This window comes from Toxotes jaculatrix, chromosome 3 (assembly GCF_017976425.1).
Source record: "Toxotes jaculatrix isolate fToxJac2 chromosome 3, fToxJac2.pri, whole genome shotgun sequence".
Taxonomy (NCBI): domain Eukaryota; kingdom Metazoa; phylum Chordata; class Actinopteri; family Toxotidae; genus Toxotes; species Toxotes jaculatrix.
The window spans coordinates 2996639-3068727 of NC_054396.1; the positions used below are offsets into that span (position 1 = coordinate 2996639).

The 72089-nt window shown below is 40.5% G+C and overlaps 1 protein-coding gene across 3 annotated transcripts; it reads right to left on the reverse strand.

The window, feature by feature from the left end:
• Positions 1-3040: 3040 nt before the first annotated feature.
• Positions 3041-25783, reverse strand: hdac11 (histone deacetylase 11). Of its 3 annotated transcripts, none has more exons than XM_041034834.1 (11): positions 25599-25783; positions 25094-25150; positions 24821-24969; positions 23383-23483; positions 22256-22372; positions 13871-13913; positions 13369-13445; positions 12438-12500; positions 7424-7520; positions 6101-6279; positions 3041-5060 (listed from the first exon to the last, which is right to left on the reverse strand). In XM_041034834.1, the coding sequence occupies exons 2-11, from the start codon at positions 25123-25125 to the stop codon at positions 4884-4886; spliced, it is 1035 nt and encodes a 344-aa protein (XP_040890768.1). In that variant the 5' UTR covers positions 25126-25150; positions 25599-25783; the 3' UTR covers positions 3041-4883. The 3 variants fall into 3 exon arrangements, with proteins under 3 accessions (XP_040890768.1, XP_040890767.1, XP_040890769.1); XM_041034833.1 differs by having other exon boundaries at positions 25091-25150; XM_041034835.1 differs by having other exon boundaries at positions 24821-24904; positions 25091-25150; positions 25599-25610.
• Between the last annotated feature and the right edge of the window lie 46306 nt (positions 25784-72089).

Genomic DNA, 72089 nt, shown 5'->3' on the forward strand with positions numbered 1-72089 from the left:
TGTTTGTTTTCCAATGTTCGGATAGGTTGTTGTAACAGTATGGCTTGTTGTAGTGTAGACTGTACTAACCTACTGTTGAAGGAGTCTGTGTATCAGATTTTTCGGTAAGTAAATTTCTCACTATTTTACCTGGATGTTTGCACTAATTAGCATGTATTAGCATATTTTGCTGCTGGCTTATGACTTAATTGCTGATTTATGGTCGCTGCTGATAGAGATAGAGGACCGGAGCAGCTAATGTTAGGAACGCTGTTGTGGTGTGTTCTGTGCTCTCAGAGTCCGTTTATTGTGGAAATACTTGGCTTCAATTTTATTTCGTCTCATTTTTCTGTTTAAAAACCCGATTAACCCGGTTAAAAATCCGACATTGCATGGACAGAGCAGCTCCGTCAGTAAGCGGCTGCTGTTGTTTGTGTGCTGCTGTAACTGTAACTGGATAGTGGGTGGAGGCAGTGGTGAAAGCCAGTAAATATTAAACACTTTAATATATTATTATTATCATTATTTTTTATTGTTATCATTAATAATAATGACAATAATAATTATAATGTTTTAACGTTTTAATATATTAATATGACATTGTTTCACAGTTAAATAATAGGCTAGAAATAAATTTCCCCCCACAACTCCACCAAACCCTGCAGCTCCATCTCAAACCTCTCTATCTGAAACAGTCATGTTTAAAACACAGCAGCAACATTATGATCTCTGTTGTATGCTGTGTGTCGCGGTCGTACGGGGTCGAGCTAGTCGGGTCGGACTCGGAGACTGTCATGTGCTGGATGTAGCTGCGTGTAGCTGCCGCTTAGCTTGTTAGCCTAGCTGATTAGCCTTAAGCTCGCTCGGTTGCTCCGAGCTACGTGGCCAGGTTCTCGGCCGGCTGACCCGTAGAGTAACCGCCTCTTTGCCAAATATGGAAAGTACACTCCCACTAAAATCCAAGATGGCGCATCTCAAATGCCCATGTTTTGGTCACAAAACCGACTGCCCGAAACCAGGGTGTGACGTCACAGGTGCTACGTCCATGTTTTATACAGTCTATGGTTTAACTAACAGTACAGACTGACAGATATTCATAATACAGTCCTGCAGTCAATGATAGTGACGGCTTTGCCATGAGGTAAGGTGAAGTGTGCACAGGCTGAGTGATGAAGTTTCCAAACCCACAATCAATGCACAGAAGTACTAAATATCGCTCTGCACCCATACAATGTTAGCTGTGAGCTAATAGGCTAATATAGGCTGGTGAGACATTATCCGTGTGCACGTTATGTATGTTTGATCGTTATCCAGACACCGTCGCCATCACTCACTGAGTGCACTTCTGACATGTAGCAATGATGACGCCCTCTTAGTTAGCTAGGTAATCCAGTTCTGTGTCAGCTTTCACACTGCATACCATATGTTGATCAGTGAATAGTGTGACACCATTGTAGGACTGTGTATTACATGCATGCCATTGTACAGGTGAATGAACTACCTGTGAGATAATGACCTGAAACCTCACCAGTATCATTCAGTGATATCAGTTCATCAGTGAAGCTAAAACAGATAGTGTCACTGGTACAAGCATGTGTGAGATTGTCATTACATCATATGGGGCAGGGCTTTAGGAACACCCGTATGAGACAAGCAGTACTCAATGGAAAATCCAGAGAAATGCTGAACTACACAGCAGCAGCACTATTAACAACTACAGTATAATGGTTTTCCAAACATACTGTGCTTCTGGCATGGGAAGTTCAAAGGGAAAAAAAAGGCAAAACAGACATTTTGTTGTTACAACTTTTATTCAGTGTCATTATGAATGCATAGACGTAGTTTTTAGTTGTCAGCACAAACCACAAACACGCCAAAAAAATATACAGTACAACTTTGAAGATTTTAGTGTTATTTTTGGCACACAACATTCAATCAACTCAAATGGCTAAAACGCTGGATGACACAGAAAGGAGCAGATGAGCTGGAATCAGGGATCACATCAGGGATTAAGGAGGTCTGCACACAGTAAGTGATATATTCTGAGTAGACTCAGAATATATCACTGCGCTAAACCTTTCAGCCGCATTCAAAAGCAGCACACCAGATCAAAGGCTTTAGCTAATTAGCACTGACATGGCTAATATGGCCCGCCTCTTGCAGTTTCATTATGAATGTGTCCAAGCAGCTTCCTGGATACGCACCGAATACTGCTCTTCATGCTGTTCAAAGACAGGCGTTTTAATCCTTTACATGATCATGAGTCTGTGCTCCAGTCCTAACTTTTTTATTTATTTATTTTTAAACAGTAGAGTGTAGCCAGAGCAGCAGAACAAAATTAATGTGAAAATACATTAGAAAATCATTACAGCAGCACCTGCCAGCTGCCACTTCAGGCCCTCTCAGCTGCAAAACAGAGAAATGCATCCAATGTAGCAACAGGTAAAGTCCACAGAGGAGGTGCTTTTATTATTAAAAGTATCCACTGGCCACATTCACAGCAACATTAACATCTCTTCTAATTTGGTCAACAGCTTTGTCTAATTCTTGTCTAATTCTTCTCCCTGAGCTTTCTGGCCAGTCCTAACACAGGACATATCAGACTGATGTCTACAACTCTTTGAGTACTAATTTAAAGTGTGAAAACGTGTGCAATCGTCCCTCCTCCTGAAACTACTGTCCCCAAGGAAGTCAGTTAGTACAGCTAAAGCTTCCCAAGACAACATCTGAATACAAAATATACTCATTTATTTAACCTAAATTACACAATAGGGTAAAGAAAAACTTAAAAAACTTAAAAGAAACTGAGACTTCATGGGTTTGACTTTTTGAAGAATGAAAATCTAGTATTAAGGGGTTTAAAGGATAATTACAATTTATTATAACATTGATACAACAAAGTCTGATGGGGTGAGAAACATCAGCAGTCAGACAATCAGACATGTCCTAAGTGAGCCAACAGTGTATTCAGCTTATCTAAACCACTCTATTTGGAGGTTCAACCAAAGGTGAAAACATCTGGAAACCATGATGAAAATTTTCACAAATTTTACTATTTGCATTTGTTTTTTTTTTTTTGTTTTTTTTTTTAAGGTAAGTTTGGTTAACCTGGGGGGTTGTTTCAGACTGATTATTAGACAAATAATTTCTTTGCACTTCATTCTTTCAGTCTGACAGTCTGACACTTTATTTCTACCTAGGAGTGGGGTTTCATTTGTTTGGTTTTACCCTATATTATTGTCAGTTAACATGGAAGCTGCAGTAGTGGTTTTGAGGATCACTTAGAATAATTCTCGATCATTGCAGTTTTGCTGAGTTAAGAATTTCTTTAAGTCAAGTTACAACAATCTGTATGGCTGCATCAACATTTTTGTGGATACATTTCTGTTGCTGTTTTTCATGAATGTTGCTAAGCAGCCAATTGTAGTAGTCTCCATTAGGAAACAGCCATAAATGAGAACAGTACCTGACCTATTGAAATTGCTAAACAAATCAGTAACGTGTGGGGTGGTTCAGGTCTGGTCTTGGACCAGGGTAAGTTTGTTTAAAATCAGTCTGAATGTCTGTCTGAATGGGTGTTTCTTTTCCTGTAGGACTTTTTTTTGGTGACACTTGCGCATTCTGATATCTATTTTATATATTACAAATAAGGAAAGGGCACAACACTAAGGCTTTTGTTCCTGCTGCTGCATTAATCATTTTGATTCTAATTTTTAAAGAGCTTGTTTGTCTCCTTTTAGACAACCACTGCATGTGTAATTAGGGGACTTCTGAATGTCTCACTGCAGAAAACAATCAAAGTTAAAACCCATGAAAAGCTCCACTGGACAAGGCCTGCTCTTTAATCACTGAACACCTCTAGACGACAGGAACACATTGCAAAAACCAACCTTGATTTTCAGGAGTTTAGGAATGTAGGTGAACCTTCTTCCACCATACACCAGTTAAAGTGCTCAGAGTCACATGTTTTACTTTTTCTAATCTGTTCAGACTTAAAGAGACAAAACTTTAGTATCTACAGTGGTAGATACTCCCTGTAAACATTAACTGTACATATCAGAGTGGATTTAAAGCACCAAGTGCATTAAGTACAAGAACCCATGAATGGTTGAACTTGATTAATCAAACACCATTAACTCCACAATGATTATAATATTATCAAGCGAAAAACACCAATTTGTGCTAGAAATTAGAAAACAAAGTGCTAATGAGGACTGAAGAAGAAATTAGCTTCTGTAATAAGGTTAAACTTCACTAAAAATTATGTTTGATAGTTACAATTTCTACAAGGAGTTATCTTTATTTTTCACCCCCATAACCATAAACTCAGATGGAGGATAATTAATATACTTAGCGTGTATCTGTAGGAACATCAGACTTCTGTACCATTTCATGGTCTATTAATATATCATATCCTTCACTAATGACAATACTTTTCCTGAGATGAAAGAATACCTCTTTGCAGCCCTGAACATACATTAAACATAAACCCATCGTTCTCCAACGGATTAAAACTTAAACAGTCTTTTTGTTGCACGTGAGAGCTTATGTACAGTAAATCTGCGGCAGTCAAGACAGTGTTTTTGAGTACAATTTTTGCCTTTGAATGATTAGTCCCTTTCAGTAATTGCCACCTTATTCATATAAAATTAACAAAGCCTGTGATTTTTTTGTTGTATATGTGCAAAAAAAACCAAGCATTTACCCCCGCCCCCCAAAAGATAGAAAACAAACAAAAAAAAAAACCCAAACGCGTTCCTCACAATATTACTGAAGCTGTCACACAATAACTGCACAATATGAAGTTACTGCCTTCAAATGTCACAGCGGCAGAGGTCACACCTGTGAGTGTTACACAGCAGTGAGTGTTGATCCTGCAGGTCCAGAGCTGCACATCATACCCATCATACTCGCCCCTCCAGAGCCTCTGCTCCAATCAAGCCCTGCTGATGTAAATTGAGGATGGAGTCGGCAATGATGCGAGCTGTTTTTTTCTGGTATCCCCCAGATGTCACCATGAGTATAGGGATGCCCCGTTGTCTCGCAGCCCTGAACACAATCTCATCTCTCTTTACAATGCCCTGGCAAAGAGGAGGAAGGAAGAGCTGTCAGTCTACCCACGGCTTCAGATAGTACTAGGAATTTCTGTGAATTCTGTGAAACTGCTGGCTAACGTTTCTATCTACGCTGCCTTCCTTCCCTGAGGGGGAAGGGGAGGTCTGCAAGAGGCCTGATTGTTCCCATATCTCACTGCTCCACTGTGGAGCACTAAGCCTCACAGGGCCACACATATGGGAGGGGACTGAAAAGAAACATACACCCCCGTCTGTCGAGGGACTGAGTGGGAGCAGCTTCTGTCAAAAATATCATTTATTACGGAGCAATTTGTAGCACGACAACTTCTTTCAAACATTGTTAGGTATGGCAGATACACATGTTCAAACAGAACTAAATAATTATTAAAGCTACAGTAACCAAGAGTGTTTTTTTCCCGGGCCATTTACCAGCTGCAATCACAAATTAGCTCTGTAACACTGTACCATCCCCACTAACACATTCTGCAAATTCGCCTTATTTGCTTTATTATTTTCTGGAATTTGCAGGATCACTGGCAGGAAATATCTGCCCAGAGGAAGTAATAAATCCAGATTTGGCTCATTCAGATCAGCTCTCAGTATGCTTTTAAATTTCCTGACAAATTAGCTACATGAAGTGCTCACGTGACCTGACCCATCTGAGCCTGCCAGTTCTATATCCAGACATATTTTCCTGCCATTACAGCAGAACAGATAAAAAACAGTCAACGTCAGCCCTTAAGTAGATTTCCAAGGAGTAAACAGACTACAACATTAACTAACAGGTGTATTGTCACAAAAACACGGTACAGATTGGTGCCACTTCCATGATACAGTGTTTGAAATGCAACAGTCCTGCAATAAATCCTCCCTTCATGCCAGTTAGAATATAAAGGTTTGGTTGAAACAGTTTTAGAGAGGTGTTGATTATATGATCATTTTGGATGCAGCTGTAGGTTGAACTGTAGTAAAATAATTGTTCTCGTAGCTGATCAACATTTCCAGAAGAATGTTATATTGAGTGTGAGACACAGCAGGTACAGTACCTGTGGTGATATGGAGAGTCCTCCAAGGGGGTCTCCATCCAAGATATCAGTCCCTGCATTATAGATGATGATGTCAGGTCGGACCTCATTCAGAGCTCCCTCAGAGTGGAGCTCTACTTTCTGAAGGTACTCAGAATCCTCAGTGCCCCAGTCGAGCTCTACCTTCCTTTTTATGGCTCCTGACAGACAGAATAATGGAGACAGGAATGATGTATTCAACATCCACACCATAAAAGCACAGAACACAGTTGCCACCAATAAATCAGCCATTATGAAACAGTAGCAGTTATGTTGAGCTCAATTCACAGGGCTCACATATAGACTAGTAATTGCTGCAGTATTAGATGTAACAGAATTTTTCTTTCAACGCAGGCACAGCAAAGGATTTATGATAACTGAGTTTTTCACTAAGGTTCAGGTAGGTAATTGGGTTTTTTTTTTTTCCTCTGATATGCAATAGTGCAGTAGCACTTTAGTTAATTAGTATGTGCATTTCCCATAATTAATGCTAATGATGAAAAAGGTTAATTAGGAGACCTTCATGTTTCAAAGTTCAAACAGAATTAAGCTGCAAAAGCAGGACAGAACAATGTATAAACATGTAAAACAGTTCTTGGTAGTTTTTCCAAGTCTAGTTCTTCAAAAAGACTTGAAGCAAAAAAGTGTCAAAACCTGTAAGCTTGTAAGCTTTGGACTTTGAAGGTACAACGGAATACATGTGTCTAGGAATAAAAATATGAAGCAGAATAAGACTGTGGTTTTTATCTTAAACAAGCCAGAATGTACATTTATTTCACTTTCCTAAGGGGAGAGACGATTATAGAATGTCATGAATTCAATTAATTGCACAGAGGAAGTCAGCTCGAGGATGGGGAGTATTTTAAAGGCAGGGCTGTGATGTTTCGCCTATAGAGTATTGGGGTTAAACGCTAGCATGTGGTCCCTGTCAAATCAGCTTTTATCTATTGACAGGTTCATTTGTGTGATGACGGTGTTGCATGGTCTGCTACGTGGCAGATTTTCAGCTGAGTGCTAATAGAGTGAATGGTAGAGCTGAGGGAAATCACTGCATAATTAAAATGGTACTGAGTGACATCTAGAGGCAGGAACTGGAGGAGGCAGCCCCCTGTGGTCCGACCTAAACCACCAGTAAGGCATCAGGGGGAATGGAGAGCTTACTTTGTCACAGATGAATCAAATTTAGGTAAATGAGAGCACGAGAACTGCGAGAACTTGTCAAAAGACATTAATGCTTAGCAAATTACTATGATATTTAAGGTAAAAAAAATTTTTGACGAGAAAATTCATGATGCTTTCACTTACTTTTGGCAAATCCATCCCCTGGATATATGTAACGATTATACATATCCATGATGAACACTCGCCTGTCATCCATAAAGTCGCGTTCGTGTCCATTTCCCTGTAACAGAGCAGAACCACTACTTTCATTCAGTGCTTTGATGCTGTCTCTGCTTCTTTACACATCATCCAACACTAACAAACTGAATCAACTAATTGGTTTTTCACCACTGGCGATGCCTCGTCCATGTGTAATACAAAGAAGCTGATAACTCACAGCATTTTGTTAGTCCACTACATCTCTTGACTGTGCCAAGGTCTATACAGGTGCCACACAGATCCATTTGTTTACCTGAGATGTGCCGTGCTGAGTGACAGCAGCAGATGAGGGATAAATAGCCTTGTCATCTGTAGGCATTAAATGTTAAAATACTTAATAAAAAAGTCATGGCTACTTCATCACTTTTCATTTCCTTCCCTCCATTTGTCACCCAAAGTGTCTGGCTGCTGTCAGGAGGAGATCAGGCACTGTGCCAAGTCTAGTATTACTGGAAAAAAAAAAAAAAAAACAGGATGTATGGGACAGGCCAGGAAATGTGGTGTCAGCTGAGCATTATGCCTAAGTGAGGGTATAATCCATTCTTGAATTCTATGAAAAAAAAAATCATGTTGTTCTAATGTGGGGTCTGGCTGGTTAGAGTTATGGTTAAAGGGATAGCTCAACATTTTGAGATTTTCTTTCTCTCTGAGAGCTCAGTGAGATGATTGATAGCAGTTTTGTGTTTGTGTGTTTAGTAAGAAGCTAGAGCCAGGAGGCAATTAGCTTAGCTTAGCATAAAGACTGGAAACAGAGGGAAACAGCTAGCCTAGCCCTGTCACAAGTTCAAAAACATACCTACAAATCCCTCTAAAGCTAACTAAATAACATGCTTTATTTCATTTCTTTAACCTGTACAGAAAAGTAAAAGTCAGTGGAGACACTGCACAGGATGAACAAAGGTGTTGCTATGTTGATTTTTGGCAAGGGGGGGGGGGGGTTGCTGTTTCCCCCTACTTCTAGTCTTTATGCTAAGCTAAGCCTCCTGTCTCTTACTCCATACTTAAACCACAGACATCTTATCATTGAAAATTCTAATACTGTAGGTAATAGGACTAACATTTTAGAGCTCTGCTTGTGCTTTTGGAAAACTGGCCACGGTCAGTAGTTAAGTTGCATCTCTTGCGGTGCCAAGGGGCTGGAAAGACAGATGAATGGACCAATTGATCAGCATTAACACCTTCATTTATTTGCTCCCCTTGCTGGTAGTGGGACAACAGCATATAAATGGACCTTAGATAATTAATTACTTAATAAACTCTAACAGCTTCTTAGGAGTTGGTTTAATATTGATCAACAATTCCATCAACCCCCTGCCCCCCCACAGTCAGTTTGTGCCATGGGGCAATAAAAAGCTTTCTTTACCTCCCTTTATTAGTCAGTGATGATGTTATTTAGCATTTCCAAGGAGGTATCCCATCATCCCACCAATATCACTGTACCTTTAGGTCAGCTATAAACAAAAACGACTCACTGCATGAAACACCAGAAACCTAATAAGCAATGAGCAGCGAACTGTGTATTGCAGCTTTGTCACATTAACTAACAGTAAAACCACCATAAACAAAATGTCCATGTTTATGTCTCTATTCTATACACCCACTCATGTTTTGTAGGTTTCTTTTGGTTGTTAATAGTTGTGAAATTCACCACAAACTACTTGGATTTTGTGGTGGATTCTTTTCAAGTGAAAAGAAGTAAATACAACTACTGCAGCAAACAGACATTTAAAAAAAGCATTTTAATTTTTTTTCTTTTTTTTAACTTTTTACTTCATGAACTTAAAAAATAGGAATAACTAGTAACTGTGGCTTGCACAAACGTTTGGTCATCCCTCTTAATCAGTATGTAGTAACTTACCCTTTGGCAGATATTACTGCTTGCAAAGGCTTTTTGTAGCCAGCTAAGAGCCACTTGGAAGAATGGGCAAAGTCCCAGTGGCTAGATGTGCTAAGCTAATGGTAATACCCTGAGACTTGCAGCTGTAATTGTAGCAAAAGGTGGTTCTACAAAGTATTGACTTTTGAGGGATGAATATTTATGCACACTGAAGATTTTTTTTTGTCTTAATTTGTCACATTTGTCAAAAATATTTTGCACCTTAGTTGTTAGCATGTTGTATTAATCAAATGGCACAACCACAAAAACAATTTTAATTCCAGGTTGTAATGCAGCAAAGCAGGACAAACACTAAGGGGGGTGAATACTTTCGCAAGGCACTGTATATAAAGTAACAAACTTATATTACACTGAGCTCATACAGGCTTACGTTAGACAATGACTAAATCAGCATGTAAGTGAATGCTGCTCCACCTGTAAAAGACAGCCTGAAATTATGAATCAGTATATAGGCTGCCTGAGCTTCTGCTGCCTGCAGTCTTACTAGTTTTATCCTCTGCCCACATATTGTACTGTACAATAAAGAATTGCTGTTTCATTGCCATTTGTTAATGTCAACTAAAAGCCTTCACTGCAGCTTTCAAACAGGCCTTTCCCTCAGTTCTTTAAAACAGATATTCTCCCTTTAAGTTCAAACATATGTATAAAATGATAGAACCATCTATCACCACTTAACAAAACATAATCAAAAGGGCAGGATGACTTCAAAAGACAGAACATTTTCTTTATCATCTAAGAGGAATAGAAGATGTTTTTCTGGGTTTTTACCAGATGATGATGTTTCTGGTGAGGAGTAAGTGATGATCAGTAGCTACAGTAGCTTCTTCAATGTTCTAGACGTACACAGTATATATGGTAATTTATTATTAATGTCAATTCTAACTCAGTAGTAATAAAACATTTCTAGACATATTGGGATATTGGGAATATTGAATAAACAAACAAATAATGGATAAACTTGACTGATGTATATACAGATGCTATGTATTTACTGGAGCTGTCCCCAATCCTATCCATAGATCTGTAGGTAAGCGTAGTAATGTGCTTGGTCACTATGAGCCTCCAAAAGTACTTCAGTGCTCCTTGATATAGATTGTCCTGGTTTCCCAGAAACCTTTTCCTAAGGATATTCCCTCATTTGGTGTTTCAGTGGTGGAGAGCACTCTCTAACATGTCCATAATCTCCCATAGGTGATCAGTTGGGTTGAGGTCTGGTGACTGAAGGCCACGGTATTTGATTCACATCATTTTCCCAATCAGAACCATTAAGTACAGTCTTTAGCATTTTATGGAACTAATAGCACTGGAACAACACCTTGTCACATGTACACAACTCACAGCAGGGCTCCGGTTGAGCTTGTTATACTGTAAACTGAACCTAAAATTATCATTACAGTATTGTTGATGACTGGGTGAATGAGCAGCACACCTGTCTAGACCATTACCTCGATTTATGTGAGCATAAGAGAGTACTTTAAGTGTCATGCTTCCCGTTCGTAATTAGTATTTTACTGCATATCCCCAATATTTTCTCTCTGCCCAATTATCTGCTGAGAGGGCCACTTCAGGCCAACATCCATTCCTTCATGCAGATTTGCTCTTTTGTTCTTCTTCATGAATTATTTACTCCACATCTTTATTGATCCCCTGCTTGTCAATAGGTAAAAGAGCATCATGACCAATGAGCCATAGCTCAAAATGAATAAAGCTGTATTTTTGGAATACAGCCATAGACCTCAGGAACCTTGACACATCACTGATGTTAACACAGTTCTCAGGGCTAATTGGTGCTGGATACAAGTCATTATGTGGAAAAGACAAAGTAAGACTAAAATATGATAATCACACCTCCAAAAATGTTGAGTCATTGTTATCTAGATCTGGGGTGAGCGCAGTCCACCAACGGTGACCTGATTAACACAATATGCAGCTAATTTATACTGTATACTGTATACTTTATACTGTACAATATAAACACAGTAGATATATTATAGAGCCACACTGGTTCTAATTTCTGTATGTTTTTGTGATGTAAATGATAATCAGGTGATGTGACATGCATTATTTCTTTGTTCTACTTGAACTCTGAATTCAGAGTCAAAGTGAGTGACAAATACCCAGAGAAACTGGGCCCTGTTTTAAGCATCTTTGCCAATTTTGGGGTTAATGTAGGTCCAGCAGTGCAAAGTGCAAAAGAGTTTGTTGACGTGGAAAATAAATCGGAGGGTGTGGTGAATGATAATCATTCTTCGCCAATCACATCACAGTTGACGCACACTCAACAGATGGAAAGAAGCTTCTCCAAGAAATCATGTTGTTAGGACAGAGGCTCTGTGCAGCAGTACCACAGGCCCTCTCCTACTGCAGCCTCTCCTTCATCCTTTAAACCCTACTTTGATTTGCAACTGGGAAAAAACTGGCTTCTGAATAAGAAACATTGTTTTAGACTACTCCTTTGCTATAGCATAATTTGCTAACAACAAACAGCAACAACTGAACCGCTGAATTATAGACTGCAGAAAAAGTTAGAAGCCTCAGTACTGCTCTCAGTAAACCCTTACTTCTGAGTTGCAGGCAGCTGAGAATAGGGATACAATTAATCACAATTAACTGAGTTGGACAGTTTTGTGTTGTACATTGGTCAGGTAAGACTGTGTCCAACTACAAATCACTGCACCCTAACTGATTTTATGACTGCTCAGCATTAATAAATAAGTGATTAGTGAAAAAATAAAAAAAAAGATATTTAAAACACTCATAAAACTGGTCAACAAGCCCAAACATACAAGCAGCTGACATTACTGCAGACTACACTACTGAGATCGCAGCGATAGTCCAACACTATCCAAAGCCTGTATGCTCTCAGCTATTTGCCAGTAGAGATGTTTTTAGATACATTCCACTGAATATGACAATAAGGGCCAATTTGGCCCACAGGGAGCCTCATTGATTGGGGTGAGGGGGGGGGGTTATCTTGTCATCGTTGTCAGGTCCTAAGCAGCAATGTACATTGACACAGAAGAGGTAATGGTATCGGCTTACCTGATGAGCATCCAGATCGATGATGGTAGCCCTGGAGATGCCTTCCACTCTTTCAAACAAAAACTGAGAGATGAATGAGAAAACATCTGCTTGCTCACTGAAGATAACGCTTTCACAGTCTCAGTAAGGCATTTTAAAGAAAAACTGCTACTAGTGAGATAAAACTGCATTTAAATTGGAAGACAAGACAGAAATGTCCACAATAACCTGGTTAAGCTCATACTCATATTTTGAAGAAAGCAGTTTCTTACTCTTGCTTATAATTTAACAGGTTACAGCTGCATGGTAGGCATTTTACTCATTTCATTTTTGGTTCTGGTCTTAAAGGGCTTTTTCTCCACACAGAATCCCAAATCAAAGGGCTATAAAATGAGGATTTTTAGGATTTTTCTGGGAAACTGAGCCACTGGGTCCAATGAAACCTCAAGGATAAGACTGGTGTTATTGTATCTTTTTCTTACTGTCAACAAGACCAAAGCCAACAATGTATGAATGTTTAAATCATCACAAATATAGTTTGTTTTTTTCTTATCTAACACTCAGTAATTTTCTAAAGTAGTAATTGTTTTAATCAAACATGGAATTAAAAAAAAAAAAACAATGCCCATTTTCATTACATGTTACATGTTTAATAGTTTTTGGACAACAATGGCAGTCTAAGTTTGAATTAGGTTTTGATTACAAAGGCAATATTGTTGATCTTGGTATTTTTATGAAATTTGTTGACAAAAATATAGCTGCAAAACTGTGTGTGCTGAATTAAGCAGGTTGTCTTTTATTGCTTATGAATGTGCTTTTTTTCATTTGTAAGAGAAAGACGGTTACATAACCTCATTTTAATCAAAAATGGCCTCTAACTGAATCTGATAAATAGGCTTCTCCTGCTTGAATGTTTCCAATGAGCTTAAACTGTAAACAACATCAGTCTTACCTTGATGGCCAGAGTGATGTCGGCATAGGCACAAAAGCCCCCTCCCCTGTCACTGGAGCAGTGGTGGAAGCCTCCTCCTGGGAAACAGAGAATTTATTGGCTCGGTGACAGGGCCATTAGACAAGCTGAGCAGACCACTGCACATCTGAAAAGTCTATTATTCACAATGACCATAATTGGCCATTTAAAATAGGCTGTTATTGAATTTATTGCTGCTTATAAAAATGGCTGCTGTTCCCCTGTGGTACTACAATGGGTGTATTGACACCAGAAAGGGACTGTTCATCTGAGGGACCAGCTAGGACCTGGAAGCCTGGCTTGTTGTCTGGCTACTTGATGGACAAGACCCATAATCCTGAAACCAAAAAGTCTCTCCAGCTGGTATTGATGTCAGGACAGGACAGAAGTGGAAGGCAGTGTACACCGTGGATGTCGTGGCTAAGGCACAGGGTGCTGGTGGGTGCAGTGTCTTATGGAAAGGATTACTTACTTACTTACTTACCTACATTTATAGCCCATCCTCGGTCAATAGCCAATTTTCCTGCCTGTGGAAAAAATAAGATTTCAGTTCAACATTTAATATCAACATAGAATATGACCCTTTCTGAGTGATACACAATTTCAGAAAAACATGCAAGAAAAAGTAGACAGTCTCTCAAACAATTAATATAACTTCAAACTAGTGCTTTCGGTAGCTGCAGATCAGACCTGCACAAACTTCAAGAGGAATTCTGGGTTATGGTTCCTCACAAAACTGTTTCAGCTTCAGTCATTCTTAGGATAGCTGGTGTGAACACCTTGCCTGAGGTCATTCCCCAGCATCTCTGCTGGGTCTGGGCTCTGACTGAGCCACTCCAAAAGGTGGATCATCTTTGTTTGAAGCCACTTTGATGTTAAAGATCATTGTCCTACTCAGGACCTTGATTAACTTGCAAATTCATTTTCCCCTCTATGTTGGCAAGCTGTCCAGGCCCCTGGGGCAGTCAAGCAGTCCCAAATCATGACCCCCCTCAACTGTAGTTCACCCTTGTTTCATGTGTTCATGTTGGTATATAGTGCTTTTTTCTACACCACGCATAGTGCTGAATGCTGACCCCAAAATATTCAAACTAAGTTTAATCAGCTCCCAAAGCACTGTAAACCCAGTAGTATTGTGGAGTGTCAAAGTCCTTTTTGCAAACTTCTCATGAACAGTGATTGATTGATTGATTGATTTTTGGGAGAGCAGCGACTTCTCCCGTGGTGTCCTGCTATGGACACCTTGCCATGATTTGCATATAGCTCATGAACAGAGATGTCAGCCAGCTTTAGGCCTGTAGCTGTTACTCTGGAGTTCTTAACTAATTGACTGTGCTGTGTTTTGCCTTTGGAGTCACCTTAGCTGAGTGCCCACTTCTAAAGATGGTAGCCACTGCCACTAAATCGTCTCCATTTATAGACAGTTTATCTAACTTCGTAGCCTTTTCCAGCTTTATGCAGATCAACAACTCTTGGTAAATCTTCTGAGATCTCTGAGTGTTTTTTTTTTGTGGGTCAAACTAGCTATAACCCACTCCACCAATCCTGTTTCATTGATTGCACTCCAGGTTTGCTAGCTCCCGACTCCAATTATCTTTTGTTGATGTCATTAACCTAGGGGTTCACCTTCATCATCCTACTGTACACGGTGAATGTTTGAATGATGCATTCAGTGTGGAGGAGAACAATGCAATGATTTGTTTGTTATGTATTGTGTTTAGTCATTATTATAGCTTAGATGAAGATATGACCATATTGTTGGACAAATTTATACATAAATGCAGGTACTTCAATTTCAATCCAATTTCCTGCCACTGTAATGGCTCCTGGAGGTCTTTGGGTGTTTCTGTTCAGCGTCTAGGGGGTTAAAATGAATTATAATCACAGATTTTAATGTGGAGGCCTTTTTCATTTCCTTGCTGCCTTTAGGTGGTTTGACCTTTAGCCTTCAATGCACCCACCCCTTATGATGAAACAGCTAGCCTGGCTCTGTTTAAAGTAGAAAATAATTCCTTGCAACACCTTTAAAGCTCATTAACTACTGCTGCACATTTTTAAAAATCATATTTATGCTTTATAATTTACATTTTTAGACCACCAGATAATTTTAATACCATTTCCACTGCAGACTGAATGTTTAGAATAATTTCAATATTTCATTTTGTTACCTTTACAATTGGCTTGAAATCCTTAATTTGAACAAAACAATTATGTAAAATAATAATGTCATTTGATAATATCATTGTGATACAATCTCTGTAGCTGTTACATAGACAGAAATGTATAAATGCCAAATTATGTAATTAAAGGGAGTTAGGTACTGCAGCTATTACTTGATGAAAACAGCAGGGCACAGTGACCTGTTCACAGCTACCTGAAATTATGTTACCACAGTGAGGTTGTACCACTGTATCTGTACTGAACTCAGAACCAACCCCTGTGCTCACTGACCATATCCAGCAACACTGGCTGGAGACAATGTACAGTAGCACTGTTTTAACAAAAGATTAAACTATTGTTCAATAAAAAAACAGTTCCATCTTGTGATTCTCCTCAAAAATCACATTTTTTACATTTCTGCTCAAACATGGGTCAAAACACAAGATACATTTGGAGTCATTTTGTAAATACAGTAAAATAGGTTTAGAGTTGTTGTTTTTCAATACAGTATGAACAGAGGTAGGGGTGTGCCATCTAAGTCACCTCACGATTCGATTCGATTACGATTCATAGTGCTACGATTCGATTAGTCCCCGATTATCGATGCATCTCGATTAATCTTTTTTTCCCACATAGAATGTTTCTTTTCTCAGTTACTTGTAAAATAATGTATATTTTTACATATCCATTCATTTAAGTAAAACACGTTTATCTCTTTTCTAACTCCTCTGATAAAAGAAGAAAAAGGCATTAGCTCGCACATGTAATGCCTGTTTCATTTATTGATGTAGATTAAAAACAGTAATAATAATACTAAAAATATATATTGTGTGGCTGTACTGACATGATTATCAAGATGGCGCCGCGGATGGCGACCTCGGTACTTCGCTCTCTTGCACTTTGCGTGTTTTTGTGTTTTTTTGGAGCTTTTTGTAACCCCTCACTGATCACTTTCACCAGAGAGGAGCTTCTAAATATCAGAGAGACATCCCCAGATCTTTCTCCCCCAGCTTTCATCAATCCGGAAAGTTTTACAGAGAGATTTTGGTCGGAGGCGCAGCAGCGCTCTATGGAATTTGCCGGAGACGCCGTCGTGGGAAACGAGCAGGAGCGCTTGTCAAGCCAGGTCTATTCACCTGGCCAGGCCAGGTGAATTCAGGTCGTTGAATTCACCTGGCCTGGCCAGACCTAGGCGTTGGCCAGGTCTATTCACCTGGCCAACGCCTGCTCCCTGGCGAACAAAATAGATGAACTGCTGCTGCTCAACCAAAGCAACTCGGACTTTCGTAGATCCGCCGCCTTGTGTTTCACTGAATCCTGGCTCTGTGAGCGCATCCCGGACAGCGCATTACGGCTGCCGGGCTTCCAACTTTTCCATGCGGACCGTTGCACTGAGCTCTCAGGGAAAACGAAAGGTGGTGGAATCTGCTTCTATATAAACGAAGGTTGGTGTACAGATGTCACGGTGTTAGAAAAGTCGTGCAGCCCTCACCTAGAGACACTTTTCATAAATTGCAAACCTTTTTATTCTCCGCGGGAGTTCTCCTCGTTTGTTTTGGTCGGTGTTTACATCCCCCCCCAAGCCTGCGTAACACATGCGTTACAACAGCTTGCCGACCAGATATCAGACACTGAGAGAAAACACCCGGACTCCCTCATTATCATTCTCGGGGATTTTAACAGCGCAAATCTCACACGTGAGCTTCCTAAATATAGGCAGCACATCAAATGTCCCACCAGAGACTCAAACACACTGGACCATTGCTACACGGTTTTGAAAGATGCCTACCGCGCTGTCCCCCGCGCAGCACTAGGGCTCTCTGATTACTGTCTCCTTCATCTCATCCCAACCTACAAGCAGAAACTAAAATGTTCTAAGCCTGTGGTTAGGACTGTGAAGAAATGGACAGAAGAGTCAAAGCTGGAGTTACAGGCCTGCTTTGACTGCACTGACTGGAGTGTTTTTGAAGCTGCAGCCACTAACATCAACGAACTTACGGACACTGTGACATCGTACATCAGTTTTTGTGAGGACATGTGTGTGCAGACCAAGACCTTCTGCACATATAACAACAACAAGCCATGGTTTACCCCCAATCTGAGGAAGCTGCGCCAGGCCAAGGAGGAGGCCTACAGGAGTGGGGACCAGGCCCTGTTTAAACAGACCAGGAACAAACTGACCAAGGAGATCAGAGTGGCAAAGAGAAGCTACAGTGAGAGGCTAAAAAACAGCCTCTCAACAAATGACTCTGCATCAGTTTGGAGAGGTCTAAATCACATCACCAACTACAGGAGACCATCCCCCCACCCCGCGGAAGATCCCAGACTGGCTGAGGAACACCTTCTACTGCAGGTGTGATAAGGACTTTCTCACACCTCACGGCCACACAAAGAACCCACCTGCAACACCTCCCCCACTGCCCCAGCCCCCCCCCCCCCCCCCCCGCCTTGAGAGACTGGTGTTGAACCACCTGAGGGACATAGCTGGCCCCCTGCTGGACCCCCTGCAGTTTGCCTACCGGGCAAACAGGTCGGCGGATGATGCAGTCAACATGGGACTGCAACACATCCTGCACCACCTCGACTCCCCAGGGACATATGCAAGGATCCTGTTCGTGGACTTCAGTTCAGTGTTCAACACCATCATCCCTGAACTCCTCCATCAGAAGCTCTCCCAGCTCACAGTGCCCGCCTCCACCTGTCAGTGGATCACCAGCTTCCTGACGGAGAGGCAGCAGCAGGTGAGGCTTGGGAGAATCACATCCAAGACCCGGTCCATCAGCACTGGTGCCCCCCAGGGGTGTGTCCTCTCCCCACTGCTCTTCTCCCTCTATACTAATGACTGCACCTCAAGTGATCCATCTGTGAAAATTCCGAAGTTCGCAGACGACACCACTGTCATTGGACTGATCCAGGACGGCGACAAGTCTGCTTACAGACAGGAGGTGAAACAGCTGGTCCTGTGGTGTAGTCAGAACCACCTGGAGCTTAACCTGCTCAAAACAGTGGAGATGACAGTGGACTTCAGGAGAAACCCCCCCACTTCCCTCCCCCTCACCATCATGAACAATACAGTGTCCACCGTGGAATCCTTCGGGTTTCTGGGTACCACCATCTCCCGGGACCTGAAGTGGACCCCCCACATTGACTGTTTAAGAAAGAAGGCTCAGCAGAGGTTATACTTCCTACGTCAGCTCAGGAAGTTTAACCTGCCTAAGGAGCTGCTGATCATTTTTTACAGCGCCATCATCCAGTCTGTCCTCTGCACTTCCATCACCGTCTGGTTTGGATCAGCCACCAAACGGGATAAGACTGGACTGCAACGGACAATCCGGGCTGCAGAGAGGATTATCGGCACCGACCTGCCCTCCATACAGGACCTATACCAGGTCAGAGTTAGGAACCGTGCTAAAAACATCTCTGCAGACCCCTCACATCCTGGTCACAAACTGTTTAAACTCCTCCCCTCCGCCAGGCGCTTCAGAACATTGCTCGCCAAAACCAGCCGATACAAGGACAGTTTCTTTCCCCAGGCTGTGGCTCTGATGAACATGTGACTGTTTTTTCCCACTACCTCCTTCAGCATCTTTGCACATTTTCCACTACCTCATTTCACCGTCTCTTTTTTTGCACTATAACCTGGACTATTTCACTCAATAGCCTGGATATATATTTTTAGTAGTCTGAATATATATGTATATGTAAATAGTTATATAGTTATATTCTGGACAAATTGCACTACCCACATTCAGACTGTCCCATTGCACCATTAGTGTTCCGTCGGTTGTGTGTTGTTGTTGTTGTTGTTTTTGTTGTTGTACCGCAAGAGAGGAAGAAAAAACGGAGTCAAATTCCTTGTTTGTATGTACAAACTTGGCCAATAAATCTGATTCTGATTCTGATTCTGATTTGATTATTTTATTATGAACATGTACATGAAAAAAATATCTGTTAAAAAAAGAAAAGAAAAAACAGGGAAAGGAAATTGACAATATTTCCACTTCTATTACAGTATGATATCTTGATTTACATGTCCAGAAAGTAATCCTTTTAAATCTTACTATATGTGCACGTCAGCCAGATTGTTTCTCATAAGGATTTTGGACACTATATGGTCACTGTGCGTATTCTTACGTTTCCAGTCAACGGAGTGTTGACAGAATATGCAACACTCGGCGCTAACCCCTCAGTACAGAGTTTTTTCGCCGACGTACACAGAGCCATAGGCAGCCGCTTCGCCATGCTTGCATTGTTTTGAAGGGGGAGGGACTTAGTCTGTGGAAGGGGCTTGTTGTGCCACCCAGATTTGCTTCCCTCAGTTTGCAGTTTTCCCCTGACACACGTTCCTATTCCACACGAAAACAGCATTGCACTCAAATTATGTCAAATTCCGCGATATTTCGCGTTAAAAATAGATTCCGTTTTAGTCGGCCAATTCCGCGATTCAGTGATCGCGGAAATCATAGGGCCCCATAATATGTCCAGGGGGGCACGCGCTACTTTTTTTTCATTCCGACCGCTGCACTTTCCTTCCGTTATTAAAAGAATCGATTTTTGAACATTTATGAATCAACTCTGAATCGTCAAGTGTCGCGTCACGATTAATCTATGAATCGATGAATCGGGCACACCCCTAAACAGAGGTGGATCTTCTCATTTGACTCTCAAAATAGTAAATAAGTGTATTATACAAAATGCTAAACTGTCCCTTTAAATTTGAATCTAAAGAAATCCTGGAGCACACATTTAGCCATAAAATAATAGGAATTTTCACTTTTCTTTGGGGAATCATCACACAGCCCCACGCTATGTTAAATCTACTCCATTTTTCCGAAGGGAAAAAAAGAGACAACATGTTGATCAATCTAATCCTGATGTGCATGGCTACACATGAGGAAGTGGTTATTTAGGGCTGCTCACTCCACTGGCTCATCCTCTTAAGAAGCCACTGAAGGCTTATCTAACACACTTCACAAAGTGAATTTTTTGGGAATATGGTTACAACACCTTCAAACCAGTGCATTGTTCTCAAGGACTGAGAGAAAATGTGATCAAATAGATCATTAATAGCTGAAAGATGTCAGATACATTCAAGGAAATCCCACAGAAGCTTCCATACTGTATGTTTTATTCACTGAGAGGAATGGTGATGCATGCACAGTGGCAGATGCTCCTTTAAAAGGCAGGTCAAGATTTCTCTCTCGAATGAAAAAGAGGACTTCTTTGCCATGTATTCCAGGAGCTCAGCGTGTAGGACGCCTGAGGGGAGGAGATATGAGCTGGAGAGATTGTGTATAAATGCCAATAGGGCTCTCTGATGGACGAGTAATAACACACATTAGCATGTATGCACACACTCTGGCCATGGCTCAACACTCCACTATGTCTGGGGAAAACAAGCACTCAGTGTAACAGAGAGTACCAGGCATATTTTGCTAGAGCCCTCTAATTTCATCTGCACAGCTCCATCAACCATTAGTCCCAGAATTCATCCCTTTTAGTGTGAAGACCTTTGGGATCAGGCTAAATCTATGATATCATTTGTAATTATACCAAGCATATGTACCGAAAACCATACAATGTGCCTTATTTGTCCAAGTCTGTGGCCATACTTGTGCAGCTTCCTGTTTTTTATTCATTATTCTTTTTGCATTAAAAGACTGACAGAGATGGATCCCAGTGTCTCCTCATGCTCCACTGGAAACAAAGTGAGCTGCCTAAAGAGGACGACACCAATCAAGAGTTTTACAGAGAGGAAACTCAGACAAACACTCAACACAGATAACCTGAGACTCTACATTTAAGAGAGGCTCGGCTCATGGAAAGTCAGACACACACAATCACTTTCAGGTTTTCATAGGAGATAAACTCCTATGTGTTGTGTTGTACATCTTATAGAAATTAACAGTGCTAGTATTAAACAGAATTACAGGGATAAAATCCACCATAGCTGCAATTTAACTTCATTCTAAACAGGATTAGTTTAGGAATTTCTGCCTCTATAGATACTTGATGGTTTCTAATCAGCTTATTATCTATTACACAAAAAACTGCTGGACCCTGGACAGTAAGGCGTCAACCACTACCTCCTCAGATCTTCTATCAATCATAGCACATCTTCTAGGTTACATGGTGGGGGGGGCTTCTTTGTCATGTCACCTATCCATTTTCATATGTCAATAGCTGTATATTTTTAATACTATAGCCTGACACCAAGATCATCGTGTTGCTCTTAAGCTGTTAAACTTTATCTCATGTACAAAATCAAAATGATTTATTTATGTTGCATAAGAAGGAAAGGCAACAATTTCTTTCACACAGCCTTGTTATGAATCCTGGATGTTTAACAAGGAAGTTAAAGATTATGATGAAATAGTTAAAGTCCATATCTAATATTTAAGACGTTAAAAGCTGTTTTTGTGAAATTGCCTTCAAAGTCTGTAACCTAGCCCATTTACAATGATGGCTTGGTGCTGGGGGCGGAATGTGTTATCTTTGATGGACCCGCAGAGCTTTTGTTATTTGATAAAAGCAACAGAGACAACAGTGGATAACATCATTTTTTGATAGTGGTACACTACAGAATATCATCTCAATTTCTTCCTCTGATAAATGAGGGGGACAGTACGAAGATGGGAAAAATATGGAAATATTATCAGCTACAAACATGAAGACACACGAAAGAGAAATCAGGCCCTCTGGTACCTACCATTATTGTCCCTCCTGTCTGTGTCCGCAAAGGCCTCAACACCTTCCTCTGCACCAGGAAATTAGGCAGAAACAGGAGAGGTGGGATTTCTGTGATTGTTGCCACCACCAGAGACCACTACAATGAAAACGAACACAATTAGAGGCAGCATAAATATGTTTCTCGGTGCTACGACTCTATCACTTATTCGGCAACAAAACCACAGATGGACCTAAGGTGACTGAAAATCACAGAAAGCCAAACATTTTTTTCAACATGTGGATTGGATATAAAAGACGTAGACCACACTAATGCTGCTAGGGAGGTTTATGATTGAGCCTCGACCCTCACATTAAACATGACAGCACAGAATAATGCAAATTCATGGCAGAGTACAGAGGTACCTCTGTTGAGCCCTCCAAGATTTGGTTCTGCATGCAGTAGAGGGGGAGAGAGAATAAATACAGCCTTTGAACATGATAGAACTACTGTTATCAGCTTTATTTTTCCAGCTGCAGACATTCTTTTATGAGAGATTTGCAACCACATCTTGGTATTTCTGTATCACAAACTGTATGAAATGGCCACAAAGAACTGAACTGCAACTTCGCATATCCACTCCCGAAGGCAAAACAAACAAGGATCCTAATCAGCTCCTGGGGCTGATAAATTAAAAGCGCGAAAACTCTTACTGACTCAAAGGACTCAGAGAGGTGCTATCTTCTGAATATGCTTGACATGATTGATTTGAATGAGGACTAATTCCCCCATGGGATAATCCACTGCATTCTGATGAGAACTCCCTGTTCTCTTATGCTACCGCCTGCATTACGATCACAGATGGAAAAAGTCAAAAGTGAAGTAGGAAAAATCCCAGACAACACACTGTTTGCTTTAAATCACATTAATACGATTATAAAATGGGAACATACACTTATTTTATAGTTTAATAACAGTTATATCAATGAAATCCTGATGGACCCCTCAATTCCTCAGTGCTTCTGAGTGTTGCATGTGATACACAGAAGAGCAATAGAAGAAAATGAAGTCAAGAGATGAAGAACTGTATTGAACATGCCCTGTCGTTATAATGAGAGATGCACCAAAGGCTGGCAGTGTTGAGGGAACAAAAAAAAAAGAAAAACTACCTTTAATCTGTTGAGGTAGCGTTTGGTGTGAACAACCAGCAGATCCTCCTCAGTTGCTTCAAGGGCTTCCACAATGTTCCCATCAGTGATGAACTGCTCCTCTGAGACAGAAACATTCAGTGACTGGCAGGCACCAGAAAAAAAAAACATGCTGTTACATGAAAGACTGTAAGATAAACCTTTATTTTCATAACACTAATGCTGGATTTCCAAAAAAGAGGACAATTATAAATTCTAGCTTTCACAATTGCCCAGTCCTACAACAATAAACAGGTTCATGTTCTAGTTCATGAAGGTGAAAATAAGCAACAATGTCCTCACCCTGGTATTAAGTGAGAGTGAGTGTGTTTTACTCAGTTAAAACTTAACCATTATGTTAGCATTTGTTTCCTCCTACAATGAATCCTTTCTCTTCGGTAAAGAGAAGTACTTCAGTAAATACTGCAAGATATAGTATTGACATGAAGGTGCGATAGCTATCATTATATAAATTGTTGCCATTTCATTCAGCCCCTTACAATTCTATATCTGACAACATATTGCAGTAACCTGCAGTAAGACTGGTTAAATAATTGTAAAATGAGATTCTTGCAAGAGACCCGGCCAACCCTGAATTCTCCAAATGCAGTTACAGTATTAACAATTCACATGCTCCATAGCAACGTGACTTTAACATGATTATAATGCTACAAAATGTATGGCTTTGAATTTCAGGGTCACATAATTATTACTGTATCAAGATTCTTATAAGTATCTTATTTTTGACTAGCATTAGCTGCTCAGTTGAAGGACTGTTGTATTTTTTTTTTTTTTCTTGGACCACTTGAACACAGATTCCTACACCCTTGTGTTTTAAAAACTTCCGCCTCAGATTTTGAATGTCACACGGAGGGCTCATTAAAATCTATTACACAACATGTTCCTTTGTAGGACTTTTCTAAAAATGCTGGTTAAATCTGCAATATCATCTGCTTTTTCTTCAATTATTGCAAGGGTAAATTTAGAAAATCCAAGGTTTTCCTCTGTCAGCAGAGGCTCAGTTCTTTATTTGCACTCTTAACTTCTGAAGGTTTAGTGAATTCATTAAGCTGTGAACGGCATTTTCTATAGCAAAGACGATCCGTGGTGCAATTTGACAACAACATCATGTGAAGTCGTGCCAGTTAGCCAGCGACTGTTTTCCCTTGGCCTTGAAACCTGCACTGGGCCTCATCTACTGTACCTGCACAGACTCCCATGGGGAGTTTTCTTTAATTATCTGTGTTCTATTGCTCTGCCCCCCCCCCCCCCCCCCCCCCTCTACAACTACACCTCACCTCCCCTCTCTCTCCTCTTTGTTCTCCACCTCTCTATGCCTCTCTGATCCTCTCTGAGTGATTCCATATATATCAGCTTGGGGAGATGTCCTCCCCATCTGCCCCCTGCTTTCTCACCCTACCTTTTAAGAAGTGAATGACTTTCCCCCACTTCCCAGCATCAAATGGATGGAGCTTTTCAAGGCCCATGAAGGTGATGTTGTAGTCTGGGTGGTACACAATGGGCAGACATGATAGAGGGACGCTGGCATACAATTCAGTGCAATGAGCGCTGAAAGAAGACAGTCAGAAAGGTATTTAGCAAAACACTGCTGCATTACATTTACATGAAGTGATTTCCCCGGTGACTTAATAAGCACTAGTGGAACTTTCATGCTGTTTGTGCCACTCACCTCCTTTTCCCTCCACTATCTTCTTTGTGAGACATGTTTTTCAGGCATTGCTACATTTATCTAGGGAAAAAAGGGAGATAAAATATGACCTGACAGTGAAATTCACACACTTGTGACAGATGTTAAGATTTACAGTCACTCTCATAACATCAACAATTATAATGAACTATAATAACAACACCTAAAATGCTTTAATTTAGCTACTTAGTGTGTAGAAATTGCACGTTATCCTCGTTGCTGCTTGTGCAAGAATGGGTACGGTGAACTACATGAATCCAAGCTCGATTCTCGCGCATGCGCAGTGCGATGTGTACATTTCCAAAGACGCAACAACATAGGGAGATGTTTCCGGAGACACACACACCCTCTATACATGTGTACGCAGGTTTTTAATGTTTTATCTGGGCTCACTTTACCGTCGTCAACAAAAACGTTACCAGAACTGCAGTGTGAAACGGCCTGAAATAGTGTGAGGCGACACAAGCTACCAACAGCCGATGTAACTCACCTGCTGCTGTGTGGAATAACGCAAGTCACCGAATAGCTGCTGGAAATAAACAATCAGCGGAGAGTGTCAGCGTGTGTCCTCCCCGACACGGCTGAGCTTGGGTTATTTGACAGTAGCAAGTTGAAAGCAAACGTCTTTTCTGGACAGTGTTTCTTTGACAGTATCCCTATTCCCTGTTCCCTATTCCTGCTCCACCGCTACGAACAATACGTACGTAGAGTGCGTACGAGCGTCGTTCTCGCGAGCTCCGTCAGACAGATTTAAAACAGGGGAAACGTGTTCGTGTTTACTCTAGAGAGCACAGAGACACTTCACTTACAAATACTGTAGATGATATATCGGACAAAATTTTGATCCAGCCCCAAATATACTTTATTTCAATACAGGTCCGTCATCTTCTGAAAAAGCGCATACCCATCCCTATACTCAAAGATTTAGTCTGGGTAAATGGCATATCCACTTACAGCATGCACAGTTAATGATATTCTACCAAACTTTACGGTACACACTTTATTAATGAAGTTAAATTCTGTTTTGAATCAGTTGCAAAATGTAATTATTTAGTTATAATCATATTGTAATTTGAGTCATACCAAAGTTACTGTTGTTTTGATTACTATGTTAAATGCTTATTTTGCATGTATTTGTGCTTTTACTATCTGGTCAAACTCAGGATTTAGTGAGGAAAAAAAATACCTGAATCTTATTACTTCAGCAACACAGTGAATGTTCCCACTGGGACGAATAAAGTGGCATCTTATCTGATCTCATATGTGCAATAATGTACTGTTACCATAATAACTCCCCTGAATGCTGTTGATGTGTCTGTGTTGACGTGTCGTTACAGAGTAATATGAATTCATACACCACAGCTTTCACCACTGCAGTGCAGGCACTGACAGGCATAATGTTACCTGCAATTCCTGTGAATGGGACGACTCCATAATCCTGCCTTTTGGCAGATGAAGAGGCAGACATCTATAAATAGCATGATATGTTAATGCCTGTGTACAGTAATAGAGATGGTCTGCCTCTGAAGTGAGGAGAGGTGTGATCTCTCTGCTGGGCTGGCAGTCTGAGAGAAGTCTAGAAAAACTTGTATTTCTGTCAGTAGTACTTCACAGTGGAGTTTTAGTGACCTTAGTGTGGCCTACAGTATATTTTTAGCTCATGTTCATTTCCTATGCTTTGTCTGAAGAATACTGCACATATATTATTGCTGTGGCGTTTGTTTTCAACATTTGTTTTCATGAGCACATCCTTCCATAATCTTTTGTTATTATCATTATTATATTTCATATTGTCAGAGAATGATGACACCATTTCATAAATCATGTATGGAATCTGTTTTAATATTCGATCTTATAGCATGCTGCAGTAACCTGTAAGTCCACAACAGAGAGTAATAGAATAAGGTAAGAATATATTAATCTAATTTAATTTAATTCATTATTTTAATTAATTGTCCCTAAAACAATTTGAAACTTTCTTAAAACCTCTTTTCGATTATCCAGTCAACAGAATACTTCATCACCAGACTGTATGCTTCTCTAAGTTGACTCAGTCAGGACTAGTGTCCGACTGAAACATACCCACATGACTTAAACACATTCTGTGCTACTTGAACTAACCACAACAACATACGATTAGATAAAATGTACCTTTACTGATCCCCTGTTTTTATTTTCAGTCTATTTCTGTTTATTTCTGTTTGTTATGAAAAACACAAGTGTCTGCCACCCCTCCCAAATTGTACACTTGGTTGTGTCCGTGTATATATAAGTGGTTTTCATGTTGTGGCTGATCGTTGTACCGGTACAATGGTTGTGTGTTGTGCAGTATCTGTGGTGGTGACTGTTCAGCTGTGAGTGGTGTCTGGTTGGGAGTCTCAGACAGTGGAGGTAGGACCTACTGGGTGCTGTAGTGGTGTGGGGGCCGATGGACCCCCACTAAGCTGTTTGAGGCACGTGGCTGGATGAGTTTATGGCTGACTGTGCTCCTGAGCCACCTCAGCTGTGCATCGAGAGGATAAGAGTGTGTGTCCATTGATAGCATTCAGCTTCCCTCACATTCTCTTCTGTCACGCAGAATAAACTTCAGAGACAAATTAAACTTAAAAGACATGTAGACACACCTTTAATGTCAGTGCTGTAAGTAACAGTTCATCACACACACAGTACGTGTTGTCTATTATACGCCTTGCTTTGCTATTACAAATTTAACACACCCTATTCCTCATCCGATTTTTACAGGACTTTTTATTACCTGTTTCCAGCTGCATACATATTTCTTTGGGCCTTCTATTTGTGATTTTGTTTTTCTACTTCAGAGGAAGTGACTGACACTGCAGGGTCCAGATCTGACATGAATTAGATGGTCTGCTTGGGGCAATAAACACCTCACCAACAATACTGAGCATCTGTTGCCATAGTGACTGTCAAAGTAGATATGACAACCACCCATTCTCACTAATATGAGTGAGAGCAAATAAAATAAATATTCTACAGCTGAAGCAGAGAGCCTGGGGGTATAAACGGACCATCAGTGAAACCTCTAAAGTAATACTTACATCTACAACCTGATTTCATAAATCCTCATTCACTGTACTTCCTGTGGTGAGGTTGCGATGGCTCCATATGGACAAAGTAATCCCTCCTGGCTGTTTTGATGAAAGAAGAGAAAGCAGCTTCTCAGAAGTCTTCAGGGAAATATTTGGAGATGCACACTCACAGTTTTCCATCTGCACTGCCAAAGCCACAAGGAACAATTATCTCATGCACGGATTGAATGTTTCCTTAACACTGATTCTTGGGGTAATTTCTCAGACTAAGGTGATTGTTTAAAGCAATTAAGTGCACTGGAAAATACTCCAGGCTTTAAGCAAAACACATTCTACATTATTAGGGGAGATAGGTAGCTTTATAACAAGATGTGATAGTTTAAATGACCTTAAAGCCTGCTTAGAATGAATTCACTTTCACATTAATAAAGTTTAGACATTAAAAATTGCTGCCTTACCTAAAATCTAAAACTGATAAGGTGTGGTGTAACTAATTGCTCAGAGATTATGACATCCAGAGTGACACAACCTTTCCAGATCCGAATTTTTCAGCGTGTTATTCTTTAGGCTAAAGAGCATCAATAAATTCTGTCCTCTGACAGGCATCATATCATTTGTTTTGTTTATGGAACTGGTTCATTCAATAAAGGCACTGCAGACAGGAAGACAAGTTGACAGGAGTCATATGATTCTTGGCAGCATTTATTGTTTGGTTTTCAGTTCATCCATATCCATGATATAGAAGAATCAGAACAAAGGGGTGTCTTATTAAACCACTAAGTCTTAAGGCGAACATCATGTAACCACAATGCTTTAATCCAGGGATGTTTGTCTCATTTAAACCTCTCTGTGTCTCCATTATGTTGCTATCTAAATGCCCATTGAAAAGGCAGAAAAAAAATACTGCACATGACTGTAATGTATTTAATTTCATCTGAATATAACAGTATATCTCACTCATATGTCAAATTTTGAAGCAGATTTAATGGTTGCTGTGTTATTTTGACTGACAATGGAGCACTACTCTGTGTGTAAATGAGGACTTTCACATTTTTGGACTCCTGGCTGGAAGACAGATAGGAGAGACAGAATACAGTTTATTTCCACTCAAACAGTGCCTCTCAGTTTCCCATCTCCTCGGGCTGATGTAAACATCATCTGATTTCCAGAGCCAGGCAGTGATCTCATGAAATGCTGTCTTTATGGCTGTTTGCCTTGCAATCCTGCCAGCCCTCTGTTGTGATTCCTTTAGGTGCCAAACCCAACCTCATACATTATACAGATCATCAGTGTATGAGAAGCTGTGCACTAATGAGTCTGCTCTTTCTTTTTCAGGCTGTAAATGGCAAACAAAATCTGATTAAAAAGAAGCATAGAGCAGTAGATGTAAGTTAAATTCAGGGTCCCATTGGCACTGCTGTACACTGGCCACATTCATCGTCGTCCAGCATTACCAGTAAACGTCAAGATGGATGATGGTGTGGGCTCTTCTGCAGCCCGGCTGGGTTTCATACATATACAGCACATGAAATGTTTACCATTATTTTCTATAGGTTCATCATATAATTAAACCCATTTAGAGTGTGGAAGAGCCCACACCGTTGTCCATCTTGAAAATCTACCACACCTTTCACAGGTAAAGAAAAATTAGATTTTGTACTTGTAATTTAAGTGTCACACACAGTGTGGGAACCTTGAGTGCTGACATTCATTTTACTGCTCTAACTTCACCACTGATTGTTTGGTCACAGATTTTATTCACAGTTTCTCTCTCTCTTTTTTTTAAAAAAATGCAGATCTTTCCTACACATTCACAAATTTGATTTTCTCATACACATTTATTTTACAACCTTACAAAGATAGATTTTCAACTACAAATGTTAGAATTATTTGTTAACATCATTTTACAAGTTCAAATTCTTATTGACTCTAACCTGAGCCCATATAAACTTAGCTCTTGGGACCTACTGTAATTGTTTAATTTGCTAAACGGTGACAGAGGAGTTCAGCCATCACTGATGGCTGCAACTTTCTCCAGACTAATGGTTCACTTAGGTGCTGTTTAATTTCACTCTAGTGTTTGAACCTGTTATTCTCAGACAAGACTTAATTATCACCAGTGTCCATACAAAACCCTGAGATTTAAAATGTGAACATGGTGAATTCACAACGTTTCAGTGGGCTGGGGTGTGTAGCGGTCTGGTGCGTTGGCACATGGATAATCTTGTCTGAGGGACTTTAAATGGTTATTAACCTGTTATGATTTCTGTTATTCTAGAAAATGAAAAATGATAATAATAAAAATATGTATGTATGAGCAGTTGTTCTATCCTAAATGAGATTTTTGGCCCATGACACCCACTCTCTGGGCCTACTGATGTGCTTATTTGCCCAGTGCAGCCATTAAAACAAGTGACTTTGAATTTCAATATCATTTTTTAAAAAAAAGTTTTCTTTTGGACTCACAACATGCTGTTTAGTATGGCACGTAGTCAAAATCCTGGGGTTTAAATTGTGTTCCCAGCATGCTACTGTGCCTCCTGTGGGAGCCTTGACCACTGCCACTCAGACCACTATGGTTGTGACAGAGAATATGCTGTGGAGCCATGGGAGGGAGTGGTGGGCCCACAGCATGGACATCAATGGGCTGTCACAGCGTGCACCCAGCTCCTCTTATCCAGCCACACATCTGACAGCTGCTCCCACGCTCTCAACACAACACTCACATGCTTGACAGTAGTGTGTGGAAGTGGAGTACAATAAAAGCAGATACCACTCTGTGGCCTTTCCCTTGAAGAGTAGGTCAGGAAGTGTTTATCACGATCCTGTTTCAGACCTGAAATGTATTATACTTTGACCCACAGTGCGCAAAGTGGATGTATTGCTCTAGTTCCTCAATGTGTTGCTGTGTTTCTTGACAGTAACAGTAACAGTGCAATGTGTTGCACTGTTACTGTTAGGGTATGATTTACACACACACACACACACACACACACACACACACACACACACACACACACACACACATACATACACATACACACACACACAATTAAAATTGATAGTGTAGTGAGAATAGGTGTGTTTAACCCTGGGCTATCTTGCCATGGATGAGCTACATGTTTGCAAAAAAGAAACAGCTCATTTTTTATCAGCTGGACTTGACTCAAAGCTACATTTCAGCATAAGCTATTAGTATAACTCATAGGAGCTGAGAGGAGATAAATCTTTGCTGTGAAGACAACACTTCCTTCTATATTAACTGTGCAATTTAATAAGGTTGCAAACTGTACAAAGGGATGTTACCTGATTTGAATCCTGCAGTTTCCTATACACTACAAAATACTACAAATAAACAGAAAATATAAATATTTATTCTACCACTTTACAGTCAGATTGAATCTGAGTCGGGTTTGTGGGGAATGAAGTGGTGTTATATCACATTTCAACTTGCACATTGTGAATTGCATGAACTCCAATGTAAATTACATCACTTGGACTTCTTTATATAAAATGAATAATTTATACATAAAAATGCAATTTTATGATTTAATGACACTTCATCCAAAAATACTGATCCGTGATCAGCCCCAGTATTAATGGTTTAATTACACTGGTTCACACTGAGAAAGGTCCTTCTCTGTGGAGTTCATGAGTGCATAAGGAGCAGCTGTGCAGGCTGAGCACAGACAGGTGACCTCAGAGGAGGGAAACTCACTGAGGGTGCCTAGTGGACAGGTAACATATGACTGGCTGCAGCAAGTAAAACAAAGCATGCAGGTGTCAGTCCAGGCTTGAGGTTTTACTAATGTGTGCTATTCTGCCATCTCAACTACTATCTATAACCCAAAAGGTAAAGGAATGGACCTAATGGTACCTTTGAACATGAAACTGAAAGAACCAGACCCAATGAGCTGTTTGTTGACTGATGCAGAACACACAAGCAGTAAACATATCCAACTATCCTACAGACTTGTTTTTATATTTACTTTAGTCCGTCTTTACACCTATCACTAATAGCCACACCTCTGATGATCAGTGTGTCAGTCTCTATTTTACACTTTACCTTTAAGCCACATATCTGGCAACACTCTGGACAGGAGACCTGTGTCCTTTAATTTGATGTTGCCTAAGTAAGATGCACAGTACAGTATGAATTTCTGATTTAAGCCAGCCCAAAGAGGATTGTTGAGTCTGTAGCAGCCTTGTAACCCTCTGCAGATGTTAGTGAGTAAATGTGGAAACTGTATGGAGGGTACAGTGTGTCTGTCTTATGTAACATTAAAATAGATAAGACCGTAGGATGGCAGTATCTACAGTACAGCAGAAATGCTTTGGTCATTCAGTACACAGTGTTGTCTCTGTTGATGCATAATCTCCATTTTTGCAAATAATTTCAGATGAAAAACTATAATTCCAGGCTTAAATTCAAGTGTTTATATTCTTTATATTCTGTTATTTATTCTGTCAGTGTTACTTTGAATTAATTCATGTCAAAAGACTGATCATAAAGCTAAATGTAACACAGACGAATCCTCTCAAATCCTTTCAAGGCACATTTGAGATGGAAACTGTTGGTCTGTGATCCATGACTCATGCTGCCAGGCCTGATGTTGGTGCACTGGGAAGCGGTGAAGAAATATATATTGTGTGTGTTGATTTTGTGCGAGTGTATGTTTGATCTGAGCAGGATCAGAGAGGATTTGTGTTGAGACCTATCTGCTGAGAATTTACTGAGCCACAGAGCCTCAGTATGACATAAACCTGAGGGACGTTTCACAATGAAAATCGATCAAACAAACAATAATCAACACGGCTGAAGCGTTCCACTGCTGCGAGGTGTTCGTGTTGTTCAAAATAATCCATAATGTGGCTCAGCTCCCTGCTAACAGCCCCCTCCTTCATCCATCACTCACTGACCATTTTGCGCGGGCCCGTGCCGTGATGGATTGTGTTTATGTTTTGAGCCCGCTGTGTGACTGATGAAATGAAATGTGAGTGTACCGCTCTGTGGACGTATGTCATGTTCACTCTGTGGCTGTGTGGCTGTCCTCCACTGCACACGGAATGAGCTGTGCAGGTGGAGCTGCACCGAGCCAGAGCTTTAGAGGGATTCAAACTGTCTGTTCAGCCTAAACCGCACAAAGAAGAACAAATCACTTCTTCCCCTTCAATCTAAACATTTTAGATTCAGCCGATTCACGCCTTTTTGATCATCTGCCCCGCCCTGATGTGTTTCACCTGTTCCCAATTAACCTCTGTATTGTCTGTGTTCCCTTCTCTCATAGTCAGTTTGTGTTCGTTCCCTCTTGTGTCTGAGGATTTACCTCCTTTGTTGATTTGTTCATGGAAGAGTTCCCCAGTTTCCTCTGAGTTTATGTTACAGTTGTACCTGGACGTCATCCTACCCACCAGCTTGACTGTAAGTCATTAAAGAGTTGTTCATTTGCTTAGACTGCTTCTGCATGTGTCTGCATTTGGGTCCAGAAATCTTTGACCTGTAACACCTCAATCTGCAAATGTCCATGTACATTTTCAGAACCTAACTAACTAGTACCTTACTTGACTAAATTAATGTAGTTACTTTTACTGGACCAGCTGGCGAAAAGTAATTAAATGTATTCTTTTACTTGTGTTTCAGAGAGAGTCGCTGACCTTGTGACTTGTTACTTTGCAGATTTAGAGTTTTCACCAAAAAATGTGTTAACAAGTGAAATGACATAGTACTATGTAGATAAAACTATCCAGAAGCACAGAAAGTAGTAAAAATGAGACCAACCTTGGAAAAACTTGAAAGAGTAACACCTTTTACTGGTCAAATGTAACTAGTCTCTGTCTGCTTGGATTTGAAAGTTCAGTTCAGCTGAGTTCTTTAGCTTGTCTGTGACTGTGATCTCTGGCTCTGATAGAGAGACTCCATGGTCTGTATCTGTGATATCAGCTGCTGCAGAGCGCAGAGCAGAGCACTGGCTAACTGTAGCCTCAGTTTATGCTTCTCACACACAGCTGCTGGCCATGTTTGAATTACCAAGGCAGATAAGAGCCGAAAAAAAAAAAAAAAAAGACGTTGATGAACGAGAATTTATTGCTCTGCAGTGGCAGTAAACACAACACACAGGCCCATCGATAACTGTGCAGTATTCAGAGCTTAAGATTCAAGTCTGACAAACAGTAACGCTAACCACGATAAACACTCCTCCACACACACACACACACACACACACACACACACACACACACACACACACACACACACACACACACACACACCAGAGCCTCTGGGAAAAGGGCAACGTGTATCCACACTGGTATTTTCAGGTTTACATTCCATCCACACTAAAATGCAAAAAAACAACAGGAAGTCAGTTAACTCTGTATATTTTCCTTCTTTTGTGCTCGTCAAAAAAAAAAAAAACAAAAAAAAAAACTGAGCACCACAGCCCACATCTGGTTCTAGGTGAGTCTGCAGTAAAACCTCGTTTCAGCTAAATTCATGGCCTACTGTAGTTGTTTTCATTTAATGTCAGTTCTTTTGTGAGACAGTTGAAAGTGTCTGACAGTTAGTGTATAAAGCCATAAATTTAAATGTTAGCTGTTAACCAGGTGAGCAGTAATTCCTGCCAGTAGTGTTGAAAATACTGTAATAGGTGGTCAGTACACAACAGGAGGAGACAAACCCAGTTCTGTCCTGTTGACAGACAGAGCAATGTGTTAATGTAGTGTGATGGTTTTACTGAAATCACAAGAGTGATCACAGAAGGCTGAGAAAGCAAAAGTGTTTGATTGTTCTCAGCATCCACACTTGAAGGGGGGCTAAAACGTCTGCCACTGTAGAGGGAGAAGACTTGATAATTGTTATATAAAGGAATAAAGGTGATTGTAATGCAACTGTTTGTACAGATGCTGTGTTTCCTCCTGCCCACACTTAGATGCAAGACTGGCAGTTTCAGACTGAACCACTCTGGGGACTGTTTCCAAAAGGTTCCTTTTTGTGAAGCTGTGGCAGTGAACATGGCGTTAGAACAGGATGCGTTTTCAGCTTTAGTCAGCTTAGTCTGCTCTCAGCACTTTGCTGTGAAGCATCTCTGGAATGAATAGAACCATGAGCATGGTTAATGGAGCTAACATGTTGCATGCTTTTAAATAGCTATGTCTTGTTGCCATTTGGGACCACAAACATGCAAAGTGTTGGAAAGCAGCTTAAATATGGTCAGATGTGGAGAAGCAATCCTGCATCTTGGTATAGGTTAATGAGACATAAGCAGCAGCAGCAGCTTCAAACTGAGAGAAATATGAGGCAGACTGCCTGTGACTCAAACAGGCACTAAGTAATTTCATACTCCAGCTGTGCAGTTGAAGGTGAATGAGGGGGTTTCGAGGATTGAGATATAATGACAGGTGGTTATAGCAAGTGTATGAGGATTTAATATTGTCTCAGGTATTGAACAGTACAGTAGTATGAAACATTCAATGTTGAGTTCAGTATTTCACCACACAGACCTGCTGCACTGCCCTTCACTGATGCAAGTCCAAGTAAATGTGCATTACGACACAAACACACAGGAGAAGGCACTCCCGTGGAGAGCAGGCCAACAAATCAGGCTGAAATTTGTTAAACATTTGTTAAGGCGCTGCTTATGTGATTTATCGTGTGAACTCTGGTGGCATTGCTGTTCCCTCTGTGTTTTCCACACTCTTTTCCTGCCCCCATTAGACCAGCTCAAAGCATTTAGGACATATCAAATCATAGATTGTACACTACTGACCCATAATCCATTACTGACCCCAAAATACAAAAAAAGTAAAGTAATTTAAGCTGAATACCTGGAGATTTGCTTTGCCTGTCTGCTGTCTCTGGTGTGTGTGTGTGTTCTTTTAGTGTGTTTAATTAAAAAGTTACCTGATTGTTTGCCCCAGTTCAGCTGCACTGCTGATGCTTCCTGCCCAAGGGGTGCCTTCCCATGCCTCCATTCACATGTTATTTTAGTGCACACTCACTGAGGTTTTCCTCAGTCAGTGGGAAAGACCTGGAATTTTCCTCAACTCCCCGTGGCTTGATAAAGTACAACTCTGTACTCACTTGATAGAATCCAGCACCAGATGGTCAGCTGCTATCACACCACACTGTGAAAAGTCTAGGCAGCGGGACTCCTTTAGAAAGCATATCCAAAATCTATCAAATCACTTATGCCATTCTGGGGGTGAACACTGGCAAAAACTGACAGAAGTAGCTCAGAGTGAAATAAGTCAACTGAAGTAAAATAAACTTCCAGAAAAATAAAACTTAGGATCAGCTTTGTATGTGCTTGATTAAATTCTGCCTCTCACTTCCGTAGCTTTGTTGCACCTGCAATTGCGTCCATCCTCCAAACTTCAGCCTGAGCAGAGGTCTACATCAGCCAGGATGACTCAAACACAGGTGGGTGGGTCCATCAAAGTCTGTCTGAGCAAAAGAGACATGTCAGAAATCACTCCCTGTTAGTGCTCAGGGAATATTTGCTTGACTGACAGGTGTCCGTGCTTCTTTCCTCATGCTTGTTTATCTACACCTGAAGGACAAGGGACAGTGAGTTGTGAATTTTGCCAAGAGAAGACTGATGGTTGGAGGAAGGAGTGAAAGAAGCCATCTTCATCAAACTGGAACGACCATCACTCAACAGAGGAGCTGGGCCTACGACACCAGCCGCTTACAATGCAGGTTTGAGATCAACACTCATATACACCACGACTACATGTTAAGTCAACGACCCCGGAGGTGTGAGTGACCTAGGTAAATAGCTGGATTTACGCCACTCGCTTAGAAATGAAGAAGTCTTTTGGATGAAAGGTGAAACGTCTTCAAGAAACTCAAACAAGTCCAGTTGTCTTTCTATAGCTTTTGGAAATACCATGAGCTGGATGACTGAGAATCTTGTAAACCCAAACTAAAGCTTCAGATAATCCATTTGAGAGGGTATGTAATGTCAGAAGCTGCCGTGGTTGTTGATGATAATCGTACTTAATCACATAAATATTTCACACTGATATCTAAAAAAATAATGTGTCCATGATCAACGGACGTTAAAATACCACGAAGATATTCCAAAAATGAGTGATCAACCATATTCAGTCACCATGTTTCTTACCTCTTGATGGCTGTACTGCAATGCTTGGATACACATCACTTTTCCTAAACTATAGTCAAGGTCTCAATTTTAACATCAGTGCATGACCTTATTCAGAAGATACTGCACTGTAAAACTGATGAGATGCAGCCAATCTATTGTGTGACTTAAGGCATCATACAGAGAGACAAAAGTAAAGTCTGGGACTGTCATGGGTTTTAATGTTGTAATGAAGCTTTATTGAGCTTACAGTGAATGTGATTTTGACTTTCAACCATGTTTCTGTTTTTTATTTATTTTATTTTTTTTTTTAAATCTCTTACTATAATGAGATTTCTGCACTTTATTTTTGAGGTATGTAAATTTGCTATTTTGTTCAGAGTCCAGAAAATAACCCATAATAGGTGCAAAATTGCCAAATAGTTTTCCTTGACCTCTTTTGAACTTTTTTTTTTTTTTTCTCAGAAGGAGGTACTGTTGTCTTTCTGAGTGTGTCCTGCTGATGTTGGTACGGCATCAAAAAAATCAGCTTCGCAGTAGAAGATCACTTGGTACTTCTTATTGCTTCAAATGCAGTGAAACCATTTAATCTTGTGCCTTAACACAAAAAGCTTGTGGTATAAATCCCATTATTCTCTACCTTACAGTCATGTTCCAAAATGAAAAAGCAGCTATTAGAAGCAGAAGTAGAGTTTAAATTCCACCTGTGGGGTTTTAGAAGCGATCCATGATAGATTGTCCTCCACAGTTACTCTGTATTTAACCTAGCTAAGCAGAACACACACTGCCACGAGTATTACATAACCCACCATGAAAAATAGTCCAGCTCAAGGTCTCTGTGAGGTTTGTGGCCTCGTGAATACATGCACGGCATAAAGAGCAATACAATGGAATGCTAATGAGCAGCCAGAAAGCAGAGCTTAATTCATTCATTCTGCTCTCTGTTCAGTGAGGATATTGAATGTTTCCTCTCTTTTATCTGCATTTAATTGCTGCATGTGGAGATAGACCAAAGGCAGTGGTGTACACTTGTGTCCCTATGTCCACTCAGTCTCCTTGGCGAAGACCTCAGTATTATTATGCAAGGAAGTCAGGTAATAAAGGGTATAGATTCCACTGGGGATCACTGTCTAATCTGGTATCATCTGGTGTTTCCACATGATATACATGTACAATGTACAGCAGGCTGTATGACTCTAGTTTGTATTTACCATGGTGAGCAACCGCAGCTAGAAGACAAAGAGATAAAACTGAAAATAGAATAAATGAAAAAGCTGATGGGACAGATGATTTCAACAGGCACGTTTGTAATTATCCAAGCTCATGCAGTAGCCATGGTAACAGAGTGGTGTTGAGGTTGTGTCCTGCTCTGTGTATTTTAGCAGTTCCTCACTGAAATCGGAGTGAAACAGTGGCCACAGCAGTTACCTCTCCATAATATTATGGTACAAAGCATATCATTCAGTTAAATGAGATTTCTCTGCTGTGGGTCCATGTGGTCCTGATGATGCAGGATGACATCACCAAAACCGTCCAATGGACCAAATCACGACAGAACTACTGAACTACAGATGCAAACGCAACCTACGTAACTTACTCATAATGTACTAGAAGGTAGGCATAAATCTTATTTCAAATATTAAAAATAATGAGAAAAAAAGTTATTCTAAAGTTTAGGACATGTTTCTACTAATTTTGATAATTTTGTGTGATTCTGTGCAGCAGCTGGTTGTACCTGGAGTGTTGTGTAACTGACTAAACTTAGACTAGAGTCTGAGATTGTCATATTGGACACGATGAAATAATTACCACCATCAGGGAAACTTTCTTCCTCTGCCTATGCCTAAAGCCTGGGGGTAATCTACAGTTAGACTTTGGCTTTGATAAACGTATTGAAGAGGCTTTAGTAGTTTGGTTTCCTCCAGCTGAGGAATTACCCAGATTAGGTTTTCTCTCTCTTTCCTTAACCTTATGTGTTCCTTCACTGTTGACATTTTGACAAGCCTCAAAGCTCATTTCTTTCTTTTACTGTTTGGCTCTTCATTTTATGTTCCAGTGTGTGCAAGCAGATTGTGTTGTCTTATTGCTATTTTCATTGTTTAATCTTATAAAAAAAAAAGGTCCCACACCCAGTATATTTGTTTTTAAATTACTCTATAGGCTGAATGCCAGTCAACATCATATATTAATCTTACAGAGTCCTTTGCGGCTGCTACAGGCTCCCACTGTGGTGATAACATGTTGACCTCTCACACTGTTTAGCATACCCACACATGCATGATATACATTTATTATCAAAGCAAAGGTTATATCTGGTGCCATTTACAGGGAGTGAAAACACTCTTGTCCCAGTTTAATGACAACTCAGTGACCCTTCTTAATGTCTTTAAAGGCCTGAAGCGTACTATGTGACTCAGTGTATCTACAGAACACTTGTACCATGTGTATAGTTACTAAATCACTGGTGTGGCACCTACTGTATGGATGTCCAGTAATGGTTTTAAACAAGTGCTGCAGAAGCAGAGTGTATCATGATGGGTACGAGTGTTTAAAGCAGTCCAGTTCACCATTCAGATCTTTGGCTATATTGAGTTTGGATGTCATGTTGTCAGGTCAGCTTTATTCTTTTCATTATGTCAACTCACCATTTTCACCTCTGCTCTTCAGGTTTAACTGAAGTTTACTTAAGGTTTCTAAGCTTTTTAGCTAGTTGACAAAAAAGCAATTGCCAGTTCTCTGTGTGTGTTGCTGCTGCAGCTGGCCCTCATGTGATCACCTGAAGAGCTCTACATGCTGCAGCCGTATGTTGCCAGCAGGTCTCCACAGTCTTCTGTGGACACCGTTATAAAGCAGCTCAGACCTACTTGTTTGCATTTGCCTTTGTGTAGTTTTTCTTTACATTGTGTGTTTTTTTATATGTCATGCTTTATGTTTCAGTGTATGTCTTTGTTTTATCTCCTCTGTGAAGCACCTTGTGACGTCTCTGCTCTTGAAAGGTGCTGTATAAATAAAATACTGCCTTAGAGCTGAGTGGCAGTCCCCCCCCCCCCCCCACCCCCCACCTTTTGCCCACCTTTTGCCCACCTTTTGCCCACCTTTTGCCCACCTTAGGCAACTCTTCACTACTTCAAAACAGCTGTTTTTGGTTTTTGGAATTTACCACTGGGGATGTCCTTTCTCAACATGCCCCAGAGGACCAACAGCTACAGCCTTAGACCTCTCTCAACGGATTGCAATCATGATGTGAGTAACTGTGAGCTCTTGGCTGCTGTTCTGATTCTTGAGGAGACCATTTCAAGCTCACCTACTGCCCTTGTTCCCACGATACAGTACCTTGTTGACTGGGAGGGTTACAGCCTGGGGGAACATTCCTGGATTCCTCACAGCTACATTCTGGATTCCTCTTCAGTGAGTTTTACTGGGAGCAGGGGTCCTGTCACGGCTGCTGTGACTCCAGCTTTTCCTTGTGTTTCCCTGTTTTCTCCCTCATGTCTCCACCTCCCCTTCTGTGTGTGTGTGTGTGTGTGTCTGTGTCATGGGCACCGCTTTCCCTCACCTGGCTCCTGGTTCAGCTCCACACCTGTCTCCAATCATCTTATCACCCTGCAGTAAAAGAACCGTGGCTTCGCTCCACTCACTGCCAGATTGTTCCATCAGCTACAGCTGAAGTCACTCTCTCAGCCGCTCAATATTCTGAGTATAAGAATATTTTCTCCTCGTGCTAATTATTAGCAGTTTTTCTCCTGTGCCTAGGATGCCACTTCACCGCCAAGTCCCTTCATCTGTCCACGCCACCTCAGCCAACCTGCCAACCCTTCCACTCTCCAGTCTGTGAGCCATCTGCCTCAGCACAGCCTAAGCCACCCACCTCACTCTCCAGCCTGCCTGACCCCTGCCAAAGCCTGTCTCCATCTCCCCCACCTCAGTCATTCTGATTGATTAAATGAACCCTGCATCCTCATCCACCTTGTTGTGTCTGTGTTTGCTTTTGGGCCCGAAACTGACTGAGCTCAAACAGCAAAAATTGAAACCTAGCCTGTTTTTTACTTGCATCTTCGAGGGCAGACCCCAATCTGATGCTGTATTTTTGCTTTATTTCATCCATAGCTGACTGTTAATACAACACATGACACAAGGATGCAGGTTAGTCAGGTTTATCTCCCAATTTAATGCAAATTTCAAATAAATTTCTTGAAAATCAGCAAAAGAAAATAGGCATCAATGCACATTTCCATCTGCTGCTGTTGATTGGTGTCAGTGTCTGCCACTGCAGAGGAGAGCACAAGAAGTCAAACCATAAACAAAAACAATGTGGAAAACATGATGGAAATATAACATTTGTTTGTTTCACGTATACATTTGAGATACATTACAGTCTCCTCACCAGTTCACACAGATCAGATGTTCCTCTGTTCAGTGCATTTCCTCAGGTTTTTTTTATGTGCAAATTGAAAATGGATAAAAAAAAAAAAACAGATGGAAATGCATTTCCTTGGATCAGCTTGGGGAAGACAGAGAGAATTTTCTTGATAAATTTCATTTGAACACAACCAAACCTCACCTGAGGTCCAAAGCTTTGTGCAACAAAAAGGTGATGTTTTGTGGGACTTGTCAGGTTTGTGGTTCCAGTTAGGAGAGATGTACTCTGTGAGCAGAGCTGCTAGTGATACACCTTCATATGTCAGAAACAAATACTATTATAATTAATAAGAATTATTATTATATAATGTTATTGTGGCATCTTTTGTCTCAGTTTAAGTGTGTCATTTTCCCCAGTCTCTGTCCATTTATAGAAAGGGCCGCCCCTCAAATAAGTTCATCATAAGTTCAGGTTTTCCCTCTTTGTCCTCTTTGCTTTCATGCTGACTTACCTGTGTACGTGTACATGCAGCTGAGAATGTAATGATACATTTTAATGCTGTGAGAGAAACTAGGTAGGTAGGAGGTAGGTTGCGATATACATTCAGAGTCATATTGATGCAAAGATGAGAAAAGATGTCATGCATGTCAGTGTGTAGGCCCTGTGCTTACAGGTTCAATTACCATATGTCAGAAACACACGGTTGGTTGGATGCTGTTACAAACCATCAACAGCTTGTATCTGATTGAGTTATGTGAAATTATGTGATCATTTGTTTCGAAATGAAAAGAATGATCAAACAGGTGACCTGAACATTAACTGTGTCGCAAGACTGCTCATAAAAGAGGAAGGTTCTCAGTGTTACTAATGTATGATGTTTAACACAAGTCACCATATATTTCTGAACTGTTTTGGTGAAAGAATGTCTACTTGCATAGACCATATCTGTACAAATGCTGTGGATATGTGCTCCAAGAGCATATCTGTTCCCACTGAAAACATATTTTTCTCTGTAGTGGACAAACATGCACCTATCAAAATATATACAGTAAAAAAAATGATTCAAACAAACAAACAAAAACCCCCCAAAACAAATACTTGACATGCATCAAGAGGTTGTTTTTTTACTTCCTGTCTGTTTTCACTTTCTCTGTGCTGACAGAAGAAACAATGAACAACAGTAGAGGAAGCAGTAACTTATTTTGTATGTTGTATGTATATTTCAGTATATCTTATTGGTTTATCTTTCTGCTGCTCTCAGTCATGTTCTCTATAATCACCTTTGTTTATCATAGCCACCTCCTCCATTCTGACTGACAGACCGTTAACCTCGGGTTGACCGACCATCTGGAGTAAGAGCCTGGAAACAAAATGGAGGGTAAATATGGCAGCAAAAGTCAAGGTTATTTGTGCTCTTCAAGTTACACAAATGGGACCGTATTACTGTGTTAAAGCTGGGGTAGGCAACTTTGGAGAAACCAGAGAGGGGGCGTCAGGGAGAGTGTATCCAAGAACTGGCTCTCAAGAACAGCTTATATTTAGTTTAGTCTTAGTTTGCATTCAGACCTAATTTCAACTTAAAAAGTACATCATGCAATTGTCAAAAACTTGTTTCAGATTTCAGTGACTGAGTGTTCAGTATTAGCAAAGCAATACAGAACTGTAGCATCACATAAAGATGGATGTTACAACTTGAGGATGATATGTTGTTAATAGAAATTGCGAGAATTTGTGGAGAGGAGAGATTTGAGCTGATTATTATTACTAACAACTCAAAGACTTCAGCAGGACAGGACAGTTTGGAAATTAGCCGATAGCTGTTGAGATCAGTTTTATCACTACCCTTGCGCAGCAGGACTACATGTGCAAATTTCCAGACCTGAGGGATAACTCCAGTAGAAATGGAGAGATTAAATAGATATGTAATTTGTTCAGTAATAAATGGGGCACAGAGCTTTAGAAAATAAGGGTCTAGTTTATCCTCCCCAGCTGCTTTTCTGCAGTCGATAGCTTGGAGTGCCTCCTTACCAGCAGAGGAAGTAGTGTGAACCGAGGGGTACAGTTAAAGGAGGACACATGAGCCAACGGCTGACTATTAAGAGCAGAACCCGAGTTTACTGTATCAAACTGATTCCCAGCAGCAGCTAAATGTATGTTTAAAGCATGGCCAGTTTCTGATGACTTATTTATTAAGCAATGATTAAATGTAACATAAGAAGGAATAGCTAGAAAGGATGTGTCTTTGCTTTTTATTCTTTCCAAATTTTAGACAGGTATGTAAAAGATTAATTCTGTGTAATAATTGTTTTTTTTTTTCTCAAGGACGATGTACGTTTATTTCTGAGTTGTCTGGAAGTCAGTCAATGGGCTGCTTCACCAGTACGCCTTGCTAGAAGCCTTAAACAATAATTTTGTCCCTCCTGTTGGACAGAATTAAATCTATCAGTGTTGATTTTGAAGGATCCTTCACATTGAGTTTAGTCGGCTCATCAATCAGCTGAGACACATTCAGATTGTGACACATCTCTTTTAGACTAATTGAATCATTTGTCAGCCAATTCAGGTTACAGTCATCTAGAACCAGCATCTCCGAGTCGCCGTATTGCTAATTTCTTAATTGCACTGAAGGCAGCTGAGGATGGTCTGTCCACACCCACAACATCAACTGAGTTATTACTGGAAAGTTAAGTTTCAGTGCAATAAATTCAGAAGTCTGAGGTATAGCGACAGCTGCACCACCTTCTCTTCCAACTCTGTTTATTGTGTGCAAGGTGTAGTGATGTAAGGAAACTAAGAAGCCACACATTTCATATAGCTGTGCCATGACTGTGTTCAGATAATGATTTTTGAGATTCTTTATAACATAGTCATAAGGATTTTAAATTAGCTTTTGGATACCAGCATGTTACCACATACAGGCCTTATGATTCTGCTCCTCAGCATCCACTCGGGAGTAAACAACCTTCATCTCTGAATGCTGCTTTGTAGGTCTGTGAATGGAAGACATGTTACATCACCACAATATCCCTGAAGCAATGGACCAAGACTTGTGTGCAAAATGTGTCTCTACAATTACCATACCTTGCCATCCAGCTGCTGAATAGATGTCTCCTGAGCTCTGCAGTTGTCCAGCTTCTCAAATCCAGCTGATAAGGAGTCACCATCTCTGCAAAAGTTTGCAGGCAAGATCAAGAAAGTAAGAGCATTTTTTTTTTTATGTGAATCTGTTTCCCATCTCTGAGTGCTTAGACCTGCAATAACCGATTTTTTGGCCACTTGAAAACAATATTGACACATTACCTTTTCATTTAAGTTCATATGGATCAAGGATCAAGGAACTTTATTGTCATACCAGGACATTTACATGTTATGGTACGAAATTAGTACTCAGGTCCCAGTTTAAGCCATTCAGAGCCGTGAACAAAATGAAGTATAAACATAAGGGCAGTAGTATAAACATTAGAGTATAAACATTAGAGTAGAAAAATAAAATAAATATAACATTAGAGAAATTAAAATAGACATTAGAGTAGAAATATATAAACATTGTGAAATTAAACAATTAGCAATTAAATAGAGTAAAAAAAAAAAAAAATAATAAGATAAGATAAGGTAAGGAAGCCGAAGTTAGCACGTGCATAAACACTCATGTGCAAGTGGGAGGTAGTGGTAGTGCAGAGGTCGCCATGTATTGCACCTAGGGAACAGATAAAGTGTTGTAGTGCAGGACTGTCAGTGTGTGGTGAGGGGGGGAAGGGGGGGGGGGGGGGGGTCTACAGGGCAGGGCTAGAGTTGAGCAGTCTTACAGCTTCAGGGAAGAAGCTGTTCCTGAGCCTGGTGGTCCTGCTCCGGATGCTCCTCAGCCGCCTGCCTGAGGGGAGGGGTTGGAAGAGAGGATCTTAGCTGCAGGTGTATGTCAGTGCTGTTTTGAGTTGCAACAGGTTTAAGGTGAATAGTGAAAAAAGAAGATTCCAGTGCTATGTCTGAAATCAAGCTTTGGATTGAATTTGTATTCTCTATATTTTTTTTGCTAAGTACAGTGAACCATTAGATGCAGAGGAAAATCCACTCTCCTCAGGACACCATCAACAACAGGGTACACAGCTGCCAAGTCCAGGTCTGGCTGGAGAGCTTTGGAAGCAGTTGATGTTCCCAGGAACTCTGGTGTTGCAATTTCAAACTTCAAAATTATGATAATTATGATGAATTACCATTCTGATTGTCTTCAAAACATTTTCCCTGCTGTTCCATCGGGTGCCTGAGTGCTTCTGTAGCTTGGTGATGTGCTGACCTGGACTCGTGGCTTTCTTTGTCTCCACAAATGCCGCACGGCTCTTTGAGGAGCTACAAAGTCTTTCAAGTGTTTGACTTTGCATTCTCCACTAAAACAATGTGTGTAGCAAAGCCCATATGTTTTTTATTATATTTACAAAATACCTATAATAATATAAACTACCTATAATGAAGCAATGGATAAAATAATTCTGCGATTCTGTGGTTGAGGTTGTCCCATGTTGGATTTCATGAACTTGTATTATTTCCCACCTGGTATTGAGTTTGAGCAACAACAAATCTCCTGCTCTGTATACCAGATCTAGACATTACCGAGAGTAAAACTGTATTGGATTTAGGTGGTTTAGGCACATTGGTAAATCAATCGTCATTCATCAAACATCATCCTTAGACCATCATTTGCTCCTCGTGCTTTCTGATAAGCAGGGGAGGAATGTCTGCTCTGTTAAATAAAATCAATAGGCCAGAAAGTGGAATGGGATCTCAAATCTGAACCTGCTGCCAAGAGCAGCCTGCCATGCATCCCCATTCTTAATTGCTTTGTCTTGTGGTGGCTCACAGCTCATCTGAGGTCTAATGTGCTATATGTACATGTGCAGGGAGAGGCAGACAGCAGGAGGTCAGCTAGGAGCCCCTGCAGGACACTAGCAGGTCAGCAACAGTACACTGGGCCACAAGTCGAGAGATTGCTGTATTTTCACACCACACTGTCATGACTGAAGGGGTCTCCATATGTAGCCAACTGTACTGCTAATCACAGCTAATATGTTTTCATATACCCTTCTCACTAACAACCGGTTTCTTGTGAAGTGTCCAGAATAGTATCTGACACATTACCAACACAGGTCTGCCAGTAAAATGAGCATCCTGCAATCAGCATGCAACAGAGGAAAAATTCAATCTCTCATGTGATCAGACTTTAGAAGACTGCATGCTGCTTTAGCCATTAGCTGTTTGCACATTTATGCCATGGTTCAGTTCAACACCATTAAACAGAGTAAGGCTCTGTTCTATGTTGAGGCTCTATTGAGATAAACAAGCCAGTGTGTGTGTGTGTGTGTGTGTGTGTGTGTGTGTGTGTGTGTGTGTGTGTGTGTGTGTGTGTGTGTGTGTGTGTGTGTGTGTGTGTGTGTGTGTGTGTGTGTGTGTGTGTGTGTGTGTGTGTGTGTGTGTGTGTGTGCATTGCTATCAGCTGGAGACGTAATGGTAAATCAGAGCAACTCTCATTTCTGCTCTCCCCTGGAAGCACACTGTTGACTTGCTACCTTTATTGGATTACACTAACTCTAATAGTGTCCCCTAATGTGTCTCTGAGAATACTAATTGCTCCTCGTCAACACATTTTCCTCACACTTATTCTCTGTGGACGCTAAGAGTGAGACCCACTTTCCCCTTCCTCAGCAGCCATTATCATGGCACTGTTGGACCAGGCACCTAATCTCCAGTTGCTCCTCAGGAGCTGTTCAGTGGTCCACAGTGGAAGACTTTGATTATAATGGGCAACCCGCAGGAATGACTGTGTTTAATTGTCTGAGCCACTGTGTGCACAAGTGGGCTTAGTGATGCTTTCCCAGGTAAATAAAAACAACTTTCATTAGGTAAACAGGCAAAAGTTAACAGCAGAAAATGTAATGGATTGAATTGTTTCACTGGGACTGGAAAAGGCCTTAAGTTCTGAAATTCAAGAGGTGATTTTAGGACATTCAGACAAGTTCTGTGTTTTCATGGTCACCCTGAATCATCAGTGCTACGTGCACCCATATAGGGAATTCAAACTAAAGTAACTAACAGGAAGTCACGCAGCACATTATTAATCAGGAATGACACTCAACCACATTCTACATGTAATGGCAGCAAGGGAGAAACAGGATAAAAAAGAAGCACCTTTTACCATTACAGCTTGAAATGATTATATAACAGTAACTATAATATAATATTAAAATGCATAATAATGTTGTTTAAGGAGTACCTGCCAAAATACAGTGTGAGTAGGACAAAAATACAGCAGACCCCTCTTATAACTCCTCTTCAAGCCACAAGATGGACAAAGTTGACTGACAGGATTTGCATTTCTGGTGGTCTTGGTCCAATTGTCTTTCGTGCACTTTGGCCACCTGTGGGTGATTATGTGGTTTTTGGAGTTTTATTTTAAAATACTACTATAATTACATTTAGGAAGTAATGACTGAAAATGATGTTTGTGTCCCTGAACCTGATATTTCACCAGAAAACCAATCTGAGAACAGCTTAGTGGAAATGTTTTGCAGGGCAACAAACCCACACATTAAAGAATTTGACGGAAAATTCTGTGATAATAGAGCTGTAATGTGGAAATTCAGAAAAAATGTTTGCATTCACAGAACCCTTAAATGGGATTTTCATAATGTGAATAATGAGAAGTTCTGTTTACTGGAGTATTTATGAAGGGTACAATGTTTTATTTTGGAGGAGGGTTGGCTTGCTCAGACTGCAGACTCTTTTTTTGAATTCCACTGATAGATGAATTGGGTTGAATAAAACTTTTCAGACACTCTTGGGACTTTCCAAATGGTCTTTTCAACTCCCACAATAAAATTGTCAGACTTAACATCGGATGGAGAAGGAACCATCGGTCTCCAACCTGGAGGGGCTGATGTTTTGATTTAACGATGAAATTAACAGCAGGACGTGAATTCTCTTTACAACCTTTTTGGGGAGAATCTGCGCTGATCTGGGGAAAGACCAGATAAGGAAATCATACTCGTGTAATGGAGACCAAGGTTTCATTCAACAAACGAGAAAGATTAAACACGTGATTTTAACTCTCTCTCTTCTTACTTAATTTTGGCACCTCCGCTCCTTTGGCACTTTAACTCTCTTCTTTTTGTAGTTCTGCCTTTGTTTTACTCTACATTTGACTCTTTTTCATTTTTTCCTTTTTGCTTTTTGTCCTTTTTCCAACCTCAAGGGACATTCAGGAATGGTCAACACCAACCACGTCGGTCCAACTGAAAGAGATTCATCAAAGCTGCAAGAGTAGGCAAAACTCTCCTTCTGCTGTCTGTGGTCAGAGTGGATGTCGGAAGGTGCTCTGCATTCTTAACGTGAAGGCCCAGACAAGTCCCCTGAAGGCCCGTCCCTCAACGTTCCACTGTTCTCCGGTAACTCTACACATTTCATTTCTCTTTGGCCAAACTTTATGATCCCTTCAATTTGTCCTTCCAACATCGAACTTTGTTCATCTGTTTGATTCTGAACTCTTAGCCATGGCTTCATTTTTAATGCCTCATTTATTGACTTACTTATAGACATTAAGCTACAGGGAATTTCCTCCACTGTCAGCAAGTCGTGGTCTTGTGAATTCCTTCAAAGCAGAAACACAGATCCCTGGGTTGAGAGGTTACTACTTCTGGTTCATTTGATTGGTCTAATTTCTTTCAGTTGAAGAACTGATTGAGTTTTCAACGAGTGCAAATGTAAAGTGTGGTATCCACTGCAAGACTTTAGTTTTATTTTGTCATTTTATTTGGCAAGATTTGAAAGGCCATGTTAATTTGTAGCAGCTGGATTATCTGTGTAGGAGCCTTGTGTCAGAGGTGCAGTGCAGCCCAAACCAGATGTTTATTTCACCAACCATGAACACATACAGAGACAAACGACATGTTTCTCATTACAAAACTGTGGCCTAAATGTGTCATGTGAAGCAACAGTGCTGGATGGAAACTGTACTGCATTATGGGAAGGGTAGGGACGGCTTCTGATCGCTGGTTGTGCTTTGGATCCAGGTAAAACACCTGAATTCAGATCTACAGGAAATGAATCTTTCATTCACACTCTCTGTTAAGTCTCTTCTGCCTCACTCTCTCTGACACTGCAGACATCAGAAGAAACCCTGATGTATACAAACACGTGTTAACTCGGTGAAGCAAAACAGAGACTGAATCAGCGTAAATGTTCAATTCTCACGTCAACAAAACAATTGCAAAATGCAATATTTACGTACAGGGATACACTGAAGAGGAGAACAACAGGTGTAGGATGAGTCCTCAGCCTGCTGCCAGTGCTGCTCTGAGTTCAGTGCAACAAGTTTATCTTCAGGTAACGTTAAGTGCACTGTCCATTCAAAGCATCAGAGATTTATTTAATTGACATTCATAGAATGATAAATTAGCAGTAACATTACTTTCAGTGTGTTGTCAGCTTCTACAGCTTCTGCAGCTGCAGCACAGCCCCCCAGTGAGGAGCAAATGTCATTTTCCCTCTCACCAAAGGAAAAATGAATCAGGAGAGGGTTAGTCAGTGTCACAGAGCAGGGACAAAACCTGTGGTGAAAGTCCTACATCTGCTCAGCTCAGCATAATGTCAGTGGTTTAGGTCTGATAGTTCATTACAGTAGTTTCTATTTGTGCCAGTCACTCTTGTTTCATAACTTCTCCATAAATCACAAACTTGTACTTTTTTCACAATTAGAAGAAGCTTGATTCATAAATATCAAATTCTATCTTTTGTTACACAGAACAGTTCATATTTGTTACTGTGCTGAGTGGAATAAAACCAGCACATTTTTATAACTACCAGATGTCCAACTGGATGAGCAGTTTTGGAAATGGATTCGGAGTCGATGAAATCCTATTGAAACCATTTCATAAGAGAGTGCAGGATCCAGTAGTTTGGGAAATAGGCCCTTACCGTGGAGTGAAAAATCTAAATATCTGAGCTTCTGCTGCTTCAATTTTGAAATGGAAGCACAATACTAAATCATCAGACTGCCTCAGATTCTAAAACAGGTATTTCCAACACCAAGACTTTACGTTTCTTTTGTGACTCAAAGTGTAACAGTTTGAAATGAGGCTTGAAGGATGTCAGTCAGAGGAGCCTTTTCCCCATCCATCATTTGTGATTACTCTTGTCATCTTAAACTAAATCATAACACATGTTGTAGTAACGTATAACACATTATATGAAATGAGGAAACACTTTGAAAGGATAAATGATTTAGTTAGCACAGAATGTATTCGACAAAGTACGCCTGCTGACAGCTCCATATGGTAATGTTTCCATGCTGTTTCTGCCCCGAGGCTGTGATTCCAACATATTAAGGTAGTCTGTTATTTTAGATCTTAAACCAGAAGCCTTATGAATCTTTTATCACACAGGGCCTCACAGAATCAGTTGACTTGAGGAAATGGAGCCTTTCAATGAACAAAACCTTGAAGATCATGTCCTACACAACATTACTCCAGTTCAGCAGTTTAACTGGCACAGAGATGACAGCCACAGCGAAGATACATATAATACATATAAAGACTATACCATCTCTATCCGCTCCTCCCTCCTCAAACATTATTTCTCTTCCTTTGCCCGGCTGTGTGTGAATCTGTGGAGATCTGCAGGGAATTCTGAACAAAACTGTGTGATTTCCTCCTATCAGCAGCTTATCGAATCAAATGTCCCTCCAGTGTAGCCTGACAAGGGTTTAAAAAAATTCTTGACAATGGGATTAATTAACCCAGATTTCAGCACTTACTGCTTTCTTACAAGACTTAATAGTATTGGATGAAGCTAATTCGCTGCATGTCGTCTTTGTTGAATGAGAAGCATTCAGACCAAATCTGAATTGATATTAGGAGGTGCGTGCATGCTTCACGGGTCTGTAAGGAATAAACGTATGCATTTGGTTGCCAGAAACTACAGCGTTGAAGCACGATATTACCCCAGTGTATTCATTCATGTGATTTTTAGTCATAGAACCATGTGATACAACTTTCCCCTTTAGTGGAATGTGGAATGACCAGTCCCTGTAACTCTGAGGTCCTTATCACTGCTGACTAACACAGAAGGGAACTGTGCAAACAGCTGCTTGTTTCCTCTGATGCACAGGGAGTCATCACCTGCTGGTTTTCATCAAGCAGCAGAGAGCTTCATCAGGAGGCTAAAACAGAAAGACCACTTTTTATGCAAAAAAAAAAAACAAACCCAAAACCTCAGCTACAGCTGACAGAATCTTCTGCAAATTAGCAGCGTGATTACAAACTCCTGTGCATGAGCTGCAGAGTCTAGTCCTTCTACGCTTTACAATCCCTGATACTGCAGCTCAGTCTCCTGCCCCGATCTAGAGGAGCAAGCACCAAGAGAGGTGTGAGAGGTCCTGGAAGTCCAACACAGGTCTCCGGGCTTAGCTAAATGGTAAGCCCCTCTAGACCTGTTCTCCTGTCTATCTTTTTAGCCAATGTATGCTCACTAGACAATACCTTGGACTTTAAACTCTTTAGATGAACTAGTTAGCATGTAATGAAGTACTGCTGTGTGTTTGTTTTATTGAAATGTGGCACAGCAACATTCTGGACATGGACACTGATCTGGACAGACTAACTGCCAACTCGCAGTGGTTCTTTGTTTATATCAACAAGGAGCACAAATGCTGGGGTTGTGTCCAAGCCCTGTTCTCTACTAGTGGGGTACCAGCCATATTGTTGTTGTTTTGTCGTTCTCTTGTTTTAGCAGTCTACCTTATGCACCTTATGGGAAGTATCTAGACATCCAGGCCATCACAGACTGGAGGAAAAATGGAGGAAACTCCATTTTCAGTTAACTTTTTCTCATCACACAGGAAAGTTGTTTTCTTCCTACTTCTTTCTTTTCCTTGTTGCAATATATATACATTTTATTGTCATTTTAATTGGGTTTAAATAAGGGGCCTTTGACCTTTAGCTGTTGATATCCTCCTTCGGGAGGGATACATTTAAAATGAGAGTATTTATTGCTATTAACTACATTGCCATTGCCTCATAAAGTGGGATTCTAACAATCTCTAGAGATTTTTCGAACAAAATAATTGGAGTTGAGGTGCAATGGGATACCATCTGATGCATGATTTGTGTTCATAAGTGACTTACCTTAGTCGGTGAGAGCTGACTGCACAGTGAGTTAAACATCATTAATCTTACTTTTCTCTTGTGGAAGACTGAGGAGGTACTGAAGTCTCACTTCATAGAGCTGAATTTAACAGGCTTTTATTGCTGTGGTTTTTCTCTATTGCTTGGTTGTTGTTTTAACTCATTAAGCGTACGGCATCCTTGTTTTGTGAGGCCATGATAATAACAGTAGCCGCTAATGTAACATCACACCAACCTTTATACTCTCAGATAACAGGCTTCCATCATGCTCATCTCTCTAACACTCAGCGGTGACCAGTGGGGTCACTGCATCAGTATTTTGGTTTGCGTCAGTAATGTTTGCTATCATAACTGGTCTAATGCAGAAAATTAACCATGTGATCTGTCTCTTGACCTGACTGTGGGCTGAGTGCTGGCAGACTGGAGTAACAAAAAAAAAAAAAAAAAGGAACTAAAATGTACAGGTTCCATCTAAGTGGAAAGTTTCATCACGCACTCATGTGCACTGAAAGTAGTCTTTGCACCTACTGAATGTGAAATGAGAATGTTTGGTTCTCGGGCGATGGACACACCAATTTCAAACTACTTGTGAACAGTACCACTGATGGCCACCAGATTCTGGTTCCAAAGAAAAGTGGTTTCCTTCCTTATTATTTTTATTATTATTTTTATTATTATAGTTGTTTTCTTGCCCGTATTCTAAGTTAAAGGACGTTTTGTGAGGTATGCTTATTTGCTTTCTTGCAGTTGTACAGTTGTATGAGAAGACTGATTGCACTCTTGTGTGTATATGAACAATCAAGCTAGGGCTGGTAGGCAGTTTGCTTATTATACAGACTAGCTGCTTCCCTCCGCTTCCAGTCTTTATGCTCAGCTAAGCATATCACCTCTAGGCTCTAGCTGTATGCCTAACGCACAGACGTGAATTGTATCGGCAATTGTACAAGAAAGTGAAGAAGCGTATGTCCTTCCTTCAGGACACCTCGTCTAAGAACTCTGACTGCGATAACAATTAGTCCAGTTCTATTGTTTATGACCAAACACCTAGAAAATTAATGATATTTGCATCAGCCTCAGCTGAACATTTTTTGTGTGCGTGTAAAATGGTAAATGTTAGCGTGTGACATAATGAACATCTTCATCTTTCATCCTGTTGGCATTGTCTTTGTGAAGATATGACCAGTTACTATAATCAGCAAAAGTATATGTAAATTCATGCATTCATCATTTTTATGGTTATCAGTGAAAAATTCTGCTATCTGTAGTAGCCACAGGTGTCTGTCAGACCTTTGGATCATGATCCACCAATGTACACACTTAATATATCACCTGTTATCACCCACATCCATTTATTCATGAAAAGACCCTTGGAGTCTGATTCTTGGCACATTCTATTGAAGGTGTGTGAAATATCTTTCATTTTTAATGTGGCTGGTAATAGTTTCTCCCGATCTATATTATTTTCAGGCCAAATAACCTCCTGGATATAACATCAAACACAGTGAAATGTAGCAATAATTTAGCTAGTGCAGTTTCAGATAGTTGTAATTATCCCTTCATTTTCAGTAGAGTGGCTGAACACTTTTGCTCAGTTGCTCAAACATCTTCTTTTTTTTTTTTTTACAGCTGTAGTTTTTTATGTGAGTCACAGCACACATTAAAGTCACATCACATCGCTGATTTTCTGTGTTGTTGCAACAAATTAACATGACATGCGTGACGTGCCTCTGCTGAAACTGCCAAAGGACAAACTCTGGCATGACAATCAGCTTGTAAATTCACTGTAATGCAGGTCAGATTCTTTTTGCTTATGCAAAAACATAAATGGCTGACCAAAAGTAATGTGCATAAAAAGCATTAAAGTGACAAGTATGCCAGAAATCATATGTGTAGTATTTAATGGTGTTGTTGTCTAATTACATTAATTATTAATGTTATGTCTATATTCACATAACAAAGGTTGCTAATATGATTATTAAGCTAGTTATACCATGAAACACAGTAGCAGGGCCCACAAGAACAAGGAGGCCACCCAGCTCTCACTGGTGACACCTTAATGAAATTTCTGCCTTTCTGCCCGAAAAACATGTATTCCAGATATTATTATCTCAAATGGTTAAAGAAAAAATCAAATAAGAGTCAAAAATATGCAGATTCCCTACTGATCTATCAGAAAATGAAAGAAAATGCAACGTTTCCCATCCAAAGTCATACTGTTCCATGAATAAAACCTGAATCATGAAAAGCACCCTCACCGTTATGATACCATTTTAAGTTTTGGCTCATTTCTCACAACAGAGTTTCAATGTGCAAAACTTTCAGTGCTTAGAAATGAATGGACAAAATTCTGACCTTCAAACACAACATGTTGAACATACAGTATATACAAAGTCCAAAACACTGACATCTTGAATTAGGAAAAGCTTATATGCTTATTGCTAAGTGTGTGATCACAGAATCAGTGGAGCATGTGTCTGCAAACATCTCTTCTCATTAACGTTACCTTGTAAGAATATAGGATTTAATGTAAAGGTCTAAACTTTATTATTCATATGTACAGGAAACCAGCATATTCAATAAATCAGATACTGGCTTCTGCATATACAGTGTTGTGAGGCTCTAATAAACATGCTGTGTGACATATTACCTAAATTGATGGAGATGCTTGAATTCATTTTTCCTTATCACCAGATCATCACACAGAAAAGCTGAAGTAATTCACTCGGTTCACAGATCAAAATCTAGAGGACGCACACAGAGCCCCATTCAGGAAGGTCTGTGAGGGAGACTTGATCAACACAGATACTGATGTGTGATACTGATAAAAGTGTGTGGCCTGTAGTAAAATGTCCTGTTCCTTTTATTTATTTTTTTATTTTTTTAAATGAATGTCTCTTATTTGACCTCTTCAGATGTTACATCACCATCCAATTTAAACAAACTAGGTATGTGCAGCTTGGCTGAGATCACCTACAGGATGGTAATTACCTTCCTGGGGTTTCAGCTTTGCCAGACGCGCATCTCACTGCAAACACACACACACACACATACACACACAATGAGCAGCATCCTGTGACACATGAAAGTTACAGTCTGGGCCTGCCTGCACATGTTTTTAGTTTTTGTGTTGTTAATATGACTCTTCATTCAGCTCATGTTCAGCTGATCAGTGTGTGTGTGTGTGTGTGTGTGTGTGTGTGGAGGCTCTGTAACAGAAGCCGTCTGTCATGCTTTCAGGAAACAGTGTCACTGTTGCCTTCAGCAGTTCACCTGCTGCTTGAATAGAGTTTTTTTTTTTCTCGGTGAGAATTTAATAGCAGTGACCTCTCCGTTAAGATTTTTCTCGGTGCAATGATCACCTCTGTGTGAGAGGCCACCACACTTCTCTCAATCCACAGACTCTGCCAGCAAAAATTGAAAGTAAGCCATGTTACATATACAGCGGTGGATATCTGTGTGTTTTTTTCTGTTTAATGTGATAATGTTCCTGTAACTCAACAGTTCAGTAACAGCAGGACCTCTGCTTGCACAGGAACAAGCATTTTAGCATGCATTAACATGTTAATGCATATTGAAAATGTATTTGCTGTAAGTAAAGCTGTGGCTGGGGAGATGCAGTCAATATGAATTAAGTGTTGTGGGTAATGTGTGTAGGTTTTATCTGTGATTTACATCATTTCTACTGCGAAGTTCCAGCACATACTGTAACCTACTGCAAAGAGAAGGACACATTATAATGTAGCTTTTTAATGCAAGATTTCCAGTACATTTCCTGTATGCCTCTCTTCATTATAAACTGGATCCTCGTTGTAATTAGTGAACAGCATGCTACACACTGTAGTCATAAACATGTGTTCATTATCTTTGTGGCAGAACAGAGAACTCAGAACGGTGACCTCAGTTACTTGCCACTGATGTGGAATTAAAGAAAAGGTGTAAAAAGTGTAGAAGAATAGTTTTGACAGACAAACTGTCGTCACAGTTGTTAACTGTTGAGAAAATGCTTTCAAATAATCAGACAAGTTGTTGCAGATAAATGTGTCATGCTTCTTCTTCCACCTCTCTTTTTCTCTGTGAAATCTTTTGACTTTTCTTACATTAGGGTCACGACCTGACATGTAAAACGTAGACACACTGATGTGTTGTGGAATGTTGGTGTCTGAATTTGTGTAAATATAAATAGTTGTAGAGCCACAATGAAAAATTTGACTGGTTAATCTGTGTTGACTGGTCTGCAAGCAGAGCAACAGATATTTACCAAGGGCAGACACTAAAAAATGAAATTCAAAAGACTATTAACACATGATTTCAGTGCTATCTTGCTGATTGTCTTCAGACCTGCAGACAATCAGAAAGATTCACTCAGACGATGGCAAGAGCAAGCGATTATGATGAAAATATTACCAAAATGAATTGAAATTCGAAAAACCAGAAAGTTCTGCAAGTATTTGCCATTGCTACATAGCCAACATCATCTTTAACAGCTGTTTATCACCAGTCTAGAGGAAACATTGCAAGTTCAGCATTAAAAAAACCCCCAATGTTTCTATCGCTTATTTTCTTTGCCACCAAATGTGGTTTCTTGCCCTCTGGACAGAGCTTCTTCTTCATCCTCTCATGTTGGACTGTTGAAGGCAGACTGGACAGTACAGTGATTCACGATTGCCTCCAGAGGGACACAGTGGTATTATGACATGGGAGGGGCTGGGGCTAGCTGGTTAGCATCCTAGCGTACATAGATACCTCTGGAACACAATACATAGACGTCTTGGACATAACATAACAAACAAAACTGTTGTTTCTGTAAATTCTGTTGATAATTTAAAATAATTTTTGCCTGTTTTAAACTAAAATACTTACATAAAGTACATTTAAGGCTGAATCTATGAATATGTTGCACTGTATAATCTGTTCCAACAATCATTTTCTGTGATACTGATTGGGATTTCACGTATGACCATTAGCCTTACATTCCCCTACTCCCCAGCATGTTTATTTTATGTTGAGTACATCAAGTCACACAAGGAGACAGAATAGTGGTAAATACATGGGTAAAATGTGTGTGGTGCATCAGTGTGTGAGGGTACGTGACTCCATGTGGCTGTAGCACTGAGGTTATTAAACACCACCATCTCTTAGCACGGGCGCAGGCATTGTACCTTAATTGCAGTGAATTACAGATTTCAGTCAATTCATCTGAATGGGTCCCATTACAGAGGAGTCGTTCATCGAATGATGTAAACAAAGCAGAGCATTACCGTGGGGTCCAAATGAATGATTTAGCTGTTTTCTCACTGCCTGTGTGAATAAACCAAGCAAATAGAAATGTTTGGTGGCACACCTTCAGGACAAAACTGAAGGTGGAGCCAATAACAGAAATTACACGATATATTGTGAATTGTATAGACATTCTTTACAGTGACAAGGAAGAGGAGTCAGTGAAGCTAATAAACCACAATGTTATATTCAAGTAGACATGTTATTACTTAAATATAAAGTATGTAAATATAAAATTCTTTAATATTAGTAAAGGAAAAAGTGGTGTGCCAGGTTTTCTGATTATAGTAGATATCCTGACATCAAAATAATCTAGGACAGAGAAGAAAACTGAGCAAACCTAAGTAACCTAGAATTAATCTTTCCTTTGTATGATTATTTGATGTAGACAGGATGATTCCAGCTCCAAACAAGGACACTGAACATCCATGCACTGCATCATCAGTCTGTAAATTCATAATTTACTCTGAGCTTGGAAAGATTGATGGCTGTTGCGCATATTTACAGTATCTTGCTTGAAAATGTATGTGTATAAAGCCCCATTCAGTCACAAGCACATTTCCTGCTATTTCTAGTTTTCATTCAACCACAAGCTGACATGCTCACCTTTAGCCAATCTCTTGTAAGCTGTCACACTTTAATAGTGTTCTCTCTCTCTCTGTCTCTGCTGTCATTTCCACACCACAGACACCCACCTCCACCCGTCTCACCACCTCAACTGTGGATGCTTGGGCATCTTCGATCATACCCTCTGATCAGAAGTCTCCCTCTCATGAAGACGTCCCAGCCACAAGCTCCATTCCTCACCTCTACCACCAGTGTCAAGGCTCCTTCATGTTGGAAGCTCCCAGTTCATAGTGATGATCTACTTCCTGTCAGGGTCTAAGCGCAAAAGTTTATTCCATTGAAGAATGGAGACTAACTGGTTGGCTTTGCAAATGTATGCCTGGTTAACCATCCCACCTCCATTAAAAATGGGATCTCCAAGGACTATCTCCCATGCAGTGGATGAGACAGCCCTGAAAAGGGCTCAACATCAGCCAGTATAGCATAGAGTTGTTGCTCTTGCCCACATTTACATGATGAGCCGGCGGGTTCATTGACCCATACTTCAGTCAAAAGATTAGATCAGGTAGAAATCAAATAAATGACACACCCCAAAAAAAAAAAAAAAAAAACATTTTTCAAATTTCTTTTCTAGCTGCTCTCAAGGTATTGATTTCATTCCTCTTCCCTTTCAGCAGTGCACTTGAATGTGCTCTTAAAGACTGGAAACCACATCAAAGTGTGTGTCTGATGTTGGCCAAGAATGCCAGGAATTGAATGACCTTTGGCCATTACAACTACAATAACAAGAGTAAATGTAATTTTCAGCTTCCACTCTGACAGTAACCTTTCCTTAACAGCAAAGAGTAGGCCAATACAGACCCTGATGTAAACCTAAACCAGTTCACAAGGCAGAGAAATATGACTGAGTAAGATATTATCTCCTGGGGCCATCAGAAATGGTCTAAGGTGTGATGTGCAGAGTTAATGTAAAACTGGGCACAGTAGGAGTGTTTTCAGCCAGGGTGGGTTACTGGCTGCTGGTTGGGGCTCACCTCTGCATCCCTGCACACTTCGAACCGCTGCTGATGGTCGGATCAGTCCTCTGCTGACTGTCAGCTCAGGGATGGAGCTGATTTATTGCGCACATTGGGAGAGAGCACATTTCCTCTGCTGTGAGAAATAGCTAACATACTTGGACTGACAGTGAGGATGAAGCAAGGCAGCAGCAGTGTCAGGGTGGTCCTCCTAATACTGAGAATGCATGGGCGCTGGATGAACATTGCTCAGTTATTGTCTTTGCTTAAATCAGATACCCAAAGCTGGCGGCTCAGCATCTCACTATCAATCCCCTCTGGGACTGAAAGAACTGAACATCCAGATATTGATGGTGAATGCACTCTGAGGAGGCTATGGTTATCGTTTGCATCACAAGTAAGAGTGTTTGTCAGATGTATCATCCACATTTTCCAAGTAATATCTGGCAGTAGGCTGCCCTAACCCTCTATCTGCTCTTTCAATGTCTCTCTGATGAAAGAGCCACTTGCTTTGATTCATTTTTAATATTCTGCCACAGAAAGATGTTTACAAAACTGCAAAGGGCTATTTTGCTGAAGTGTGTTTGACTTGCTTGTGTTTCATTTATTTCTCCTGTCTCTCATTATGTGGGTCTCAGAAGGTGGGCTTGAAAGAACCAAAGATATATTTAACTCTGCAGATTGAGAAGGCATTTTCAAAAACATTCCAGTTTCATTGGTAGCAAAAGCATCAGCATTGGTATAGTAAAGATTTTAGCCCGAGTAACGTTATGGTCAATCAGTAACAGAAGAAAAATCCCTCAATGTGCTCTCTGTCTTTGTTTAATACTCCTACATATGTTAATGTTATAGACCTTCATCTCTTTACACAAGATGAAAGAAGTAAGATAATCAAATTTCACTACCATTGAACCTATCTGCAGATAGGCCTAATAAAGCCACACTAATCAATAGAGCAAACAGCTCTACAGGGTATTTTAGCTGTTTGTTTTGATTTTTTCAGAGCATAAATTCCACATCAGCTTTGTTTTCAGCAGCAGAAGGCAACTCCTTTAAGTGAAAATGCTGAGATAAATCTGATGTTTTCTACCTGCTGAGCAACAACGGTGGACAAAGTTAGTGAATAGCTGCCAAATACAATGGAGCATTAACCAGGTAAAGAGATTTGCTCTGGGGTACCTGGAAACCTAAACAGAGCTAAAGGAGGCATTGTTTGCTGTAGCAGCTTTACAAGGAGATAAAATATCACTTTTGTATTTTCAGTTTGTTGCCACAAAGAACACAAACAAAAAAAGATGCAGCTTTAACTTTTGTCCAATACGTCAATTTATTTTGAAAGTTGAAAGAAAGAATAGGTCCACACAGGACACTTTATCTAGTAAAGATGAAAGCTCAAAAAATAATGTTCAACTCATTAGTCTGATGCTTTGTAAGAGATGAAACGAGTCAGCAAAAACAGTAATAAAAGCAGCAGATTATTAGAAGAGAGAGCACAAGAATATTAGGGTAAAGGGAACTATACAGGGAAATTAGAGCTGGCAGTACAGCCCTAATGGTTTATGATTAACATTCCACATGTAGTTTCCTTGATTTCTCAGATTGCCTTGTGGCAGCCCTGGAGAATGTGCTGAGACTAAATTTGTTTCACTCCACCAGCTGTTACATATGGAACCTAAACTCCACAGAGACCGTGACAGCAATAATATCACAGGATATCACAAGTTTTCCAGTGGAGGCAAAGCAACAAAAGATCACCTAACTCAAAATGTCTTATCTCCTGGTGCCAGTCCATAAACAGATCTCAACCCCAGACCTCAGCTCCAGGCCTCAGCTTCAGGCTCCGCCTTTTAATGGGCTTCACTATTCCTTAACCCCTTCGAGGCTTCAACTTGGCATCCTGAGACAGATCTTTGCACTCACCACCCAATCAGAGGCCTAGAACTGCTCATCTCCCATTTTTATTTGCCACCAGACATTGTGGCCACCAGTAGCCACAATGTTTTACTACCAGACCAAAGTTTTCCCTCGAAAGGCAGTTCACCACCCTCCACACCAGCCTGGCAAAGTGAAGAAGGCAGGCGGCTCCCTCCAAGGCCAGGTCCAAGCCCTGTGATCAAGGAGGAAGAATGCCATGTCTATGAGACAGAAGACCCAGCAATGCTTTTCCAGGAGCAACCACCAGCCCATGGCTACCCCCTCGTTAGACTACCTGGCCTCTTCGCCAATCTCCCTTCCCTCCTGCAGCCTAAAGCCCACAGAAATAGTTTCACAGCAGGCCTTGCCACCCAGCAGCGTGACAGTGTGCCATCAAGGGTATCTTGCCCTCCCATGGAGCCCATATTCCAATATACCAAGTGGGAGTGGGGGACACTCCTCTGTCAGTCAAGCCACACTTTGGCGGTGTACAGTCTGTACTGCACTGTTTAGGGCTGCTAGTGGCTCAAGGGCATTGTAGATAATTCAGTAAGGGTCTGCCTCCTCCCCTTGATGCCCTTGTGACCCAGTGATCAACCATCACTTCCATCCGTGGCTAGTAATTTGGCTTTCCTGGCTGGTTCTCAGAACAAGCTCACCCACCAATGCACCAAGCTGTCAGTGGAGGAGGTTCTTGAGGTCCAAATGACTGAAACATAGTTTGTAAGTAACATTAATGAGTTCTGTGGGTGCATGAAATCTCTGGTGGTTAAAGTGAGGCCGTCCAGTGGCCGTACATTGTCCAGTGGCAAGTACTGATTCTAAATGTGAAATTGTCCTGTCTGAAACAAGAGTGGTCACACTGTCACAGACTTCGATCTTGGTGCTGATGTTGAATTGAAAATGAAATTAGACGTTGATATCTCACATTTCATCTCAGAGCCAGTAAGTAAGTAAGCCAGTGAGTAAAAAGATGGAGTGGGTCTCTTCTTCCTGTATCATGCACTCTGCTGCCGTGTCGAGCTGTGAGAAACAATGTGGGGAAAGGAAAGGAAATTTTCATGCACATGAAAATAGATCATTCCCACCAGAATTACAACAAATGCTAGAATAAACATAATAAAGACTTTTATGTCACAACATTATAATCACATTTATCAGTATCTGGGAGTAAACCTTAGAGGAAGTGAATTAAAGAAGATAGTTAAATGTCAGCAACTATTGGCTAGAAATGAAATACATTGTACACTGGTCACTTCAGTGGACAGCTCTAAGTACACAAGTTCACACCTTTAAAATGAGCCATTAAAATGAGTCTCCACATGCATCTCCAGTGACCACTTTCGATTGGATTTCAATTCCCCGCTCTATGCAAATAAACTTGTGAATCAATTCTGTTTGCAAAGACCAAACGCATTGTTGTCTTCAACTTGAGACACCAATGCACCGTGTGTGCCCAGTCCATCAAAAACCACAGACTGGGTCTAATCCTTGGTGTGTTCCAGGCAAACCAATTCACCTAAGATGATGTTTGAAGCACTCATAATATATCTCTGTAGATTTTGGGGAATTTTCAGATGTTGTTGATAGCCAACTTGTAATTTTTTACACAGAGGATGTCAGTGGAATAGGTGGTCCATCAGTGTGGTCCAGGATACATTTGTGTTCACACTCCTAAAAGTGTCAAAGTGAGGAAATAATGTCTTGTAATGTTTTGTCCTGTGTTTATTTTGTCTTGTGATTTCTGCTTTTATTTTGTAATCTGTTTTCCCTTTGTGTTTCAGGTAGTTTTCCCTGCCAGTCTGATTGTCTTGTCCTCCCTGGTGTTTCCACCTCTTGTCAGCAGAACCAGTGCCATCCTCATCTTGTCAGGTTTTGCACTCTGAATGCTCATAGTATCTTTTTCTAGATTTGTTGCTACCTTATTTTTTGTTTGCCTCATAGAATAGCATTTTGCCTCGCTCAGAGTGATTTTGTGTTTTGTTATAGTCTTTTATTTTCTAGTTGCCTTTTCCTTCCTAAGAGTGATTTTGTGTTTTTGTAGTCTTTTCTTTTAGTTACCGTTTGCTTCGCTACAAGTGATTTTTATTTTGTACTTTGGAATAAAGGCTGTTCATTTTGGAGCTCTGTTCTTGAGTCGTGCATTTGGGTTCAATCCTTGTTCAGTCGTGACAAAAAGAATGCGGCCCAGACCACCTCTGAATGTGGTCTGAGTGATAGGATCTCAAATGCATCCACAATGTGTCTTAGGTGCATTCACACCTGTACTCAGAGCTGTCCACTTGTGATTGAATTATCCAAGATGCATGTCAATGCCTCGTCTGAACAAGGCCTTAAATATTTCTTTGTTGTTGTTTCTTTATTCAAGACCAAATTAAGCTGAATTTGTACCCATTTGGTTCTAATGAAACAGTATAATGTGCCAGTAACTCTGAATATGCCATGTTTTACAGCTTCACTGTGACCTGATGAAGCTTGTGTCAGGAAAGTCTTGGGGTGTCCACAGGAAGACTCTTCAGGATGTCCCATCTGACTTGTCCAACATCAGCACCAACCTCGGTGTACAAGAAAATCTTAACCACGATAACTGATCAACCTTGATGGCATGATCCGGTCTGTATGCATTAAATGCTTTAGTTGTTTTGTGCATTTTATATACCCAGTTTATATTTACAAAACATTAGTCCATAAAGTGCTTTATTTTTAAGGAAGGTTTTGTCTGTTTTAAATGTTATGGTAAGCTTTGCAGTGAAGGTCCTGTGGTATTGGAGAAATATATTATTTTCCTTTACCCATTTTTTTATGTAGTGTATTGCTGGGAAAATGTGAAATAGAGTTTTTCCTAGTAAATCCTTTACTACCAGTAGCAAACACTAACTGTCTAACCAACACAGATCACACTATGTATTATACTGTATTATATACAGTATTGTGAAAGGGTATCATACAATTAATCTGAATCTTTGATAAACATTTTAAAGCATAAATATGGCAACAGAAAGAACAGATTAAAGATCAAATTACTCTGTGAAACATGGACACAGCACAGAAGCTGCAGATATTTTGGTTAGAGAGCAGTTTTACACAAGCATATGATTTTGTAAGATCAGTCTTTTCACCTTCTATTATGTTGACATGGTGCAGAATAAAGTCTGTTTCATGCAAGTTACTGCCTCAGGATGGTGAGTGCTACTAGTCTGATGTAACTAATGTGCACAGTCATGATAAAGCATGGGGACAGTGGCCACAGTGCTCATTGTGTATGTTCGTTAGGTGTCCTTTTTTTTAATCAAAAATAATTATTTGACATGTCATGACAACAAATGCTGTCCATCCACATGCTGATAATTACTGTATGTGTTTACATTACATACTCTGTTAAGTGCTAACTCGCACAGATGCACCTGTACAGACAAAGGTATGTTTATGCAAAACTACTAACCAAACATTACATGACAGAGAGATGTAAATGGCAGTATTTACCAGAGGAAAACATCAGGGAAACCTGTAACCCTGGTTAGAGATGTTTGTTTCCACCTTATTTTAGATCAGACTTAGTGTTTCCAGATCTCATGAGATAAACAAGCAACTAGGTCTAAAAGCCGGAAAGAAATAATCTTACCTACCATAATGCATGAGAGAGGCCATTTGACCACTTTACATACATGTACAGTATGAATTTATTTTGTATTTGATAAGGAATCATCTCAAAAATACTGTAACTTGTAACTTTGCATTCTTCTTTTAAACTCTGAAGAAATTGAACAAAACTAACTGACAAACAGAAAATGAGGAACGAATGAATCAATTAATGAAAATAAAAAAGTTTATTTTAATGAACTAGCAACGTAATTACATCAGTGAAAGCAAACAAAGACATGTTGTTGACCTTTAATCAATCATTTAAAGAAAATTACAGACAGTGGGCCTTTGACTGGTCATCTCAACTAAAATGGAAACAGCTTTCTGCTCCTTGTTTTGTCATCAGCTCTGTTCTTCTGTAACACACACACACACACACTAGAGATACAAGCCGAAGATCGTGACACCTGGTGTCAAACGTCTTCAAGGGCACTGCAGATGTGAGGAGAGTCTGGAGACCGGAGGAAGCAGCCCTTGTGACCCAGGCTCCCTGTTTGCCTGTATCAGGTGCAGCAGTGACTTGACTTGACCAAAGGCGTGTTCTTTTAATTAACAAAAAAAACAAAACAAAAAAACTTGTCTGGCATTAATATAAAGATACAATAACAGCATTTACGTTAATTAAAATCCATCTTCGCTGTCTTCATCAGTCACAGAATACATGTGTCTGGTGAAACGTTGCAGCATCTCATGGCTTGTTCGTCTTCTGTCTTGTCTCTTTATCACCTCTGTTCCTCTGTAACACACACACAACCTAATTAATAACTTTTAGCCTCGTTCTGTTCCTGTTTGTTACTGGAAAAAAATCTTCCCTTCCTAGCATCATAGCTTGGCACTGATGATAAAGATACAGTAACAGTTACTGTAGCACTTACCTTAAATAAAATCCATCTTCACTGTCTCCATCTGCATCTGTGTCTGTGCTCTCTGATGCTCCACTCACTAAGTGGCTGTTTGTGGCTGTTGAAACACTGGAGCATGTCCTGGTTTGGGACAAAGTCCTTGCAGCACATTGTCTCCTCAGTCCATGTTTTCTGTTTCTGTCATTCTGTCCCTCAGGTTGGACTTGACCAGGCTCATCTGTGAGGACACTCACTCTACGTCAGCATCTCACTCTCAGTCCTGACTAACTGTGGCATCTCACATAGTTACTCATTACACTCCGTATGTATTTGTTCATTTCTGTATTTATTTATACATATTTTATTGTATTTCCAGCTGTGCTTACCTTGCTGTTGTGTGCCCTTCCCTATGAAACTACATCTACACAACCTACGTGCACTCACATAACTCATCCACCCTTCATTTCTAATCCTAACCCTTTCTGACACCACACACACACAAACACACTTTTCCAACCTTCCCCACCACTTCCCCCCCCCTTTCTTCTCTCTCTGTTCTCTCTCCCAGTCTCTCATGGGCAGCCTGATAAAGGTTGGGAACTATGCCTCCTAGCTTGACCCGCTACTAAAATCAGTTTGTGGACAGACTCCCTCCTGAGGGTCTGGGAGTTCCCACATACAGGACTTCCAGCCCACACAGTAAAAGAGCTGAGAATTTGGCCCTTCCCACTGTTGCCTTGATGTACCAGCATCTTCTACCTTCTACTCTTGGCCCACTTCTACACTCACCTGTAAACACGAGCACACTGACCCTTCTTCCCTCTTACTCTACCATCTTCATATTACCTTCTCTTAATACCATTTGATCACTTCCACTGTTTTACACTGGCATCTGTATGTTCTGTTCTCCACTCATATAAGTTATTTTCTATACCACACTTTTTTGAATGATAATTCACTATTTTTTTTCTTTTTAAAGGAGGATCCTAGCCTTAATACCTCGCCCAACCCCTGCATGTATTTAATGTTACATCCAAACAACCAAATCACAGCTTTGACTGCCGGTAAAGCTGCAGGTATCATCCCATGGCTGTAATCGCAGCTGTAGCCTGTCTCAATCAACCTTGGCAGCAGCCACGGCTGAACCTGAAAGAGCTGGCTTAACCGGATAGCAGCTAGACAGCTCTGTCTATCTCGCCACAGTGACACAGACTGTGCCTGAGCAGCCACAGCTGAGGGTGTGCCCACTCTCACTGTAGTTGCAACCAGCGTCGGCCTGCTTCATAATACATTATACATCCTACATCATAATACAGCTCAGCCTCTCTCTCTATAGATCAGAGGGAATGCAAAATTGTGCATTGTGCATTGTGAGGTGATGCAAAACTTATTACACAAAAGAACTGTAGACACAAATTCGCTCTATGACTTTTCAGGGGTTCTGAATAAACCAGGGAGAGCTCCAGAGTTTTCTTTTACATTATTCAAAAAGTGTAGTATAGTATAGTTGGTATATTCCCACCTAACAATCACTGTACTAACTCTGCAGATGTTGACAACACACACACACACAGACACATTTTTTTTTTCTCAGGTTGAAATATTTTCATGTCTTTCCCTCAGTTTGCACCTTCCAGAGCAAATTTGTGTGCGTTCACGTTCACTCCCATCTTTGCTTTAACTTTGTGTGTAATTGTGTTGCCTCCAAAATTTGCTACATGGTCAGTTTGAACAGATGTTTTGCCGAAATTATATTTGGCCATGTACACATCTGTTTTAGTGCACTGTAGAAAACATTCATCTGAAAAAAATAGAACACACAGTGTTTGTGTTTCACATCAGTGAAAGCAGCTTTGTCTTCTTTGTTTGACTAAAGAACAGAGCGTGCCACAGCACCTGTCTTTATCATGTTGACAAACCCGCCACAGATGTCTGATGTTAGATAGCATGACAGTGTTAACACTGCAGGCTTCAACTCAGTGCACATCTATTAGAGGCAGACGATGGGGAGTGCCTGATATCATACTGGAACCCAGAAAAATAAAGCACACAGTTTGGTGGCTGCTGATGGATCTCAGTATTGAGCACCCAGACAGGCTGCAAAAATTCAGAGGATTCAGCTGAGGACACACAGCTTTGTCAGGCAGACAAAGGAGCAGACAAAGGATACATTTTCGATATGCATTGTATTCTCCAAGCGTGTTACCCATTGTATATCTAAAGATGACCAGCCGTTTTTGAAAAATCAATATTCTAACCTCGAATACAAGTACGACACATGGGTATGCAACGAATACATGTTCAGAACCGTAGGGGGAGAAAAAAAAAAGATGTATCTTGCTTTTAAGAAATTGCTTAAATATCACTGAGCACAGCATTTGGAAAAAAAAATCCCCAAAACAAAACAGCTGTAGCAAACAGCTTTTCATGTTCCTGTTTCAGGCTGAAAATAGAACATTTAAATGCCCCCTTCTCTCATGTAATCAGAGGAGAAACGTTTCCCTGCAGAAATTGCCCAAAGACAAAGCTGAGACACTGCGACGCACAATCATTCACAACAGAATATACAGTGCAGCAGTGGTGCTCTGAAGTCAGCGTCACTCAGCCTTCAATCTATCAAACCTCCAACCTCAGATACATGACAGAATAACAAAGGAGCCTGAGATGGGAGAGAGGTGATGGACTGTCTGTATATTAACAGCTGTCCACTACATCATTCTATAACATGTCCAGCAAGAACAGGGTTTAGATACTGTAGCTATAGGGAGCCATGTCCTCATAATCTTGAATAATCGTGATAGCTTTTATATGTCTGTCATTTAACTCCATTGTTATCCAGAAACTATTAAAAAGACATAAGGGCCCTACACACCCACACCAACAACAAGGCACTGAGCACCGACGAAGGCCGACTGATCCACCTCTTCACATGAGCTCTCGTTGTCTTCTGCACTTGAACGCAGCACACAGTGTACAGCCAGGAGTGCAGCTAAGTGCTGTCATGCATGTATGTCCAAGCCAGCATGAGAAATAACTGGTCTGTAGTCTGTATTTATCCTCCCGAAAGAACATCAGAGAAACACAAACAACACAGGCCAGGCAACCAGTTTCACACGACAGTGAATCTGTTCAAAAGGTCTTGTTACATGCCTGGAATACAAATTCAGGACACGGCTGATCTGAATATCACTGAACTAATATTTATATTTAATATCACTGAAAGTAGCTCCACTCTGTGTAGACAGGTGCTCGAGGCCAGACATGCACTGACGCCTCTGAGAGGACACATCTTTTTGTTATATTTTATATAAGTTAGCATAATTTTATTGTAATATTTTGTTTACTCTCTGTTCAGTCCCTGTGATGTCTCATTCTAATTGTAATCATGTTCAGAATTTGATATGAACATAAAAGAAAAATCCAGGTTAATATCCTCTCTGTCATTATGTGTGAAGGTGCAGATATGATCAGTATCTGACTTTACACCAGCGTCCTGACCATGTTTTATCTTCTGCATTACACAGCTTACAATTATTGAGACACTTAAGTGTGGGTTGGTTACAGCACAGATTGGACAGGATCCCATTGTGATCATAATGAAGCAGAATGAATCATTGTGCGTGCCTGTGAAAAGTAATTTTTGAATGATAACAATAACAGAGTTGTGTACTATGACACAGAGGCAGAAACAGCCAACCTGAATAAATGAATGGAGAAATCAAACTATCTCCATCACCATCATCAAACGAGCAAATATCTTTTGTAAAAATGGCGTTCCATCCCTCCAGTAGGGTTTGGGGTCTTTATGACAGACATCGTTGGAGTTGGAATGATGAAATAATCCCAGCATGATGTTTCAGCGTACCCTGTTAAACAAAGCACAGTAAGGTGCTGACACTGTGTCCCACCACCAGTGAATGAAGGCTCAAAAATTTGTCCAGTTTGCCAAAGCAAGGTGCTTCTGGGTATTGATAAAGCCACAAATTCCAAGATGGGTAAAATCCAAAATGACAACAAATAATAGAACACCATCTGCAGACCCTCTATTACAGAGTTTCTTAAACCCCTGGCTTTCAACAGCTGTTTCCCAGGTGTGTATAAGTACCTGATTAGAAAACTAGAATAAAATCCAGAAGATCTCTGGATCCTGAAAATTGACCACAGCTGGTCAAACAACAGCACTGTATTGACTGTGTATGTGTGTGTGTATGTGTGTGTTTTGATGGTTGTAGAAAGTATTCTTCCTGTCCTCTTTCAATGTGATGGCCTTTCAAACACATTTACAACACTGACCAGAGTTTCAAGGTCAGTAATAGCTCACATTGAGTTAAACCTTTGAGTTATTCAGAGAAATGCTTTGTAAGGTGCTGTGCAGGTGCTGGTGACAAAATAGCGCAGTGCAGCACTGAAAGCCCTGGGGTCAGGTGTGTGCATTTGCTACAAACTCAACATGCAGTTACTCACAGTTACTTTTCTGGAAATTTAAATAACAACAACAACAACAGTAAAACAGCACATGGTTTGCCAAAGAGAAGCAGTATACAGACACTGAAGTGGGAAGTAAAGTGTGCATATTGTCTCCTCTGCAGTCCCCACACCAAGCAAATTTAATAATATGCAGATTAAAGGTGAATTCATAAACTAATTACAGTAATTGCTTTTGTGTGCTCATTTGGATTATTTCCAATTAGTCTTATTTTGGTGTTTTCTTCTGTTCCATCGTTTGAATCCTGTTTATTTCCTTGTCATTAGTGAAGCACTTTTTTGAACTCTTTCATTGTGAACGGCATCAACTAAACTATTATTGACAGTGATTGAAACATCACTGCTGCTGTTGGCAAATGCGTGATGAATTAATAACAACTGGGTGCTTCAAAGAACCACAGCTGTTTCTCAGGATGGCTGTTGTGGTGATTGCTGAGAGAACTTTGTGAGGAGACAGTCAGTGAAATTGTGCTTCGTCTTCTTGTTCTTTTCATCAGCGTGTCTGCTGAGACTGGCGGCCTTAATCATATACAGACAGTTGATTAAGACGGTTGATTAGTCCATATATATTTTTATCTTTACTTTGCTGAAGGCATGCCCATCAATCCTTAAACTCCTTTCCTGAGGAGTTTAAGGTCTACAAATCCATCCTGTTTCTCAGAAACAGTGGATAGAACAAAAGCTTTAATATCTGGGTGGATATTACATTTTAACTAGCAACTTCAGGTCAAAATAAATAAATAAATAAATAAATGAAGTATCTGAGGCCATAAAAACATCTGAACTCTGCCAATAGGGAAATAAAACAGCGTCTTCTCTCTGGCTGCAACTTTGTGGTTGTAGTGAGGGAAGGAAACTCTGCTGAGGGTTTGTAAGAAAAAAAAAAAAGGCCATCCCTGCATCTTAAACCATGAAGATAGCATCTCAGTGCAGGCAAATTGAATTACAAGCTGTGAGCTAGCAAGAATAACACACACTCCCATGTGTGTTTTCCAATCGACCATTTGGCCTGGGGTTTAGTTTTATCGGTGTCTGGTGTCATACTGGTGGAGTATGAGGTGAACACTCCAGCCACTTCAGTCTGTCGTTCTTTTCATCTTGGGGGACGTATGGGATCTAGCATTACAGCTGCTGCTGTTACTGTAGCAACCTTTGATACGTCGGCCTTTTGTGAGATGACACTCTCCTTCTCACATAAAGCGGAAGATTTGACGGGAGCCGAAGCTCCAGAAAATACTCCCCGGACCAGCTGGAAACTGCACACAGCAGAAAACTGTATGTGCGGTTTGCTGTGGCTGTACGGCACAGCTGCAAGACGAAGCTATTTCATCAGAAGGAAAAAGAATACCCTGAGTGTCTAAATATAACTTCTGAAAAAGAGGGGGGAAAAAACTCTCTTTTTTTTTTTGCAATTCACTCTGCCTCTACTCTCTTCCGTGCTTTGAAGATTTCTAGAAGGAAAGGATCACAGAATCTTTTCTGTGAATTATGCACATTATCATTTCCCACTTTCTCGCTGGAAATGTGGTGCAATGCATCAAAGTGGTTGGCAGGTG

Coding starts and splice junctions, on each gene's coding strand:
- hdac11 (XM_041034833.1), bottom strand. CDS start 25,125: ATGTCTCACAAAGAAGATAGTGGAGGGAAAAGGAG. Junction 7,521..12,437: donor TCGATCTGGATGCTCATCAG/GTAAGCCGATAC, acceptor GCTCTGTTACAG/GGAAATGGACACGAACGCGA. Junction 6,280..7,423: donor AGGGGATGGATTTGCCAAAA/GTAAGTGAAAGC, acceptor TCTGTCTGTCAG/GAGCCATAAAAAGGAAGGTA.